Raw genomic sequence first — 72,089 nt, 5'->3', positions numbered from 1 at the left:
ATAAGTGGAACAGCAAATCAATGTCAGCCTCTCTATATAAAATCAATAAATAAAAATAAAAACTAATTGAAAAATATAGTAAAATCTTATTAAATATTTTAATAAACTTATAAATTCTAGTGACCTATCAATGTAATTGCTAATATAAATAATAAATATCATATTTCATATCATGTTACATATACACACACACACACACACACTTAAAAGTAATATAGATTGTTTTATGACAAAATGTTTCCATGTGCAAGTGCTATACAATCTGGGCTAATTGATGACTACTCCTGGAACCACCAATCAAAACACAAAAAGGAGGAGAAATGAAGTTTAATACTTCTGGGAAACAATGTTGTTATGCAAGAATCTTTGTACTTATGCTATTAGATGAAAAATTCACTAAATCATTGGTCTTTTCCTTTACTTGAGTCTTTCCATTGCTCAAAACCTCACCAATACTCCAAAGCACTGTTTATCTCCAAGGCCAACAGTGGTGCAATTAACACCTCTATACAACACTTGGAAACACCACCCTTCACTTCAGAGACACAGGGTGAGAGATGCGGAAAAGCATGGCTCCGGGGTCATGAGAGCAGATGTTGTGGTCAAGGGCCCTACTGTGTTCATACAGAGTGCCTGTACTTGAGGGGTTTGCTGTCCAATGTAACATTGAAAGTAACAAAGAATCTAAGGAATGAACAGTCAGTTTTGTTTTGTTTTTGTGTCTGAGATATGTGGGGCTCTCTAACACACAGAATACAAGGCCTGGGCAACTCTCGCCCAGGTCTAAGTGAAGTCCTGGTCATATGAATAAAACATGCAGCTGGTAGAGCATATCAGGAATACAGAAGTGTTCACTAGCTGGTAGTCATTGTGATAATGAATTTTAAAGTGTTTATTCAGATTTAATATTGTCTATGTGCAATATTTTCTAGAGCTTAGACTCTGCTTTAAACATCCATTGTAGAATTAAGAGAAGCATTCTATTTCTAATGGTGATGATTAATTTTGAGATTTCTAGTTATTCATTCATTCATTTAAAAAAAGTTACTAGGTACCTTCTACATACAAAGTGCTATGATAAGAATACTGGTATTACAAAGATACTGTCCCCATTCTGAAGAGGCTCACAATCTATAACAGTTGTTTTCAACCAGAGGCAATTTGGGCCTCCAGGGGACATTTGGCAATGTCTGAAAACATTTTCGATTGTCACAAATTCAGAGCAGTTGGTGTATGCGATATGCATCTAGTGTGTAGAGCCCAAGGATGCTGCTAAATATTCTGCGATATGCAGGGTAGCACCACTCCCTACAACACAGAATTATCTGTTCCGAAATGTCAATAGTGTAAAAAATGGGACACAGTAGACTACTAAGAGAAATAAACTATGTGGTGAGATCTAACAGATGTATATACAATACGCATCTAAAATAAAGGTTGCTTTAGGTTTCTCACTGGAGAGCTATTCAGGCTTTGAGTTACAGAGGTTTTCTTGAGCCTATATTTGAAGAAAGAAGATCTAAGTATCACTCAGCATTTTGAATAATAGCACCCATGGGTACACATAACAACAGTCCTCCAAAGATGTCCATGTTCTAAACTTCACAGCCTTTGAATATATTATTTAACATGGCATGGAGGAATTAAGATAGCAGATGGAATTAAGTTTCTAAACAGCTGACCTTAAGAATGGAAGACGTGGAGAGCAGGACCAATAAAATGGCATTGGTGTGGTCAAGATAGCATAAAGTACATAAAACAACACGGAGTCATCCATGTCAACCAAGATGGCTGCCAGTCAGCCAGGACACTTTGGTTCAAGAGGAAAACTACCTAAGTCAGAACAGACACATCTAGCAAGGAGACACACCTAAGATACCTAAGATACCTGTGATCAGAACAGCCATGTCTGCAGAGAAGAATCACCCATAGTCAGGCTCCTGGGCAAATTCCCCAATTGCCAGCAAGGGTGCCAGGAGATTTATCAAGAGACCCAGAGGGTGGAGTACACAACTTTCAAGGTATAACTGAGGCAGACTCCAGACCACTGCTGAGACAGCTGAGCTCCACACACCAGAGTGCTGCTCCACGCCACACTGATTGCCCTTGGCGTCGCTGATAGAGGCTCTGCCCTGCTGAACTGAGGACTTTGCTTGCCCTGCTGCCCACCTGGCTTTGGCAATCCTTCCTTGCAAAACATTGACAAATCCATTGCCCACCATGCTGTCTCCTGAACCCACAAACTTAGACTCTGGGGCTTCGGTTCATTATTCCACATTGATTGCTCTGTGTGTGTGCTATATTTCTCTTCAATTGTTAGAGTGTGAGTGGGATATTAATGCATGTTAATGTTCTATTTTGAAGAAACTTACATTTAATAAAAGCCTAGAGAATAGCATAGTTCCTGTGTGTGATTCTTGTCTATTCCTTGGGTGCTGGGCTGCCTGGAAGGCAGCTGGCTGAGCAGTTGCCTCACTGACTTATAGGAAAGACTATATCACAAAACTACACTAGTGATAGAAGATTATCCTGGATTATCTGTGGATCACAGTGTAGTTACTAAAGCCCTTAAATGTAGAGGAGGAAGCAGAAAAGCCAGCATCAGAGTGATGCTGTGCAATTGCAGAGTTTGAAAAGGGACGGTGACCACAAGCCAAGGAATGCAGGCAGCCTCTAGAAAGTGAAAAAGGCTAGAAAAGAATTCCCCTCTATACCCTCCAGAAAGGAATACAGTCCCACCGACGGCTTGATTTAGCCTAGTGAAACCCATTTCAGACTTCTGATCTCCAGAGCCGTAAAATAGTAAATGTGTAGTCTTTTAAGCCACTAAGTTTGTGGTAACTTGTTAGCAGCCAAGGAAACTAATAAAGTAGAACATTTAAAGCATCAATAGAACTTGAGAGGACAAAACACCAGTTAGCAATACTACTGTGTGGGATGTTATTCATTTACTCTGTATTCATTAAATTGGAATTTGTGGAAAATCCTCCTGGTTTCTGCCAACCTGGATAATGTAGAGACTCTTGAGTAGAAGCATTCCGTAGCAGGGTAGCTCACTATATATTCCTAATTCATGGGAGTCCATGAAAAAAAGAGTGACCCCATGTACTGTGTCTATCACCCTGGATTGACGAGACCTAGAATTGCATTCTCACCATGCAATTAATTGTCTGTATCACCTTGGATGAGCCCTAGCCTCTATGTAACTATTGGTATTCTCAGGTATAAATTAGGAGGTTGGACTGATTAGTGAGCTTCTCTAGGAGAGGACCCACTTTCTGACCATCCCAGTGTTGATCATGGTAGCCACCAAAAGGAAAGTATGCAATATTTGTTGCATAAATTAACCATCTTGGTGTTCCCATACTCTTCATGTTATATCTTCCCAATAATACCTCAGTGGAAGTGATCATTTGGCATGTCTGAAAGAGAGCTAGTCTTAGAAATTTTAATTTCCTGCTTTGCTACCATTCACCCACAAATCTCCACTGTTTCTGTGCCCCTCACTAGGAGCCCAATAAAACCACAAGATTTTAGGAAAGGAAATGGACTTCTGCAACCCATTTTAATGACATATAAGAAATTGTAGAGTTTTTCCTAGAAATACAAGATAAACTCATTATGGTGTGGATCCAGTTCCTGGCATGCTGTTTTAACAGAGAAAGAGAACTATCAACTAAGTCCCAATAGAGAAAAATTAGTGGGAAAGCAAAATAAAAGAGAAACACTAAATTGTGGAAGGAATTTATGCAAACTAACTTCAATTTTTTTCTATCATTTTTCCTACCCTTCTATCTAAATTCCACTCACTTACCGTGGTATGATTAAAAGTCCCTCACAAAACGTTCTTGTCATTCAAACCCCAAAGGAGCCTCTCTTTGGCACTACACATTTTGGCCATTTAATTATATTCTGTTTTAAAACTGCTTCAAATGCTCTTGATAAAAAATTTTAAGTTCCTGATGCAGTTCTCCCATCTTACATTTTTTCACAAATGTTCCACAAAACATTTCATAGCCTTAGGCATGTGAAAAACACCTTTTGGGTTAAAGTGACTATTAGCTAAACTGGGCACAGAAACCTCTCAGTATGTTTACCAAATAGGTTGGAGACTTAATTTCATTTTGGGTGAAACAGTAACAAATATTGACAATACAGAGAAAAATAAAGTGTCTCTAAATCCATTAGTCACATTAAAGCAACCAAAACAAATATCAGTACAAACAAGATGGGGAAAAAAAAAGAAAAGAAGGGCCCCAATTGCTAGTCCATGTAAAGAGGGAAAGCCAGCTAAAAGGCATCGCAGGTGGGCAAAATGCGTCAGATTTGGTGTCACTATAGAGGTCCCACTGCCCTTGGACTACACAAATCCCATAACCCTTTACATAATATAGAAAGGACATTCAGAAGCACATACTTTATGTGTTAAGCATTATGCAATTGAAAGCTGCTCTTAAGAGATCCGTGAAACTTGAATGTAAACATAACCTAGCATGAACACTGATTGATTTGATTTTAAAACATTTTTGCAGCCTACGTTCACCATCTCTTAACTGCCTTTTCTACATAACACATGCCCACGTGAACATAGCACTGCTCTTAGAAATTCCAACTTGAACCCAGCATAAATGGTAACTTTATACTGTGAATCCAAATAGCATCTGCTACAGGGTCATTAGCACTCCTGGCCTCTGGGCTGTGCTAACTTCGTTTTTCAGAAGAAAGATGACCTCAGCTGATTTCATCTCATTTCGGGGTGGTGAGTAGGAAATCAAATATGTAAATCTTTTTATAATCTTTATTTTTAAAGGGGTTACACTTAAATTTGCAGGAATTTTCATATTCAATACATATATTTTAATTCATGGTTCCCAAATGCTGCCCTGTCTCTATTTCCTATCTAAAATAAGAAATGTATTTTATATCCTCCAAATTTTATAAAAAATGATAATGTTCCTTCCCTTTCATTTCCATTTATTCCTGAAAGTCTTCAAAGTACATTTTGTACTCTAGTTCATTTGGTACAGATTTAATGTTTTTACCAAAAAAATTACTTTGTTAAATTTTTAAGTGGTTCAATTTTGAAAAATTCTGCCAAGTTCATAAAACAATGGCAAATTAAGCATAATGTTACAATGAAACCAGATGCCATAAAAATAACGAGCTAATAAATATCTGGTATTTACTTAGTAATGCTTGACAGTGTTTGGAAATAATTATTATTGCCTTATTCTTACCTCATTCTTTAATAGTGTTAATATACCTACAACTGTCTTATGAACATGTTATATAAAAATAATCCATTGAAATATTAATTGCTATCTTGGTCTCTTTATTGTAAGTAACTCAAACATTGAAAAACATTGTCCCTTACTCATCATCTTCAAAGAAAAGCCAAAATTTCATTTCCTGTATCTCTAAGTTTTCCTCGTCCCAAGGGAATTGGTTTCCCAAATCATAGGCTCATGGACTACAGATCCAAAATATCTAACAGGGTGTGAGATCCAAGATTTGAGGCAAGAAGACAAATTGCCTAAATAGTGGGAGTAGGAATGTGATTGATATTTTTTCATCCCAAAGGTTGTTGAGCAAATTTACACCTATAACAATAAGATATTAATTTCCACTTTAGTTCACATTTATGGCCATCACTCTCTTTCTGGGACACAGTCTGCTGTTTCTCTAAGATAGATAATTAAGTGATTGAGGTGCACACATACCAAAACTCACTGCACTTAAGATTTCTCCTCTCCTAGACTTGATTGTGACGGGTGGCTCATGTTATGCTTTCTGAAATAATTTTACTAACTTCACAGGGAGAAATTATGTTCTGAGATATTGTATTGTCCCTTTGGTTAGTTAAATTTCAAGTAGGATGTCCAGAGACAGTAATCTTCTCATAAATGTCCTGAGTTTCTGCCTGCTATAAATATTCAAAAATAAAGAGCAGGAATGAAACACATTCAGGTTTTTAGAGATGTCTTACATGGATAGAATTACTCATAAGAAAGACAGTTCCTCCAATGGGTGTATTTCCTAGCATAAGACAATATTCCATTAAGCAAAATGGTGCATGAGAGTCCATAGTAAAAAATGAAATATTTGCTTGAAAAAACACAAATTAGCATTAATGATCTACCTCCCGAGTGAAGCTTGTCATTCAGGAAGAATTTAATAAGGAAAAATCTAGGATGCTGAGGAATACTCTTTCACAAGTATCTACACAACAAATGTCCTTGCGCTGTCCTAATTATTTCCCTAATGCTTCTGTTTCCTTATTTCCAAATAATGGCCAAAAGGGGTTATACTTTTAGCACGTTAGATTCTCACAATTGATCTTGTTTTCCAGTGTTGAAACTGGGTTAATTTAATAATGCAGCCAACTGAATCAATTTTGCAAATGGCTATATTTTTATTGTCTTCATTATTTCAAAAAAGAAGTCAAAACTTTCCTTCTATTTCTCATTTATCTGAATTGCATCAGTAAAGGCCGGCCTTTGCTAAATGTAAATAGATTCAAATACACAGCTGAGGAATTTTGTTAAACAAAGGCCATTTATTTTTGAGATTTGAGGCAGCCTCTAGTGAAAAACTAAAGACCGTATCAGCGAAACCAAAGTAATATGGCATTACTTTTCTTCCCGAATGGATCTAATTTATAAATATATATGACTTTCTTCATAGCTCACAAGCTCTTTAGACAAAATCCATACCACAAATTATCTCCAAAATAAATAACAACACGTGATGATTTATCATATTTCCTCAGGCTACAATGTGTGTTTTTTACATGTTACATGATATAAAAATATAAATTCATTGAGTATAATATCTAAAGTCTTTGAATAACCTTATCAATTTACCAGTTTTGTATTTTCAAAGTCTTATTTTTTAATGTAGAAATTTTAAAGTTAAGAATGCCAAAAGACAAAGTTAAATATTCATTCAAACCACACTTTTTCTATGTTCTCACTTCACCCCAAAGAGTTTCACAGAGTATCCATTTTGAGAATTATACAGTGTTAAGCAATTAGAGGTTTTCAATAACTCCAGGGAAACATGTCCCTAAACTCACTGATGTACAGTTTTAAACGGTCACCTTTTGTATTAATTTAGCATATTAGATTCTCACAAGAGGGTACATGATGCAATGTGGAATCTACTGTATAATTTTAAAGTTCCTCATTGATGTACATAAAATTGCAAACAATACTGAATAAACAGGTGTGATTTCATGCACTTAATTAAATTGACAGTCAAAAGCTTTATATATTATGAGGTTGTCATTATACCATTTTTATTTTAAAAGATACTCTCCCAGCAATAAACTCCAGCATCCTTTAGCCTTTCCAATAAGTGAAAGCTGTAAAGAAATATGAAGGGTCTATTTGTTGCTAAATATTACAGAATATTACATTCTCTTTAGAAAAAAAACCATTACCTTTTTTTTTATTTAAGACTGCTTACTTGAATCCTCTTTGCACTGAGAAGTGAGCAGCACTTATCTCTTAGTTGACAGTAGATGTTTATTTTATTTTCATCGTTTTTATTTTATTTTTCTCTATGACCATTTAGTCCCCTTATATTTCCCTCCCTGCAGCAATCACCACACTGTTGTCCATGTCCATGAGTCCTTTTTCCTTTTTGCTCAGTTGCTCCACCCTTATGCCCCCCACCACACCTTTATCTGTCATCTTGCTCTCTAGCTCTATTTGGCTTGTTAATTGTTTGTTCACTAGATCCCACATGAGTGAAATCACATGGTATTTGTCTTTCTCTGACTGGCTTGTATCACTTAGCATAATGCTCTCCAGGTCCATCCATACTGTTGGCAAAGGGTAAAACTTTCTTCTTTTTATGGCCAAATAGTATTCCATTATGTAAATGTCCCATTGTTATTTTATCCACTCATCTACTGATGAACACTTGGGTTGCTTCTATATGTTGGCAATTGTAAGTAGTGCTGCAATGAGCATAAAGGTGCATATATTTTTTATGAATTAGTGTTTTGAGTTTTTTCAGATTATATTCCTAGAAGTAGGATTACTGAGTCAAAAGGCAAATCTGTTTTTAATTTTTTGAGGTATCTCCATATGGTTTCCACAGAAGCTGCACCAACCTGAATTCCTACCAACAGTGCAAAAGGGTTCCCCTTTTTCCACATCGTTGTCAAGACTTGTTTGTTGATTTGTTGATGATAGCCATTCTGACAGGTGTGAGATTATGTTTCACTGTGGTTTTAATTTGCATTTCTCTGATGATTAGTGACTTGAGCATCTTTTAATGTCTATTGGCCATCTGTATGTCCTCCTTAGAGAAGTTTTTTCAGGTCCTTCGCCGAGTTTTTAATTGGGTTGTTTGTTTGGGGGGGTTGAGATTTATAAGTACTTTATAAATTTTGGGCATTAACCCCTTATCAGATATATTGACAAATATGTTCTCCCATTCCATGGGTTCTCTTTTTTGTTTGTTTGTTTATGTTTTCCTTTGTTGTGCAAAAACTTTTTGGTTTCATGTAGTCCCACTTGTTTAATTTTTCTTTTGTTTCCCTTATCTGGGGAGATATATCCAATAAAATACTACCATGTGCAATGTCTGAGATTTTGCTGTCTATATTTTCTTCTAAAATTTTTATGGTTTGGGGTCTAACATTTCAGTCTTTAATCCATTTTCAATTTATCCTTGTATGCAGTATAAGAAGGTGATCTAGTTTCATTCTTCTGGATACTATTCTGTCCAATTTTTCGAACACCATTTATTGAATAAATTATATTTAGCCTATTGTATGTGTTTGCTTCCTCTGTCAAATATTAATTGATTATAAAGATGTGGGCTTATTTCTGGGCTTTGTATTCTGTTCCATTGATCTATGTCTGTTTTCATGCCATTACCATGCTCTTTTGATTACTATGGTTTTATAATATACTTTGATATTAGGTAGCATGATTCTTCCAACTCTGTTCTCCTCAGGGTCACTGTTGCTATGCAAGGCCTTTTGTGGTTTCATATAAATTTTTGAAATATTTGCTCTATTTCTGTGAAGTATGTCATTGGGATCTTGATATGAATTTTCATTGAATCCATAGGTTACTTTGGATAATCCATGGATCATCCTATCCATGAGCATGGTATATGCTTCCACTTATTAGTATGTTCTTCAGTTTATGTATTTGGTGTCATAATTTTCTGAGTGTCTTACATTCTTCATTAAGTTTATTCCTAGGTATTTTATTTTTTGAAGCAATTGTAATTTGGATTATGTTCTTAATTTCCCTTTCTGTTAGTTCCTCATACTATATAAAATGCAACTGATTTCTGTAGATTAATTTTGTAACCTGCTATTTTGCTGAATTCATTTAACAGTTCTCATAGTTTCTTGGTGGAATCTTTGGGGTTCTCTATGTACAGTATCATGTCATCTGCAAATAAAGACAGTTTTACTTCTTCCTTTATAATTTGGATGCCTTTTATTTCTTCTTCTTCTTGTCTGATTGCTATGGGTAGGACTTGCACTACTATGTTGAATAAGAGAGATGAAATGGACATCCCTATCTTATTCCTAATCCTAAGGAGAATGATCTTAGTTTTTGCCCATTGAGTATGATGTTGGCCATGGGTTTGTCATATATGGCCCTTATTATGTTTAGACATGTTTCTTCTATTCTCACTTTACTGAGAGTTTTTATCATAAATGGGTGCTGGGTTTTATAAAATGCTTTTTCTGCATCTATTGATATGCTTGTGTGGTTTTTATCCTTCATTTATTGTACATGGTGAGTAACATTTATTGATTTTCAAATGATGTACCAATCTTGCCTTTCTGGAATAAATCCCTCTTGATCATTGTGTATGATCTTTTTAATGCACTACTGTATTTGGTTTGCTCATATTTTGTTGAGGATTTTAGCACCTATGTTCATCAGGGATATTGGTCTATAATTTTCTTTTCTTGAAGTGTCTTTATCTGGTTTTGGAATAAGGATAATGCTAGTCTCATAAAATGAGCTTGAGAGCCTCTTTCCTCTTGAATTTTTTAAAATAGTTTGAGAAGAAGAGGTGTTAGTTTTCTTGGAATGTTTGGTAAAGTTCACCTGTGAAGCCATCTGGTCCAGGGCCTTTGTTTGTTAGGAGTTCTTTGATTACTTCTTCAATTTCATTAGGTAATCTGTCTATTCAGATTCTCTTATTCTTCTCTATTTAATTTTGGAAAATTGTGTGTTTCTAGGAATTTATCCATTTGGTCCATTTGGTCCAGTTTGTTGGCATACAGTTGTTCATAACATTTTTTTACAATCCTTTGCACTTCTGTGGTGCCTGTTGTTATTTCTCCTCTCTTGTTTATGATTTCATTTATTTGGCCCTCCCTCTTTTTTTCTTGTTGAGCCCATTTAAAGGTTTGTCAATCTTATTTATCTTTTCAAAGAACCAGCTCTTGGATTCATTAATCATTTATATCATTTTTTAGACTCTATTTCATTTGTTTCTACACTTATTTTTATTACTTCCTTCCTTCCAGTCACTGTGGGCTTAATTTGTTTCCTTTTTCCACTTCCTTTAAGTAAAATTAGATTGTTTATTTGAACTTTTGTTTTTGTTTTTTGAGATAGGCCTGTAATGCTATGAATTTCCCTCTTAGGATTGTTTTGCCTTTGTCCCACAGATTTTTGGTTGTTGTGTTCTCATTTTCATTTGTTTCAAGATATATTTTGATTCCTCTTTTATCCCTTTGTTGACACATTCATTGCTTAATAGCATGTTATTTATGAACCTTTTGGAACTGGCCTAAGTCATGAGATGCTTTCATATTATACAAATGTACACTAAAAGACTCTTACTTCAAAAGCAAGCTATAAATAATTATGTGAAAAGGATAACCTGTCAGTCAGGCTTCTTATGTGGCTACTCCTGCTCATTTTCTCCATGAGATTATGAATAAAGCAGCCATAGAAAAAGATTTGGAAACTATGAATAGGCTCCACTATACAGACATCTCCACACAATCAAAATAACTAATACCAAAAATTGCAATATTTTTGCAGTAAATTTCCAATGTTGCAATGGAGTTTTAGTTTTCTATAGCTTCTGTAATCAAATTAATACAAAATTAGTGGCTTGAAACACAAATATATTACTTTCCAATTCTGTACATTGTCTGAAATGGATCTTAAAGTACTAAACTCAAGACAGTAGCAAAGCTGTGTTCTTTCTGGAGGCTCTAGAGAAGAATCCATTTCCTACTTTTTCCAAGTTCCAGAGGCTGAACACATTCTCTGCATCTCATGCCCCAACATCGCTCTGACCTCTGCATTGGTTCTCATGTCTCTGTCTCTGAGTAACACTCCTATCTCTGTTTTATAAGGACTCAGTGATTACATTGGCCCAACCCTCATAGTCCACAATAAATTGTCTATCCCAAAATCTTTAATGTATTACATCTGCAATTCTTTTATGCCACATAAATTAATATGTTCATGACTTTCATGCATTAGAATGTGGACGTCTTTAGGAGGGAGGACATTATTCAACCTAACACAATAAACAAGAAAAAAGAGGCTTACATGCAGAATACATAAAGAACTCCTACAAATGAATATGCTATATTCCTAGGCAACACTATCAGTTCATTCAAAACTAATTTATAAATTGAATGAAGTCCTTGTACAAAATCCAAGCCAATAATCACCACCACCATAGGAGGGAAGGAAGGGAGGGAGGGAGGGAGGGAAGAAGGAAGGAAGGAAGGAATGGAGGGAGGGAGGGAGGGAGGGAAAGAGAGAAGGAGAGAAAGAAAGAAAAAGGCTAAATATAAAAATCTGGAAACAATGCACAATAATAGCCAAGTGATTTTTTAAAGAAAACAATTAGTAATAATTTCCCTAATAACCATTAAAGCAGTGCTTTATCCCAAAGCCTTTCTATGTCCCAAAATAAAGAAATAGATAAAGGAAACTAGATGAAGTCCAGAAATAAAATTCATGTTGGCATGAGAATTAAATATATAGTAGAGATGACATTTCAAGTGAGCAGGAAAAGATAAACTATATGATTAATATATTTTGACTATTGAGTGTCTTTCTGAATAAAAATAAACTTAGATTTCTAACTCATATGCAAAGGTAAATTCAGGATGACTTAAGGAAAAAATAATTTTATCATTACAAAGTACTGAATTATAATAAAAATATAGTACATTATTGAGTTCTAGGCACTGTGATAAGCACTTTATTTGAAGGACTTCAGTTAAACCATATAACAGTCCCATGACATTGGACTATTACAATCTGCACTATAAGATGAGAAGACTGAGGCACATAGAAGTTGTGTCTTGCTCAAGGTCACAGAGCCAGAAAAGGATTTACCTAGGACCTGATCCTAGGCATTATGACACAAAAGTCCAACCTTTCAACCATTACTTAGGCAACATTTAGGAGAAGAATCCTTCTTAAGAAATTAATGAACTCACTGGTTGTGATTTTTTCTTTCTATATCTCCACCACCTAATTACTTTATACTCATTTCCATACATTTTAAGTTGTCCCTTGAATGTAGCCGCATTTTGGTCAAGTATACTTTTACTTCAGGCTCCCGTGACTTTAAATGAGGCAGCTTAGCCTACATATGTAAAATGTCATGACTGAAATACATACTTGTTCTCAAAAAAAAAAAAGAAATGAACAAACTCTAAAGTCATTAAGAGAAATAATGTTACATTTGATTAAATATGTATTAATTTTTTTGCACTTTAAAAGACACTGTAAACAAAGTTAATAAACAAGCAATGCACCAGGGAAAAATATTTGCAAACCAATAAAGGCTTAAAATACAAACTATATAAAAAAGTTCCTAATAATCATTCAGAAAAAACAATTTGAAAGAAAAAATAAGTAAAAAATATGAACAGGAAAGTCAGAGGAAAAGAATCATAAATATTGCATATAAAAATTTTTAAACCTCACTACTATAGCACCAGGTAATCAGGAAAGTGAAAATTTAAAAAACATTGATCTGTTTTACCCTACTGGACAGAAAAAAAGTTGGAAAATTATAATATCTGGTGTCCCTGAGGGGATGGAGAAACGCACTTACTTTTGGGAATGTAATGTGGTCCTGACTCTTGGAGTATAATGAGAATGTTTATTATAATATATAGAAGGAGTATACATACATATATTCTTTTAAAATATATATATATACATATGTTGTTTGACATAAAATTTTATAGAAACACTGCTAAATTCACCTCAACTATGCACGAGGATATCACTTGAACATTATAGTTAAAACAACCTATTATCAGAAAGAAATAAATGACTATGAAATACTAGTACTAGGGAATCCTCTGTAAAAGTTAAAAATAAGAGAATCTATAGGTAATAGTCTAAAATATGTCTAAAACACATACTGTTCTGTTATAAAAGAAGTTGTAGAATTATATATGCATTATGAGCCTAGTTTTTAAAGAAAATTATATGATGTCCATATAGTATAGAAAACACACAGATATACATAAATGCCAGAAAAGGGTTAAGAAAGATATACAACAGACTGTGGTGGACTGCGGATGATGAAAAGGGGTTCTAAGGAAAGTTATTTCACAGAGTGATCTAAACATAAATTCCTAACTGGGCAGGTCATGGTGGGTAGTCATGCCCCATGTATATATCATTAGTACAAGGTTCATCTTTGCCTTAAGCAAGCCCTGTCCACTGTTCCTGTGCATCTAGGTTAACACACCTTTGAAATAATCATAATCATCTTCAAGAAAGCATGTAATCTTGGTAACTATCCTGTAATCCAATCCCCACCTTGCACCTTGCTTTCTCCCACTTCCATGTAAGCTTCCTTACTGCCCCTCAATTCCAAACATGAAAAAGAAGCTGCAAAGATGTCATTCTGAGGAGAATTTGAGATCTTGCTACTCAGCATATGTTGTTAGTTCGGTTCAAATAAACTGTTGTAAAAATTCTCTACAGGTTTGGATGTTTTTTTGTGTTGACAATATTAAGGATGGTTACCTTGGAAAGGGGAGTTAGATTGGAAAAAGATGGTGATTATATCTTTAAATATTTAATGTAAAAATGTATTTGGATATTGTATTAATTTTTTAAAAGATAAAAATACATTGTAAATGACTTCTATGATTGAGAAAGCGTTTCTGAATGGTGAAAGAAGTTGACCCAGCAAATTTCAGGACACTGGTTGCCACTTTATTTTTGTTGTTGTTTGGATCTGTTTTCAGTTTTCTGTAACTTAAAGGTATACAATGTGTTGATTTAACACACTTGTGTAATGCAAAATGATTACCACCATAGTGTTAACTCACAACTACATCACATCATATAATTACCACTTCAGTTTTTGTAGTGAGAACATTTAAGCGGTACTCTCTTAGAAACTTCCAGGTACGTAACACAGTGTTGTTGACTAGAATCATTATGCTGCACATTAGATTCCCAGAACACACTGATCTTGTATGTGGAAGCTTGTACTCTCTGACCAACCTCTCCCCTTTTCCTTCCCCCATCCTCTAGCCTCTGGCAACTGTTCTCATCTCTGTGCGTTCAGCTTTGTTAGATTCTACATATACGTGACATCATACAGTATTTGTTCTTTACTGTCTGACTTATTTCAGTTACCATAATGCCTTCAAGTCCCATCCACATTGTCACAAATGCAGGGTGTCTTTCCTTCTCATGACTGAATAATATTACTATATATCTATCTGGCCCTGAGCTTTTGTTTGTTGGGAGGGCTTTTTTTATTAATGACTCAATTTTGTCTCTAGTAATCAGGCTGTTCAGAGTTTCTGCTTCTTCATGATTCAGTGCTAACTTGTGTTTCTAGCAACTTATCCACTTTTTTCCAGGTTATGCAATTTGTTGACAGAAAATTATCCATAGTGTTTTTTGTATTTTGTGCTATTAGTTGAAACATCTCTTTCATTTCTGATTTTATGTATTTGAGTCTTCTTTCTTTTTTCTTAGTGAGTCTACCTCACAACATTGTCAATGTTGTTTATTTTTTCAAAAACCCTTCTTAGTTTAATTGATTTCTCCTATGTTCTTTTTATTCTCTATTTCATTTATTTTATCCTGATCTTTGTCATTTGCTTAGTTTGGTGTTTTTATAGCTCCTTGAGGTATAAAGGTAGGCTGTTTACTTGAGAGCTTTCTTTTTTTGTTTTGCTTTTTGTTCTGAGGAAGGCATTTATCACTATGTCCTTCCTTTTGGAGCTGCTTTTAATATTTTTAAAATTTTTATTGTTATTATATTACAGTTGTCCCAATTTTTCTCCTTTGCCCTCCTCCATGCAGCCCCCCCAGTCCACAGTCAGTCCCCACAGTGTTGTCCCTGTCCATAGGCCATTCATACATATTCTTTGACTAGTTCCTTCCCCCCTTCCCCTTCTTTTTGCCATTATACCTCTCCTCTCCCCTCGGTCACTGTCAGTCTGTTCCATGTTTCCAGGCCTCTGGTTCTATTTTGTTCATTACTTTATTTTGTTCATTAGGTTCCACTTGCAGGTGAGATCATATGGTATTTGTCTTTCACTAACTGGTTTATTTCACTTTGCATAATGCTCTCCAGTTCCATCCATGCTGTCATGAAAGGTAGGAGTTCCTTCTTTCTTTCTGCTGCATAGTATTCCATTGTGTAAATGAACCAGAGTGTTTTGATCAACTCATTTGCTGATGGGCACTTAGACTGTTTCCAGCACTTGGCTATTGTAAATAGCATTGCTATGAACATAGGGATACTAAGGTTCTTTTGAATTGGTGATTTGTGATTCTTATACTATAGTCCCAGTAGTGGAATCGCTGGGTCAAAAGTCAGTTCCATTTTTAATTTTCTGAGGAAATTCCATACTGTTGTCCACAATGCCTGCACCAGTCTGCATTCCCATCAACAGTGCACTGCAGTTCCTTTTTCTTCACAGCCTCACTAGCACATGTTGTTTGTTGATTTATTCATGATGACCATTCTGACAGGTGGGAGTTAATATCTCACTGTGGTTTTAATTTGCATCTCTCTGATGGCTAGTGATGTTGAGCATTTTTCATATGTCTATTGGCCATCTGTATGTCCTCCTTGGAGAAGTATTCATTCAGGACCTTTGCTCCTTTTTAGTTGGGTTGTCTGTCTTCTTGGTGTTGAGTTCTATGAGTTTTTTATATATATTGAAGATCAAACACTTGTCCAATATGTCATTGGCAAATATGTTCTGCCATACAGTTGGTTCCCTTCTCATTTTAATGATGGTGTCTTTAGCCATGCAGAAACTTTTTAATTTGATGCATTCCCATTTGTTTATTTTCCCCTTTATTTCCCTTGCCTTAGGAGATAAACTAACAAAAATGCTGCTATGTGGGATGTCTGAAATTTTACTGCCTATATTTTCCACTAGGACTTTTATTGTATCATGACTTATATTTAAGTCTTTTATCCATTTTGGGTTTATTCTGGTGTATGGTGTAAGTTGGTGGTCTGGTTTCATTTTTTTTTTTTTTTTTTGCACATACCAGTCCAGTCGTCCCAACACCATTTACTGAAGAGGCTGGTTTTACTCCATTGTGTGCTTGTGCCCCCTTTGTCAAATACTAATTGGCAATAGAGACATGAGTTTATTCCTGGGCTGTCTATTCTTTTGTTTGTTTGTTTAAGTATATTTTATTGATTATGCTATTACAGTTGCCCCATTTTCTCTCCCCTTTATCCCCCTTCACCCTACACCCCCCTTCCCAACAGCATTTCCCTCCTTAGTTCATGAACACGGACTAAGGGTGGGCTCTCTATTGTGCTCCATTGATCTAAGTATCTTTTCTAATCCCACTACCAGGCTGTCTTGATTACAGTGCCCTTGTAGTATAATTTATGTCAGCTACTGTGATCCCTCCTACTTGGTTCTTCTTTCTCATGACTTCTAAGGGTATTTGGGGTCTTTTTTTTGTTCCATATAAAGTTTTAGAATATTTGTTTTAGATCTGCGAAATATGTCATTGATGTTTTAATAGGAATTGCACTGAATCTATAGATTGCTTTGGGTAGTATGCACATTTTCATGTTTACTAAATACATATAACTCATGTGTCCTATACTATACCAGCAGAAAAAAAGGGGGATTGGAAGGATGGAAGCAGTATAGGGAGTCCCAGAGAATCAAGGGATATAATTATCTTTTATCTGAGCCTCTAAGTGAAATCCCTGTAACCCATCAGCCCACAAATTCCCTTCTTTCTCATCTCTAGAATTTCAGAGGTAGTTAACATCAGAGCCTGGAAAGGGATAAAACATTAGAGCATTCAAGTCTTTTTTCTTATTTGGGAAATTTGTTTAGAGGTACTAAGGGACTAAGGTACAAAGGTTAAGGTACTAAGACTTAAGTACCTTATCTGCCAAATGGAAATATTAATTACTTTGAGGATTAAAAGAAGTAGGACATGCAGCCTAACCATAGCACTGGGTATTCAAATTCTCTGAGTTTCTCCACTCTGTTCTCCCTTTCCTCGCTCAAGTTCTCCTCTTCCTGTGTTCCCATCAGTTGTTGCATTGCTGTTACTCTTCCTCAGGTTACACATGTAACAAAATGGTGCAGCAGCACTGTGGATACTGAAAATAAAGCCCACACAATGCCTAGGAGGAAAGTCCAAGTGAAGGTTTCTTGGACGTCTCAGACTCCTTGCATATCATTGGTGCCAGTTTGGGTAAGTGCATATATTTCTAGTCAACTGCTGCGGTCAGAGGACTAAATTTATTGATTGGCTTAGGCCTAAATCATACCTTCCATCCTTGGAGAAACTGAAGATACTCTACCAAAACAAATGGACCAAACAAGGGAAGGAGTAGATCCCCCAAATGGCAGAAGTCAGGGAATGGATTCAGAGAAGATGAGCTCTCTCTTAATCTCCCATACTCACTTCTCTTTAGGGCTATGTAATGCTTTTGCTTAAAGTCTTCCAAAAATTCCATAATACAAGTATTTACATATGTAATCCAAAGTGTCTACCACCTGGATACTCTCAAGTCTTCTAGGCTTTGTGGAATGTATTGTTATCATAATCAAATTAAGTGAACTAAGTTCCCATCCTATGTCCTTAGGGACATCCAGAACTCTTCCAAAATATTCCACATATTCTCATGGGGAGATGGAGTCTTGTCAGCCTCTCTCGCTTGGGCTGTTTTCATCCCGTACCTGCTCACTTTCTGCAGCTGTTATCTCCTTGCCATACCGCTTGGGCTATCCTCTTCTGCTCCTCAAAATAGAATACGGTTTGTAAATTTTATTAAATTTTAGGTGAAATAAGAAAGGATCACAGAACAGGGTAGCTCAGGGAATAATGTAAGCTGAAGTTAAGAATTACTATTCTCAGAAGTTTCTTGGCCATATGCCAAAGTTAATTTCTTGCTGACCTCCTCCCTGCCCCCACCCCACCATCTCAGACCTTGATTTCCTGCAAAGCTGCTACCTTTCTGGAGACCTCCCCCTGCTCCTCTTTTTAGGACTCACAAAATACTCTCTCCCCAAACCATCAGGGAAAGTTTTAAATATTCACTTCCATTGTGTGCAGAGCACTTTGGGTCCACATCTTCATTCAATGGAATGTGTGTCTCTCATTCATTTGATAATATAAATCTGGTGTTGAGTAGTAGAAAAACTTTTAATATTTAATTTCCTTATGTTGAATTTAATTACATGGGTACAATATTTAACTTAAAAGAAGAAATAAAGACATGTTAAACCACATTATATTGGCTCTTTGCAATTTAAAATTAAAAGAACAGTACAAAATAGCTGTTACACAGTCCCACAATTCTACAGTCCCAAATGTTGCTCATGGGATTCTCCTATTGCTTTTATATATAAATTGTGTTTGACAGTAAAGGCTAATTCTCCATCTCAAGGTTTTCCCAACTTAAAGTGTTAGTGTATACCCTTTAGCAATTCTGTCTGAATTTATTCATAGGCATTATTCTACTCCTCTTCTTCAGAACTACAAAGTGTTATCATCATGTCCATGAAATTTAGTATATTCCTTAAGAGAACACGTAGCCCAGCATTCTGCTTCCACACAGGTAAGCTGTTAAGTGTAATATAGTATCACCACTTACATATACAGCAGCTAAGATTCTGACATGCAGTTGGCTCATGCAAAGTGGCAGGAGAAAAACAAGAAATTTATCTCCTGATTTCTGTCACCATGCTTTGACTTGGTAGATTCAGTAGACCCAGCAAGCATTCCAATAGGTGCCAACCGTGTCTCGGTGTTACTGCTTCCTTCCCAGATTTTAGCAGTCTTTCATTATTAGCAGATGTGTTTCCATCCAGCACTCTCTCTCCACTGCACTTTCTGAAAGTCACAATCCCTTTTTCTTTTGTTTCCACATCCGTAGGCTATGCTAAGGCTGGCATCATGAGCTCTAAAATTAATTTCAAGCCACTTTCCAGATGTCTTTCCTAAAAGCTATAAGCTAGTAAGAAAACAGCCAATGCCTGATTCACAGTAAGCATGACTGGCTATTCCCCCCAAATCCTATGTTGCTGATCAATATATGGCTTCACATTTCAAGTTCCGTCAAAAGTCTAGCAAATGCATATGTAGGGTAGAGGAGTGCTCTTTACCCTGATACTAGGTGTATATGTAATAGTTTGTGTATAATGGCTCTTGTATTTAACAGATTGTTATCCTTTTTATACTGTCAAAGAGAAACGTTCTGGGCTGCATTAGATGCTAAGCTGTTGCTCACACAATAAGAAGCATGACTGTGTGATCTGACGCCCTGTGGAGACAACACAGTGGCCAAGCCAAACTCTTTCTAGTAGGGCTGCCTAAGTTCAAATCCCAGCCCTCACACATGCTAATGTCACCACCAGGAAACTCAATGTTCTTATCTTTTAAATCTGAGATAATAGCACCTATCTCAGCAAAGTGTTGTAAGGATTAAATAAATGAATTTATGAAAAGGACTTAGGAGAGTGCCTTGGAGATGGTAAGTCATCTGTAAATGCTTACCACCCTTAATTTTTATTAAGCGGGTTGGAAAAACCACATAGGTTCAATACTATTTTTTAAAGTCTGAAAATATTTGTATTATTAAACACAAACCTTTGTCTACATTCTAGGAAAAATGTTTTTAAAATTTTTTTCAACTTCAATTCATTCACTTGACAAATATACATTGGCAGAAGATGTGTCAGGGATATGCTACTGAATAAGAGAGAGAAGTTCCCAAGAAGCTTTAATTCTAGAGAAGAGAGAAAATAAACCCATAAACAAAATGGTCAAGATAATATCAAATTGTAATAGAACTGTGCAGAAAATGAACGGAGGGATAGAATAGGCAGGTGTAGGGGCAGGGGCATGGTGGGCAGCGATGCTCCATAAGTGAGGTCAAGCTGAGGTCTGAGTAAGAAGCTTGCTCGGCCAGGTCTGGGTAGAGCACACTCCAGCAGAGAGGAACACTGGTGCCAAGGAGCAGGAAGAAGGTCAGTGTGGCTGGAGTGGTTTGAACCAAAGAATGGGAGATGCTGTCAGGACTGAGTCAAGAGCCAGACTGTGTAGAGTTTTACAGGCTCTGGTTAATTTTTGACTGTATCCTCCATGAGATGTGAAGTCATTGGAAGGTTAAAGTGGGAAAGGATGTGATCTGAGTTATAATTCTAAACAGTCACCCTGGCAGCTGGGCAAAGAATGGAGAGAGGAGAAAGAGCATAAAGCAGAGCTGCTAGGAGGCTGCTGCCGATGGGTAAGAGATGATGGGAACAGCAGGGATGGGCGGTCCCCGGATGTATTTTAGAGACAGGGCTGGCAGACTTGCGACGGATGTGAGGGTGAGGATGAGAAAGATGGGAATCAAAAATGACTCTTGGTTTTGGCTTGGGAAACTATGTTGGTGCTTATTTATTGAATTCAGAACACTTCGAGAGGTTTAAATTTAGAGGAGAAATCAAGTGTTCTTTTATGGTACTTTTATTTTGACGATATGCACTGAATAAGAGACATCTGTATTTTTCTAACTTGGAAATACTTAAAAACTCGTATTTTGGTCCTCTGAAATTTTAGCATTTGGTGAAACTAATCCTGACTGACCAAAAGACAGTGCCACCTCCCTTTATTTACTGAGTTATATGTTCCATTTGCACCTTATATTACAGCTGAAATTTAAAGACTGTGGTATGATCTGTTATATGTGGAATTTAATCCACAAAATAAACTGATGAACACAATAGAAAGAGAGGCACAGATACTTGGAGCAGATGGACAGCTGTCAGAGGGGAGGGGGATGGGGAGGACTGGATGAAAGAAGGGGAAGGATCAGCCAAAGAACACATGTGCAGAACCCACAGACACAGACACCTGTGTGGTGACGGCCAGAGGGAAGGGAGGATAGGAGCTGGGTGGAGGTGGGCAGAGGGAGGATAATGGGGACATCTGTAACAGGGTCAGCAATAATAATAAAGTTTAAAAAAATGAATATCTATAATCCATTTCCCCTACAGCATTCTGCTGAAAGTTTTAGAAAGCATGACCTCAAAGAGAAGCTAAGACTCATACCTGCACAGGTTACATTGAACCAAACCCACAGTATGATTGAAAGCAACATGGAATAAATAAGTGTAATTGTGCTGATGATAGTAGAGGCCAAACATATACCACACAAGGGCTAACAAAGTCTAGAACAGCTTGCCTGTGATGTTTGATACCATTTCTTCAACATTACATAGCTGTTATTCCACATCAGTCATTTTTCTTCTTTTTCAGATCTTTGAAAAGAGTGCAATCCGTTCTGCTCCTGTTTGGAAAATGGGAATTTGTTCTGATGCATCTGACATAGTAGGGACAATCTGAGGACAATGCAAGTGCAATGTTTGCCTATACACCATCTCATCCATGAGCAACATTGGATGAACGCAGAAAACTGCACCCACTGGATCAAAACCATGCTGGAATACACAGCACACACTCCCCTCAAACACCTGCTACCTGCATTCCCCAGCCTGTGCTGTGAGCCTTGCCCACCCACGTCTGGCCACGTGATTTCACGTAACCCTCCTGCCACCACTTCACAGTGACTTGCAAGCTGCAACCCTTTTAATGCCCACAGGCAAACTTCAGGTTTGTTGCAAGGTAAAGAGTCATAATTATTATAATATTTATGTATTTTCTAATAGTTTATTGTGTGTAAAACAGAGCTACCATTTTTATTAGGTTCCTATGTTGTGTGTCACTGCAGTTTGTGGGTGTTAAACCCCCAGTTGCTTCCTTCCATAAGCCCTGGAATGGGCAGAGCAGAATTGGCTACCTTTGAAATTCAAATGTCCTCTTTCTGGGTTGTTTCTAAAACTTAGCAGACGTCTAGAATCACCAGGGTGATTAGAAAAACCTAATTATATAGTTTCTCTGAATCATAAAATAGGTTTAATAAAAATACTTAGAATGAGAAAGACTTTACAAACTTAAGAAAATCACAACTTTCTAATTGGATAATATATATTAGATGTTATTGCATTCACAAGTATGGTCATTCTATCTTATTGAGGTGTTTAATTTTTTTCACTCGTTGTTTTCTCATTTTTTACATCTTATAAAAGAAAAAAGTAACTAAAGAGAAGGGGTTTTTTTTTTACTTATAAAAGAAATAGTCAGTTTCATGAAGGGAGTGTGCGTGTTTACATATTGGGGATAAAGTTTTAAGTGCAATCTAAATTCATCCTGAAAAAAGAGTGTTAATGTTGCCTAATTGTTGGGTACTTATAGTAAAATGAAAACAGGGAAAGAGAGGAGGGGAGAGGGGAAGAGGGAGGGAAGGAGGCAGGGAAGAGCAAGAGAAGGAAGAAATTTAGTGTTTTTACTCCCCTAAGAAGATGAGAAAAATCACTGCTAAAAAAATTGGAGTAGAAAAGTCTTAGTATTCATTCAAATGCCACAGAGTTCTTATAAGCTGGACATGCACCTGTGGCCTATTGTATGGAAAAAGTAAAAGAGAAGAAAATACTAACATCAGGAGTTTTGAGAACTATTGCATTCCGAAGCCTGGACGTTCTGAGCGGACAGGGCTCCGGGCGGTCCCTGCCTGGCAGAGTGAGTGGGCGTGTGCCAGACTCCCGGCCACTAGGGGCTGGGCTCTCCCCGGTAAACTGCTTTTCACCATAGCACTGAGAGTCCTATTGACCTAGCCGACAGATGAAAAGTTTTTTATTAACCCTGAAATGCATTTCTGATCATAAGAAAGATAATTTTTAAATATGTACCTCAGGTCAGTTTAATAGTGCCAAATGAATTGACTCAAAAGTGTATATTCACAAAGAAAATCCTGTTTTAGGGAATTTGTATTGTCATAATAAAATAGTTTTATCATGGAAACATTTGCTGTTTTCCCTCTTTTTCACCTCCAAGCTTTATGAAGCTAAAGACTTTAACATGTAGTAATTATGCTTAATTAACATCAAGCAATTAGTTATATATGGTGTGCCACTGTTCTATAAACTGATATTAGGAATAGAACAAGGCCATAGGTATTTTTACAGTGGGTTTTTTTTTGGAATTTGCCCATTTATCAAACATTTAGTCAGTTATTTCTGAATAATTGGATTTTGAAATAGCTTATAGTTTTTGTTTTCTTGTTTTTTTGTCCACTTTTCTATAAAAAGGATGTGAACTTTTATAGTCACAAAGAAAGGGTTATTTTTTAATTTAAGATTTATTTATTAAAATCCAGTCGGTCCTGCTTTAGCCTTACGGAGACGAAGACAAGAACCCTTTCTCACACCGGTCTGGCTCATCGGAGAGAGGGCCGGCCAAAGCAGTAGCCGTCCTTCATAGGAAACAGGTGTGCGAAGGGCCGCAGTGCGGGACGAAGCAACACAGGCAACAACTAAGGCCTGCGGTGTTGGAGTCGGGGAAAGCGTGGTCTAACATCAGCTCTGCTCTGTGATCTCAGTCCGTTTTTAACCACCCTGAGTTTCTCCACAGTGATTCAAAGGATTAAGTGAAATCGCGTGTGTGAACCATTAGCACAGTCGTGGACTAAGAATGTTCTGTTTTTATAGAGAGCACTAGAGAAGCAGGGTGCAGGGAACCGAGGACAAGCACCCCTAGTGATGAACGTGTGACCGGGAGCGGGGGCAGCTCCCAGTGCCCGAGAGTCGTCCGCGTGGGACATACACTCACTGCCGTGGAATCTGACCGGCATGCCGCAGTTGCATACCTGCCTGAAAGGAGCACCGCTGCCTGTTTTGAAGCTCTGAAACCAGCAAGATCATAGCACTCTCGGGAGGGATGAGGTGGCCAAGCTCTGCCCCAGGAAGTTCTCACAGGAAGGCATTATGAACTGTCCTTATTCCTCAGAACTTAACTTTAAAATGTTCCCACTGAAGTCCAATGGGAGTTTTATGGGACTAAAAGATAGAATTAGGTCTTGTGTATTTTTAAAGGGTCATTCAAAAAGGCAAAGTCTAAATTTTTTACAGATGGCAGAGTAAGTACTGATGCAGTTGTCCAAAACTGGCCTTTTATATTTCCCAAAAGCAAATGTTTACTGAAAGAGGAGTCTACTATACTACCAATATTAAAAAAAAAAATCCTGGATGCTTACATTGGACAACTCAGTACACATACACTGCCAAATACTTTTACAAAAATCAATAATAATATTTTCTGTGGTACCTGTTTTCAACCCTCCCTCAAAATTTTGCCCTGAAGTTGCTTTCTTTCCAACAGCAATATGTTTCTGAGGAAAAATATAACATCGTAGATGAGAATAGGTTTGTGAAAGCACATGCATTTTAAGGTTACTGTTAGCTTTATAGTCTCTACTGCACCACAGTGGGGCCCAGGCAAGGGTGAGGATGGTTGATTTTGCTAGATCTTCTGGATAGCAAATTCGGAACTGATTTTTACTTCTTAGAGAATGGAACTCCTTTCAATACTCTTTCAGAGAGGAAAGGGAGGTTCAGAAATGTCTATGCTCTTTCAACATTAAATAACTTAAAAAACAAAATTTTGATGAGTTAATGAAAAAGGTTAGAAATTTAAAAGTTCATCAAATATAGAGCTGAAGACTTGAAGGTGGTTTGTTACAATACACATTGGGTTTAATGAACTCAAAAAGTCTGAGGCGGGGTGAAGGGCTGTTCGCTTGGGCAGTACACATACTGAGATCGGAATGATCTGAAGATTAGTGTGGCCCCTGGGCGAGGATGACATGCAAATTCATGAAGTGTTCCATGTTTCGTGTTTTTAAAAACACATGTAATGGAAATAGTTTTAAGAATGCTATTCTCATGCTATTTGAGAGGAGCTTTGCTGTCATTGTTGTTTTACAGGAAATGAATATGAAATCCATTCTGTAATGTTTTTAGAGAAGTGCCTAGAAACACAAGTAATGAAGATCGTTACATAGTGCTAGATGCAAAAAAAAGAAAAAAAGGTTAGGGGTAAAAATTGAAATTGTGAACTCAATTAATCATCCCACAATAGCCACAGTTTAAAACTTTTTTATCTTCTTACATATTAAATGGGTTTCAAGTACTCTTTTAACAATGTAGATTTTTTTTTTTAAATTTTGTGTTCCATAGCTGGTCCACAGGAAATAAGAAATACCCCACTTTTCTTTCTCAGGAGACAATAAACACAATGGATGTTCATTAAGACAACAATTAAAATTACCTTGTGTATACACAATGATTTTGGCTCTTACTCAAAGGCCTGTTTTCTGTTATGAATTGTAGAAATCTACATCCTTTTTTAAAAAAACAATAAAAATAAATGGTTAACTTGAAATAAAATAGTACCCCCATTTGGGGAAAGGTTTGGCAGTTTCTTATAAAATTAATGCACTCCCAATTTCCTGCCCAGAAATTCCACCTCTAGATATTTACCAAAAACAAAAAACAAAAACACACATCCACAAAACCTTTTGCACAAGAATGCTGTAGAAGCTTTACTCATAAGTGGCAAAAACTGGAAATTCAAATTTCAGCAAGAGGAAAATAGGTAAATTTTAGTACATTCCTACAGCAGAATACTACCCAGCAGCAAAAACTACTATTATGCACAGTAACATGAATAAATCTAAGAGACATACTGCTGTGCAGCAAAAAGGCTAAACACAAAGCAGCACACAATTCCATGTATATGAAGGTCAATATTCAGCAAAACTAAACCAATAGTTTTAAAAATCAGAGAAATGGCCACATCTGGGTGGAGGAGAGGGCTCCCTGGGAAGGACCGGAGGGCGCTTGCTGGGACGATGACAACGCCTGCTCTCTGAGGGGGGGGGGTCGGGTGGCAGGAGTCATCAAACCCTACACCTAAAGTGCGTGCACTTCACTGTACATTACTTCTATTTCAAAAGGAGTAGATGTATATATTCTAAAGGTTTTTTAATGTATGTTGTGCAAATAAACCAAAGGAAGTGTGGCTTCTTTTATGGGCCTTCCCAGATCGCTATCTGTGAACTTAAGTGGTTCTAACAACTCACTGAACATATTTAATTTACAACTGTGCATCATTTTTGTAACTGGTCTATTTTCCAGAAGGCAAGAGCTTGTCTTTTTTTTTGTAATTTAAATTGTTTGTAATACAGCACATAAATTGCCATTAAACATGGCAATGCAATGAGAGCCTCTAGAAGGAACAGGTGGATCACTTCCCATTTTTTTCTTATGACTTTGAGAATAAATCTCCCCCAAATGACACCTTTCTCCTTCAAACACTCCAGTTGTATATTTTATAACTTTTACATATGTCATTTTTACATGACAGTCACAGCTCCCACCTGGAGTTTTGCAACACTGTCCGCATGTTACCTTTTTTTTAGAATATGCATGTTTTATTCTGAATAATTTTGCATAATAAAAATGAATGTACAAAATAATTAACACAAAATATTTTAACAAGCTGGAGTAAATCATGAAAGAAAAAAGCAGAAATATAATCCATGGCACAGTCTCCAAAAGTCATAAAAGTTCAAAAGCATTCTTTCAGTTTCACTAATAAAAAGACATGAATGTCAAGATATAAATCTCCATATCGAAAGTCTGACCTAATCTACTATATATTTGCCAGGCAATTAATACTGATGATGAGGGTAGCCAGATTCAACAAGTGAAGTTAAAAAAATTAGTTATAACCAATAAGTTGAGAAAATTCAAGAAACTTGAGAATCCTATTAGACATTTCAAAAAGGAAAAACCATTTCATTGCCTTGCACATTCATTCATTTATTCATTTGATCATTTTATCCACAAGTATTTATTGGTGTCCATTTATTATGTACTGTAAAGGTGTCAAGAATACCCAGTGGGGAAAGAGGAGTATCGTCAACAAATGGTGTTGGGAAAACTGAATACCACATGCAAAAGAATGACATTTGACCCTTATCTTAAACCATATACAAAATTCAACTTGAAATGGATTGAAGACTTAGGCATAAGACCCCAAACTATACAACTCCTAGAAGAAAACATACAGGAATGGTTCCATGACATTGGTCTTAGCAATGATTTCTTGGATGTGACACCAAAAGCAACAAAAATGAATAAGCGAGTCTACTACTTTCTGAGTAGCAAAGGAAATAATCAACAGAGAGTACATCTCATTTTAAATTACCTTCCCATAATAAACATTTTAAAATAAGATGTTTATTACACTATTGAATTTTAAGATAACATGATGATTTGACATATATTCTTTGGGTGTGTACAACACTCTCAAAGAATTTTTTGTGATAAATTGTAATTTAATACCTAGGGTCTGAGGTAAGAATGTGTCACTACTTACTGCTAATAAGACAGGAGTAATTCTTTGCCCAATGAATTCCCATCAGAACTTGAGGCAAAACAGAAATAACACAAGCCTAACAGATGAAACTTTCAGAAAGCATGGAAAGACAATTGATGGACCCCTATAGGCAATGCCATTTATTGTCAGACAAAAACTGAAAAGAGTCATGGAAACATCTAAAAACCTCATTTACTGACTATTGGTTCAATGTATAAATTAGAAAGTAAATTCTGACCTTAGTAACAGATATCTAGGCTAGTTTCTCTCTCACATAAAAGAAGTCTTGAAGTTGAAGGGTCAAAACTGGCTTAGCTGTTCATAGACATTGTGGTCTGGGGTCTTTCAGTCTTTCTGCTCCACCATCTTTAAGGTTGCCTCAGGATCCAATAGGACTGCTGGGGTGCTAGTCATCACACCCACATTCAAAGAAATGGAAGGAAAGCAGATGGTTCAGGACAAAAGGGTTTCCCCAGAAATCCAACCACCTAATAACTTCCACTAATATTTCATTACTTATCCCTATCAACTAGGATGGCTGGGTAATACAGTTTTTCAATATTCTAAGATTAGTAAGAAGGAAAAGAGGATGGATACTGGGGCATCCTTTTTATAACAAAATCTAATTATATTCTTCTGCCTAATAAAATATGAAATAATAAATGTGGTTATTCTCCCTCCTATACGATAATAACAAAAGCAAACAACTGAGTGTTTAGCATAGGTCAGGCATTGTTCTAATTCCTTATTTATATTATGCACTTCTTACAATAACCCTATAAAATAGGTCAATTTTATCCTCCATTTACAGTCAAGGAACTAAAGCACAGTTTAAGAAACTTGCTCAAATGAATAGAGCTGGTAAGTATCGTAGCGGGGATTTGAACCCAAGTGTTCTGCTTGAGTCTATAAAACAAAAAGCTACATTATAGAAGAAATAATATTTTTAAATAAAAACACTCGTCATCACATACATGCCAATCAAAACCACAATGAGATGATATCACATCACACCTGTCAGAATGGCTATCGTTAATAAATCAACAAACAAGTGCTGGCGAGGATGTGGAGAAAAAGGAACGCCAGTGCAATGTCTGTGGGAATGCAGACTGGAGCTAACACTATGGAAAACAGTATGGAATTTCTTCAAAATATTAAAAATGGAACTGCTCTTGATCCAGCAATTCCACTTCTGGAAATAGATCTGAAGAACACTACTTCAAACACTACTTCAGAAGAATATATGGTCCCCTATGTTCATTGCAGCATTACTTATAATAGCCAATATTTGGAAGCAGCCCAAGTGTCCATCAGTAGATGAGAGAATAAAAAAGCTGTGGTCCATTTACACAAATACCTTTTGTGACAACACAGATGGACTTGGAGAGTATTATGTTAAGGAAAATAAGCCAGTCAGAGAAAGACAAATACCATACGATTTCATTTATATGTGGAATCTAATGAACAAAATAAACAAACAAACGAAACAGAAACCAGCTCATAGATTCAGAGAACAGAGAGCTGTCAGAGGAGAGGGTGGTTGGCTGGGTGGAAAAGGTGAAGAGATTAAGCAGTGCAAATCAGTACCTGCAGAATGACGACAGAGATGCAGTTTGCAGCATGGGGAATGCAGTCAATAATGTTGAGGTAACTGGGTATGAAGCCAGGTGGGTGTTTGGGGCTGTGGGGGACTACTCTGCAGATTGCATGGTTTTCTGGCCACACCTGAAATGGGTGTGGAATGGTACTGAATGCAAATTGTGTTTGAAAAATAAAGTAAAATAAAAAATAAATTAAAAAAACAAAACAAACAGAAGTAATCCAGAAAGATAAAACTGCACTGAAAATTACAGTAACATTAATGGCAGCCATAATTTTTCTGGATGGCAAGACTGTTATTTTCATCTGTGAATTTTTCTGAATTCTCCAAAATCCCCATAATGGATGAATATTTCCTTTGTAATAAGAAGGAGAAAATATTTTGTAAAGTAACAATATCACCAAGACCAAAAGGGGAAAAAACATTTAATTGCTAAGTATGACAACAAGTGAATATGAGATTGATGGAGCACAGCATTTTATCCTTTGTAAATGCTGACAACACCCAACCATCGATGCAGACAGAGCTATGTCAGTCAGTGAACTTAAATGTTATCCCCGCTAAAGGCCAACACTGTAGGTCAACGAGCTGTCTGTAAATACCCATCTACTGCAATACTGGATGTTTAGACAATGCACATTAAATTCATCTCAACCTGGCACAAATTCTAATGACAATGTTTATTGGAAACACCACACAGTGTGGTTCAACAATCCTTAAAGGATATTTTAATCAAACTGACAAAGAATGATTATAAAAAGCCAAGAAGTATGTGGAAGGAGCAAAGATATCTATGGTCAAAAAGACTAAATTTTGCTTAACTGGTAACTTTGTATCACTTCCAAAGTGATAAAGACAAAACCTTTATTCTAGAGGGGAAAGACAGAAAAAAGTTCCTGGTAACTACTAAAAGGCTGGCTGGCTAACCCTTGTAGAAGAATATACTCTGTTTTATAGGTCTTTTGTGCAGAGCCATTACAATATAATCTGTGACAATTGAACATTATTGAACCTAAATTTGGGGTTTGGGTCTTTTACATCAATGGCAAAACAAGAACAATAAAACAAGTCATTAAAAAACCTTTCCAAGAATTGATTCTATTCCAAGACCTATTCAATTATGGGACTCTTAAGAGCTGAGAACGTTTTTAGAAAAAACAAACTATTCTACCTTACCCCCAAATTACAGACCTTCTGAAAAGAGAATTACCAACAATTGGGAAAATGAATAGAAAACACTTAAATGCTAGTGGAGCATTCAAAACATGAGTTACAGGGTTCTGTTAAGTTGGATATATGGAATTAGATGGGAAATAGGACTTGAATCAGAGGGTGGAAAGTCAACTAGATCATGAAAAGGCCAATCTCCTCTTCCAAAGAAGTACTGTTCAGGAAAGAGACATGTAAAGTTAAGAATGGGTAAATCTCAGATAGCTCAGAGTCCCAGCATCAAAACAAAAGTTCAGATGTTTATCTGAATATTCTATAGACCATCTGAGTTTGCAAAACTGAGCATGAGCATGTCCCCAAAATACCAGCTTTCTTGAGAGATTGCTGGTTCTTCCACCTCTCATTTAGGCAGAACTACTCAAATCTGAGCTTATTCCCTGTAGCAAAGCAAAGCAGGTTACTAAGTTTTGGCAAATGGCAGAGAAGCAGACATTGCTTTGGCAGTCTCTGTGAACTCTCCATAGGTACAGCTATTGAGCGCATCTTATTCTTTTTTTTTTTTTCAATTTCCCACTAAGTTTAGATTCAAGAATGTAGATAGGGCTATCTTGGACTCTGTGGATAATGAACATTCCCTAGGAATGAAGGAAGATAAACTGGAAAAGAGCTGGATCCTGAGGATATCTGAAGCTGATCCATCGGGTAAAATTTCCAGACTTTCCTATGAATATCAAAACACTTTACATCACCCTCTACGCTGTTTCTTGAACTTGCTAATCATTCTCCCGTCTCAGATCTCTTGTCTTTGCCCTCCCATATGCCTGGGTCTTATTTCTCCAATATATTCTGATGACTTGGTCCATTCTTCATGCCCTTACTCTAATGTTCTCCTCAGGGCGGTTCCCTGGTCTCCCCATATAAATCAAAAATTCATTCTCCTAATTTTCACTCTTCCTCCCCTGTTTCCTGTCCTTTTCAGAACTTACTATCTAACATGCCATATGTTTTCCTATTTCTCTTGTTTTCTGTCTGTCTCGCCTATTAAAAAACATGACTCAATGAGGGCAAAAAAAGTTTATCTGTCTTGTCTATTCATATCCCCACCACCTAAATCAATGACTCACAAACTCCATTAAATGTATGCTGAATAGATGAAAGCAAAGTCAGAAGTGCTGAGACATCAAAATGAAAGAGTGGTCATGGCGTTATGAATTTCAGCTTCATATGAAGTTCATAACAGGAGCTGCTTTGGTTCCCATTACACTAATCCTTTTTGAACACTTACTCTATGCCAAGTATTAACACATTATCTTCATGTATAACATCTCATGTAATTCCCCCCAAAAACCCTCCTCAGTAGGTATTAATTAGTATGCTATATTCACAGATAGAGAAACTGAGGTATAAAAGAACATTCTGAGCAAGTTATTGAAGCAAGTAAAGTAAGGATCTTCAGAAAGGACAAAGGACAAATTGGGTCTTCTCAACTTGGTGAAAAGTGATGACACAGGTGAGAGGGGGAGAGGGAAATCTCCACCAATGTCTAAATAGTAACTAAGAATAACAATGGGTAATAAAGCAATTGCCTTGGAAGGGGCCTCTTCCTCTACATTCAGGCTAAATAGGCAACTTAACAAAAGAAAATTTCTAAAAAGAAAATTTGCATGACGATCTTGAGAAAATATGGTGAACACACAATGCAATATACAGATGATGTATTACAGAATCGTACACCTGAAACATATATATTTTGACTAACCAATGCCACCCCAATAAACTCAATTAAAAAGTTTTAAAAAGTTAATATCATGCAGTGAATATCATTAAGGGATACAAGACTTTGTTTTTGCTTTTTATATCTTACTATACTTTTTCTATTACCATTTAGTCCCCTTATACTCCTTTCACCCCCACAGTTACCCCACTGTTAACCACATCCATGAGTCCTTTTTCATTTTTGCTCATTCCCATCTCCCCCCAACATTCCCCTGTTAGCTGTCATCCTGTTCTCTATGAGTCTGTCTCTGTTTTGTTTATTAGTTCAGTTTGTTCATTAGATTCCACATAAAAGTGAAATCATATGGTGTTTGTCTTTCTCTGACTGGCTTATTTCATTTAGCATAATGTTCTCCAGGTACATCCATATAGGGCAAAGGGTAAAATTTTCTTCTTCTATACAGCCAGCTGGCATTCCATTGTGTAAATGTCCCACAGTTGTTTTATCCACTCATCTACTGATAGACACATGGGCTACTTTCATAAATTGGCAATTGTAAATAATCCTGCAATGAACATAGTTGTGCTTATGTTCTTTTGAATGAGTGTTTGGGATTCCTTCAGATATATTCCCAAAAGTGAGATTGCTGAGTCAAAAGTGAGAACCATTTTTAATTCTTTGAGGTACTTCCATACAGCTTTCCACAGTGGCTGCACCAACCTGTATTCCTATCAACAGGTCAGAAGGGTTCCCCTTTCTCCACATCTTGGAGCACTTACTGTTCATTGATTTATTGATGATAACCATTCCAAGAGGTGTTGGATATCTCATTGGATATCTCAATGAGATGATATCTCATTGTGGGTTTAATTTGCATTTCTCTGATGATAAGCAACATTGAGCATTTTTTATGTGTCTATTAGTGATCTATATGTCATCTTCAGAGAAATGTTTATTCAGATCTTTTGCTCATTTTTAATTAGGTTGTTTATTTTCTGGTGTTGATTTTTGTAAGTTCTTTATAAATTTTGGATATTAACCCCTTATCAGATGTATCAGTGAATATGTTCTCCCATTTCATGGGTTTTCATTTTTTATTTTTATTTTTTTCTTCCTATGCAAAAACTTTTTAGTTTGGTATAGTCTGATTTGTTTATTTTTCTTTTGTTTCCCTTGCCTGGTGAGATGTATCCAATAAAATATTTCTATGAGCAAACTCTGAGATTTTGCTGCCTATGTTTTCTTCTATGATTTTTATGGTTTTGGGTCTAACATCTCAATCTTTAATCTGTTTTGAATTTATTCTTGTATGTGGTGTAAGAAGGTGGTCTAGTTTCATTTTCCAGCATGTATCTGTCCAATTTTCCCAACATCATTTGTTGAATAAACTATCTTTAGCCCATTGTATGTGCTTGCTTTCTCTGTCAAATATTAATTGATTATAAAAGTGTGGGCTTATTTCTGGGCTCTATTCTGTTCCATTGATCTGTGTGTCTTTTTGTGCCATTACCATTCTGTGTTGATTACTATGGCCTTGTAGTATAGTTTGATATTAGCAAGCATGATTCCTCCAACTTTGTTCTTCTGTCTCAGAATTGCTGCTGCTTTGAGGGGCCTTTTGTGGTTCCATATAAATTTTTGAAATATTCTGTGAAATAAGTCATTGGAATCTGGATAAGAATTTCATTGAATCTATAGATTAATTTAAGTGGTACAGACATTTTAATAATGTTAACTCTTCCTATTCATGAACAAGGCATATGCTTCCACTTATTCAGTGCCATAATTTTTTGAGTAAAGGTCTTTTAAATCCTTCATTAGGTTTACTCCTAGATATTTTATTGTTTTTGAAGCAATTATAATTTGGATCATTTTCTTAATTTCCCTTTCTGTTAGTTCATTGTTGGCATATAAAAATGCAACTGATTTCTGGCTATTAATTTTGTATCCTGCTACTTTGCTGAATTCATTTATCAGTTCTTATAATTTTTCAGTGGAATCTTTGGGGTTCTTTATGTACACTATCATGTCATCTGCAAATAAAGACAGTTTTACTTCTTCCTTTCCAATTTGGATACATTTTATTTCTTCTTCTTGTCTAATTGCTATGACTAGGATTTGCAGTAGTATGTTGAATAAGAGAGGTGAAAATAGACATCCCTGTCTTGTTCCCAACCTCAAGGGGAACCCTCTAAATTTTTGCGGGCATTGAGTATGATGCTGGTAATGGTTTTGTCATATATGGCCATTATTATGTTTAAGTATGTTCCTCCTATTCCTACTTTGCTGACAGTTTTTAATACAAAAGGGCACTGGATTTTATCAAATGCTTTTTCTACATGTATTGATGTACTCGTGTGGTTTTTATCCTTCATTTTGTTTATGTGGTGAGTCACATTTATTGATTTATGAAAGATATATCAACCTTGCATTTCTGGAATAAATCCCTCTTGATTGTAGTATGTGATTTTTTGATGCATTGCTGTTTTTGGTTTGCTAATATTTTGTTGAAGAGTTTAGCATCTTTGTTAATGAGGGATAATGGTCTATAATTTTCTTTTTCGTAATGTCTTTATCTGGTTTTGGAATTAGGATAATGCTGGCCTTGTATAATGAGCTTGGATACCTTCACTCCTCTTGAGTTCTCTGAAATAGTTTGAGAAAGAGAAGTGCTAGTTTTTCTTGGAATTTTTGGTAAAAATCATCTGTGAAGCCATCTGGTATCTGGTCTAGGGCTTTTGTTTATTTGGGAGTTTTTTCCTTACTGCTTCAGTTTAATTAGGTGTAATCTGTTTATTCAGATTCTCTGATTGTTCCTGATTTAGTTTTGGAAGATTGTATGTTTCTAGGAATTTATCCATTTGGTCTATTTGGTCCAGTTTGTTGGTATATAGTTGTTCATAATATTTTCTTACAATTCTTTGCATGTCTTTGGTGCTGTATGTATTTAATTCTTTCATTTTTTATTTTATTTTTTGGTCCCCTCTTTTTTTTTCTTGATGAGTCTGATTAAAGGTTGGTCAAGTCAATGTTGTTTATCCTTTCACAGAACCAGTTCTTGGATTCAATGATCCTTTGTATTATTTTTTTAGACTTTATTTCATTTATTTTTACTTTCTTCCTTCTACTCACTTAGGGCTTTGTGGTTCTTTTTCAAGTTCCTTTAAGGGTAAATTTAGATTGCTTATTTGAACTTTTTCTTTTCTTTTGCTATAGGCCTGTAATGCTATGAATTTCCCTCTTACAATAGCTTTGCCTGTGTTGCACAGATTTTGGATTATTCATTCACAATGTTCATTTGTTTCAAAGTATTTTTTGATTTCTTCCTCAATCTCATTGTTGACTTATTCATTATGCAATTACATATTATTTAGCTTCCACACCTTTGTGTGTTTATCAGTGTTCTTGTGATTGATTTCTAGTTCATAGCATTGTGGTCAGAGAAGATGCTTGATATGGTTTCAATCTTCTTAAATTTACTGAGATTTGTTTTTTGTCCTAACACATGATCTGCCTTAGAAAACATTCCATGTGCACTTGGAAAACATGTTTACTCTGCTGCTTTGAGGTGTAATGCTCTGAAGATATTAATTACAGCCACTTGATCTAGTGTGTCATTTAAGGCCACTGCCTCCTTGTTGATTTTCTGTTTGGAATAGCTATCTATTTAAGTCAATGGAGTGTTAAAGTCTCCAGCTATGACTGTATTTCTGCTGACATCTCCCTTTATGTCCATCAAGATTTTCTTTACATGTTTAGGTGCTCCTATGTTGGGTGAGTAAATGTTTACTAGGGTTATATCCTCTTGTTGGACTGTTCCCTTTTCATTATGTAGTGTCCTTCTTTGTCTCTTACTATAGCCTTGGTTTTAAAGTCTATTTTGTCAGGTATAAGTATTGCTACCACAGCTTTTTTTTCTTTTCCATTGTCATGAAATATCTTTTCCCCCATTTTACATTTGGTCTGTGTGTATCTTTCAATTTGAGGTGGCTGTCTTGGAGGCAACATATGTGTGGGTCTTGCTTTCTTATCCGTTCAGCTAACTTATGTCTTTTGATTGGAGCATTTATGCCATTTACATTTAGGGTGATTATTGATAAATATGTATTTAGTGCTGTTTTACTGTTAGACTATTTTCCTCTGGTTTTTCTTCTTCTTCTCCTTTGAGCAAGCCCTTTAACATTTGTTGCATTACTGGTTTGGTGTTAATAAACTTCTTTAGTCTTTTCTTATCTGGGAAGCACCTTATTTCTCCTCCAATTTTAAATGATAGCCTTGCTGAGTAAAGTAGCCTTGGTTGTAGGTTCTTGCATTTTATCACCTTGAATATTTAATGCCACTTGCATCAGCTCTGAAATGTTTTTGTCAAGAAACCAGATGGCAGTCTAAATGGTGCCCCCTTGTATGTAACTACCTCTTTTTCTCTTGTGGCTTTTAGAATTTTCTCCATGTCTTTAAGCCTTGTCATTTTAAGTATGATGTGTCTCAGTGTAGGTTCTTTGGGTCCAACTTGTTTGGGACTGTTAGAGGTTCCTGGGCTTGTGCATCTTTTCCCCTCATAGATTAGGAAAGTTCTCAGTCATTATTTCTTCAAAGAATTTCTCAGTCTCTTGCTCACTCTCTTCTACTTCTGGTATTCCCATTATGCAGATGTTGTTATGCTTCATGTTGTCCAAAATGTTTCTTAAGCTCTCCTGATTTTTTTAAATTATTTTTTTTCTTTTTCCTGTTCTACTTGGGTATATTTTTTCTTTTTTAAAAGATTTTATTTATTTATTTTTAGAGATGGGAAATGAGGGAGAAAGAAAGGGAAAGAAACATCAATGTGTGGTTGCCTCCTGAGTGCCCCCTACTTGGGACCTGGCCCACAACCCAGGCATGTGCCCTGACTGGGAATTGAACCAGAGACCCTTTGGTTCACAGGCTAGCACTTGATCCACTGAGCCACAGCAACCAGGGCTACTTGGGTGTGTTTTTCTATCTTGTCTTCCAAATCACTGATTCAGTCCTCTGCTTCGTCTAACCTAGTCTTTATTTCTTCCATTGTATTATTTATTTCAGATATTGCAGTCTTTATTTCTGATGGTCCTGTTTTATGGTTTCTATGTCTTTTTTTATATTGTTGAGTATCCTTATAATCTTTAAACTCTCTACTTGATAAATTGCTTGCCTCTATTTCATCAGATTCTTTTTCTAGATAATTCTCTTATTCTTTCATTTGGGGTCTGTTTCTTGGTCTTCCCATTTTGGTTGCTTCTTTGTATTTGTTTCTATGAATTAAGTAGATCTGCAAAGACTCTGGTTCAGACCTTTGACAGATGCTGCTCATGTCTGGCTCTGGGAAACCTGTTTGGAGCTTTCAGGGATCCACAGCATGTGGCTTCCTCTGCTGGGCCTGCTTGTATGCAGAAAGAACCAGGCTACACCAAGGCTGGCTTTTACCAGCACCAGGCCAAGGGGAGGGTCAGCTAAAGTCTCAGAGCTCCCAGAGATCTGCCTTAGTTGTTAAACTTAATCAACGATATAACCTCAAGCTGTGCCTAGCAGCCCATCTTAAACTCCACAGGGTGAGGCAGAGTAATTCCTATGGGCAGAGCTATTACTTCTCCTCATGCTGATACTATTCAAAGAATACCGTGCCTGAGAAAGATGGCCTCTGCAGTATGGAGAATGACAGCACAGGAATCCTGGTGGCTATTCCTTCAGTTCTCTCCCCAGAGCCACCAGCCCCAAACTGCTCTCATGCATCTCTAATTCACTCTGCCCTCCCTCTGCCAGAGTCAAGGAAGACCCTGGGTAAGTGGCTGCAAACAAAATTTTGTGTGTTAGCCCTTTAAGAGGTTCAGTGTGTCTTCAGCCATATCTCCCTAACAGACAGAAACTCGGTGGCTTTTCCAAGCTGGATGTTATCTGGGTTCTTTCCTGGTTCTGATGCTATAGGCTGAAGATCTCAGCTTGGGTTTTAGATCCCACGCTTATCAGGGGGAACCCCTCAGCCACTGAAATATCTCTCCAGGACTTCGGCTGCCACCCATGGGAACCCAGCTACCTTCTTGTGCCTCCTTCTCACTCCCTACCAGTCATGTTGTGATGAAGTGGCTTCTTTCACTTGTCCCTGGTTATAAGGCTTCTCTCCAGCTAGTGTTCAGTTGGTTATTCAGGATAATTTCTTGACAATTTAGTTGTAATTTCAGGTTGGTCCTTGTAGGAGGTTAATGTACATTCCAATTACCCTTCCACAATTTTGGGTCTCTTAGCAGTACAAGACTTTGGAATCTACTCAATTAAGACAGTTCTAAGGGAACACAAAGACCATCAGAGGCAGAGCATTCCCAGACATAAATGTCATCAGTGAGAAGAGTATAAAAAGTGTATGGGCATGGAAGAGGAAGAACACACACACTTTTAGAAAATATATGATGAGTAAAAAGTAGTTATAACCTCTAACTACTAAATAATTAATCAGTTAGTTAATTAAGGAAAAGTTGGTTAAAATGGTACCCTGTAAATGCCAGTGCTTTTACTAAAAGCACTGTGTATGTTATTGTTTTACTAAAAGCACTGTGTATGTTGTTGTTTTACTAAAAGCACTGTGTATGTTGTTTATATGTATGTTGTTGGTAACTGATGTCTTCAATATGCAGACAGTGGGACAAAAACACATAAAAACATTTAAAATAACAAATCCCCAAGTTTTCTGTTACTAACAACCCAAATCAGATAAGTTTATACTGAAAATATACCACTTTGACCACTCTAAATAATTTTATTAGAAATTCTTCTATTTCTGTGTCAAGTAATGTATCACCTTCTAAGAAAACAGAAGCTTTTTGAAGCTTATCATAAATAATCCTTCCCTTATCAGGAGGAATATCTTTGCCATAGCATCTATAAACATAGGTCCAGACATGTCAAAACAGGTGTTATATAAACAAGGTTAACAATGCTGAGGCTAGCTACCTCTTTCATTTCTAGGATACACCAAATTATGCAGGCAAGGTTCTATGCAGAGGCAATAGAAATGAGAGGAATGCATAAAAAATGATTCCAAATTTTCTACAAAAATTATTTTATCACCTTTGAAAATTAAACTCTAACTGATGTTTGCCAGAGGGGAGGGAAGTTGGGGAGCTGAGTGAAAAAGGTGGAGTTAAAAGTGTTAATTGGTAGTTATAAAATAGCCACAGGGATGTAAATTACAATACAAGCAATATAATCAATAATATTTAGAAAAAAGGAAACATCGGTAGTAATAAAATGCCTAAGAGTATTATCTTAGTAGTCATATCTAGACCCGTCTTTTGAAAATCACAGTCATAATAGCAGCTGTGTCCTCTGGGTAGCCACCTGCACAGGTTTACAATGTGCTAAATAAGCCTCTTCTAAGTAAAAATGAATCAAAATGAGAAAATAGCATTTCAAATTACTTTTCATCTTCAGTTACAATAGAAACAAATCATATATTTTATTTTTATCTAATATTTATAAGTAGTATATTATAGAAACAGAAATTTGCTTGCTCTCCTTATATGACCATTTACAGGTATATGTTAGTAGATTAAATTCATATTATTAACATTATTCCCAAATTCTTCCACAGTTTATTTGGATAGTAGCAGACTGTGTTAAGACAGATATTTCAGTAAGATGGAAGAGGATCCAAATATCTGAACCCTAATCTACTAGTAATATAATCATGGGTAAATTACTCTCTAATTCCTGGTCAGTAGTTTCCCTACTAGCAACACGAGGAAGAGAATGTATACCTTGCAAAGATTGCTACAAGAAATGGAAATGACAAAATATCTAAAGTAAGTGTCTATACATGCTTGGTTCAGAATAGATGTTCAACAGATAGTATTCATTATCATAAAGTTCTGAAAACTTAGCCCATAAAACTTTATCTTATCCCTCCCCCTTCCTAAGTGGTCAATTATATACTTTCTTTCTCCCACCTCCAAATCCTTAGGAAAAAAGAAAACAATACATATATTAGATTCCCCTGATTCATACAACAGGTCAGTTCTTAAAACTTATTCTCCATAATACTTTATTTGGTACAATATTCACACCAAGCCTCCAAAAATATTGGCTTTTTCTCTTTTGAGCAAAGAATCTAGCCAACAAATTTTAATTCTCTCAAAAGTTCTACAGAAAAGTAAAAGTTGATGGAAATCATATGAATTTTGGAATCTTTGAAAGGACCTGATCACAGAAGATGTGAATGTCTTTTCCATAAACATATTCATTCCCTTTCATACTGAATAATGATCCAGATGTTTTTGGGCAACACTCCTCCAGTGCAGCTGGTGCCTACAGCAGTGTACCTGGGATGTTCTGACACCTCAGTCATTCTAAGAGATGTGCTAAATAAAATTGCATGCAAGATGTTCATCTGGGCTATCAGCAGTTAGCTGATCAAAATGAAATGATTACTGATGAAATTAGTAATAGCTGCTACTAGTAGTAGCTATTCTTTTATAGTAGAAAAGCTGTAATAATGAACATCGCAGTGCCTATAAAATATTGAAATTATAGAGTTTTATTCTAACTGCCCATTCCTCCACCTGTATGCAAAACCATTTTCATTCCTAAGTACAGTTATCAACTCCATCTCCTCTATGATTTAAACTTTATTATATCTCATGCATGTATTTTATCTATCAGCATTTCAACTGGTTGAAGTCTCTATTCACTAATTAAAAATTTTTTAAAAATTCCTCAAACTTGTGACCCCACATAACCCATGTTGTTCTAGTTCTCTTTTGCCATCTAAAGCCAACATTTGCAAAAGAAAGGCCTCTACTCATTGTCCCCACTTCTTCAAAACTCTATAGAAAATAGTTGCAACCAAAGTCACCAGAAAACCTTTGTTGTCACCAGTCAGTGGACTCCTTCCACTTGACCTCTTAGGTCTCACTTAGAAATCTACTCATCGCATGGTTTCCATGACAACACGTTCTTATGATTTCCATGCTACTCTCTCTTGGATCCTCCTTTTCAGTCTTATTTTCAAGTGTTTCATCCTCTCTCTGTTCTTCAGAATTTGGTCCTTAGTCCTCTTCTCTGCAACCCTTCTTAACAAATTACCCATCATTCCCATGGGAATAGTATTTATTATCTACCACCCCACACCTTCTGTTCTCCCTGTGTTCCCAGTTTCAGGTAACAGCTCAAATAGAAAATATTAGTTGCTTTGACTCCTTCCTCTCCATCATTTCCCCATGTCCAATAGATGACCAGATCCTGTCTCCTAAACACCTCTTGAAACCACTTCTATTTTATTAATTTTTTCTGTTATTGACACTATTACAGGTACCCCCCAATACCCCCTTTTCCCCTTCCTCCAAGCCCTTGCCTCCTACCCCCAGACTCTATCACACTGTTTTCTGTGTTCATGGGCTATGCATATATGTATATATGTTCTTTGGTTAATCCCTTCCAGCCCTCTCACACACACACACACACCCTCTGAGATCTGTCAGCTTGTTCCATGTATCCATGCTTCTACTTTTATTTTGTTCATCAGTTTATTTTGTCCATTCAATCCCATATATGAGTAAGATCATATGGTGTTTATCTTTCTCTGACTGGCTTATTTCATTTAGCATAGTACGCTCCAGGTCCATTCACACTGTTGCAAAAGATAAGAGTTTTTTTCTTTTATAGGGCTGAGTAGTATTCCACTGTAAATTTACCACAACTTTTTTATCCACTCATCTAGTGATGGACACTGGGACTGTTACCAGACCTTAGCTATTGTAAGTGAACATAAGGGTGCACATATTCTTTCTGATTAGTGCTTCAGGGTTCTTAGAATATATTCCCAAAAGTGGGATCGCTGGGTCAAAAGGCAGTTGCATTTTTAATTTTTTAGGAAACTCTATACTGTTTTCCACAGTGGCTGCACCAGTTTGCATTCCCACCAACAGTGCGCTAGGGTTCCCTTTTCTCCACATCCTTGCCAGCACTCATTGTTGATTTATTGATGATAGAGCCATTCTGGCAGGTGTGAGGTGGTATCTTGTTGTGGTTTTAATTTGTATCTCTGTAATGATGGGTGACATTGAACATTTTGTCATATATCTGTTGGCCATCTGTAGACACTTTTATAGACACATCTCTTTGGAGAAGTGTCTATCCAGGTCTTTTACTCATTTTTAGTTAGACTTTTTGTCTCCATGGTGTTGAGGTGTATAACTCTTTTTTATATTTTGGAAACTAACCCCTTATCAGATGTATCATTGGCAAATACACTCTCCCATACAGTGGGTTCCCTTTTCATTGTGTTGATGGTTTCTTTTGCTGTACAGATGCTCTTTAATTTGCTGCAGTCACATTTGTTTATTTTTTTCCTTTATTTCCTTTGCTCTAGGAGGTGTATTGGCAAAGATATTGCTACAAGATATATCTGAGATTTTATTGCCTATGTTTTCTTCTGGGATTTTTATGTTTTCATGACTTACTTTTAAGTCTTTTATTCATTTTAAGATTACCCTTGTATATGGTATAAGTTGGTGGTCTAGTTTTATTTTTTGGCATGTACCTATCCAATTTTTTTCAACACCATTTATTGAAAAGACTGCCTTTACTCCATTGTATGCCCTTGCCTCCCTTGTCAAATTTGCCATTGGTACCAATGGCAAATAAAATACCAATTTGCCATTGGTATTTTAATAGGAATTGAACCTATAGATTGCTTTGAGTAGTATGGATATTTTAATGATGTCAATTTTTCCAATCTATGAACACAGTATATCCTTCCACTTACTTCTATCTTCCTCAATTTCTTTCTTCAATGTCCTATAGTTTTCAGAGTACAGATCTTTTACCTCCTTGGTTAACTTTATTCCTAGATACCTTGTTTTTTTGTTGTTGTTGCAATACCAAATGGGATTGTTTTCTTAGTCTTTCTTTCTGACAGTTCATTATTGGTATATAAAAATACCACTGATTTTTGTGTATTCATTTTATATCCTGCTACTTTGCCAAATCCATTTATTAGATGTAGTACTTTTTTGTGGAGTGACCATTTACTTCTTTTTATCTCTTTATCCAGAACACTACCCTGTCCCTCCTGAATGATTACAACAGACCAGTCTTTTTGTTTCTACTCTCATTTCATCTCTATTCATTCTTCAAACTACAAGAACAAAACTCTTCCTTAAGTACACAGTCCTTTAAAAATCAAGTTACTATCCTGTTTAAAGTGCCTTAAAGGGATTCTCTTGCCTTCATAATACATTTTAAATTATTTAGCATTTTATTGTGTTGTAAATTAGACTCTCAGTGATATAACCCATGTTTATATTGACACATCTTCTCCCCCTCACATTTAGACTTGAAGCTCTTCAAGGACAAAGACTCAGATTTAATAGAATTTAACATAATTACACTGTACCTACCATTGCAGAAAACATAAGTATCTAATAAACATTCATGATTTTTTTCATGTAATCATCAAATAATTATTGAGGCAGGTTATGGATGACCACAAATTCCTAGATACTCCTCTGAGTGGAATCTACCTTCCCCCTTCTTGAATCAAGGAGGCTCTATGACTGCCTTGACCAGTGGAATATGGCATCTGGGAAACTATGCCATAGTTTCTGGGCTCAGATCTTCAAAGGCCAGCATCTTCTACTTCCTTCATCCTAAAATATTCATTCCTGAAGAGGAATAGTGGGGCTTTGAGCCCCACTATAAGAAGTCCAACTACCCTATGGAGATACCCTAACAATATATAAAGAGGGAAACCAGCTCAACTCAGCCCAGCTTCTAGCCATCCTCACCAATGCACTATTGAAGTCTTCTTGGTCCCCCCAGACTGGACTATGCACCATCCACCAAACGACCCAGTCTATTCCCTGTGGGCAACAGCATCACTATGAAGACATGCCCAAATTCCTAACAGGCCATGAGTATAAAAAAAAAATAATTGTTGAATTAGGCCACCGAATCTGAGGTGGTTTATAACATAGCAATGGACACCCAGAAACATTTATGGAGTACCTGCTATGACCTAAGCATTCTTTCTAGCACATTCCTCCACATTCTTCAATTTCCTTCATATTGACTTTTAATTTTCGGCAGTTTGACAGCAGTGAAATGGCACCTCATTTAGGTTTCAGTTCACATGCTTCTTACCATAAGGCTGAACAAGCTTGCTCCTTGTTGCCATTCACGCTTACTCTTCTGTGAATTGCTTATTCACAATTTTTGCCCATTTTTCTATTTTGTATTTTGCTTTGTTCTTAATGGTTCATGAGAATCTGTTATGTAATACTACTAGATTTCAAGTTGCATGTACTGTAAATGTCTTTTCCCAAATAGTAGCTTGACCTTTTCCTTTACATTTCTTTGTGTTTTCTTTTGATGAAGTTTTATTGTAGTCAAATTTATCAGTCTTTCGAGATTTATGTTCCTTCTTTAAAGAATTCTTTCAAAACCTGATCTCATAAAAATGCTCTTCTACATTTTATGCTGTGCATTCTGAAGTTTTGCTTAAACATTTAAAGTTTTGATTCATCTCAAATTTATTTATTTATTCATAAATTTTGATATGGCTTTATAAAGGGACTCTTTTTAAAAAAAAAATGAAAAAGAAAACCTTTTCTCCTAGTACCATGCATTGATCAGACTGTCCTTTTCCCAATGATCTCAAAAGCCAGCTCTGACATATATCAGATATTGATAGATACATGACTCTGTTTCTGGGCTTCCCACACTATCCAATGGTTGATTTTATTATTCTTGTGCCAATGCCAAGTTAATTATTATACAAATTGCAACCATAGTAGTTTTGGAATTAGGTAAGAAAAGCCACCACATCTTCAGGAGTGTCTTAGTGTTCTTAGCCCTTGGCTCTTTCATGGGAATTTTAGAATTAGCTTGTCAAGTTCATGAAAAACCTTTGGGAACTTGGGTTTGTAGATGGTTTATAGAAAATATGATTAACTTGCATGAACTTAACAAACATTAAACTTCTGAACACAGTAGTAGTTTGTGGGTTATTTAGAGTTTTCAATGTGGACAATTACCTTATCAGTGAATAAATAGAAGAAAGTCTTGTTTTTCCTTTGTAAATCCTTAGGCTTTTTTTGTTGTCTAGTTGTACAAACTAGAACTCCAACAACAATGTTGAGAATGACCTCAAGTACAATATGATAGCAATCATCTTGCCTTGTTCTTGTTCTTGAAGAGAGTGTTTTCATGTTTCTTCATTAGTGTGATATTAATTCCAGTTTTTTTGTAAATATCATTATTAGGTTAAGAAATTCCCTCTTTTATTTTTAGTTTTCTATGAATTTTTATCAAGATTATTAAATTTAATTGAATGCTATTTATATATTTAATGAAATGTTAATTTTTTAAATGTTTTAATGTTATGAATTCAGTAGTAGATTCTTATATATAAAACTTAAATTTCTGAAATAAACCCAAAGTTCTTGTTTTAATACTGTCTGGATTCATTTTTAAAATATGTTGTTTAGAATTTTACCATCTATGTTCAAGAGTGATAGCAACCTGTAATTTTCTTTCCTCATACTATCCATTTCTAGTTCTGAAATCAAGGTTATATACTAGACATATAATATTAGCTTGTGTAAGATAAAAATAATCTGATTTTGATTTCTTTAAGAGCTCACAGGTAAAATGATCTAGACCTCATGTTTTCATTGTAGAAAGACTTTTGATCTACATTTGAAATGTTAATGGTCAGAGACTATTGTTTTCCATTTATCCTTGAATCAATTATATTAATTTATATTTTTCTAGAAAGTTGTTTACCTTATTTATGTTTCAAATGTATTATAAATTTTATAGCAATCTCTTTCCCTTAAATATCTGGTACATCTATGCTTATATCTGCCTTTTAACCTTAATATTGCTTATTTCTTCTTTCTTTTCAAACTCAGTCTTGCAGAAGGAGTTAATTATAATAACCTACACAAATAACTAATCTTTTCTTTTGCTTATCCTTTGTATCTCTGTGTTCATTTAATCAATTTATGCCCTTTCTTTACTATTTCTCCTTATGTAATCTTTAAAATCACCTTTTTGTGTTAGGTATTTGGATGCAAGTGCCAGCTCCAGAGCCCACTAATTCTGTTAAATTATATTTATATATTATTTTTGACCTCTATTATTTTCCTTTTGTTTCCTGTCATGCTGGCTAATATTATAAAATACTATTTTTAAAAAATTTTTCAGCATTTTAGTTTTTCTATACCTGACAGGATTTCTCTGAATGCCTCATCATAAAAATGCAGAAATGAACATTTATTTTTCAAAGATTTTTATTTATTTTTATTTTTTAGAGAGAAAGGAAGGGAAAAAGGTTGAGAGGGAGAGAAACATCAATGTGTGGTTGCCTCTCATGTGGCCCTCACTGGGGACCTGGCCTGTAACCCAGGCATGTGCCTTGACTGGGAATCGAATGGGCAACCCTTTGGTTCACAGCCCACTCTCAATCCACTGAGCTACACAAACCAGAACCAGAAATGAACATTTAAAAGGGTACTTTTAGAATGGATTTATGTGGATTTAATGACACCTCTTACCTGGATCACCTTTGCAAGATGACGACTGACCAGGTATTAAAGGAAACACTGTGAGTGTGGAACAGAACTGTTTTCTACAAGAATTCAATTTACCCACACATTCTCAGTCCTATGGATGAAGTGTAATATAATTTTAAGCCTCTACAATGTTGTGTTAACCAATTCAATTTACCAGTCTTTGCTTTAAATGACAAATCAAAAACTTTTCAAAATATCATTAAAAATTATTACTTAATTTGCTTCAGGACACATTACCAAGACCCTAAAATATAACATTTATTTAGAATTTAAGTACTTGGAATATTTGCCGTAATGAGTACTAAATCTTTGTGGCCAACTAGAACTTCTGTCACAACCACAATGAGAGAAAAAGGAGAGACTCTGCGTTGCTAGGGCAGGTGAAGCAGAAACACAGAAGGTAAACATCTTGGGGACTATTTTCAGAAGGTGATACATTCTTGCAGAGACACCAAGCCTGTGGCGGAGCATACAACTAACTCCTTGGCACAATGCTTGAGATTTTCAATGCATTCTAATTTTTGCTGGAAGCATATTAAGCAGATATATGACAAGTTTTTTAATTTCATGCTGAACTTTTCATGATGGCTCAGTTCAATAATTTTTAAAATTTTTATTTTTGTTTTATTGAGTTTTAGTTGAAATTCGCTTCTCTGAAAATAAATTCGTTTTGGTGAAAGAACTTGAAGAGTAGAGATTAGGATCACATATGTTACACTCAAAGGGTAGTGTCTGCTCTCTACATGAATTTTTTCAGTATATGTATTCTTTCATCAAACCAATGTTAAACTCAAGTCATCAAGTTTTTATTATTCATAGTTTAGTTCAAGTGAAATCCTTTTTTAAAAATCTCTTAGATGTTACACTTTAATATTTGCATAATTTTTTCTGCTTTAAAAATATTTTTAGAAAAAACATTTTAGCAATAAAAATGCAGATACAATGTTAAAAAAATACAGGGAAGTAGAGAATCACAATAAAAAATCACTCAGATTTCTATTACCCAAAGACAACATCTGTTGGCATTTGCTTCATTTTCACTTTTATTTATGTTTATATATTTATTTGAAATTGTTTTATGAAACTGAGGTTATGCTATATATACTGCTTTTTGTCTAGTTATTTTCACATTAAATTAATTCTTAGCACTCTTCTCTCATCATTACTTTTCCTTTGAAAATTAAATATGTTACAGATGTGTTTAATTTTTGACTCATTTTTTTATTTAGGTTTTCATTTTTTAGCATTATAAATTATGTTGTGATGAAATCCTTAAACTTAATTATTTATCTTCATTCATTGTTGTTTTCCAAGGTAATTTCTTTGACATTTAATAATGGGATCAAAAATACTATTTCTATTAAATACTATTTAATATTTTAATTAATATACATATATACATAAATATAAGTTTTAATACTGTGTGTAAGGATCATTTATACTCTGAGGTCTCATAATGTTAGATGAATCATGGGTAAAATATTTCTTCATTATATTAAATATTAATAGTCTCCCTAAGACTTTTATCACCTTATTTTCCTTCTCCTTTTCTACATTTGGTAAATATCAATAGAGATCTCCCTGTGGTGAAACTGAAATAGTATTTCTTTTATTCACCAGTCTCAAAACCAAAGCACTTTTCATGATCACTTTTCATCATTTTATGGCAGGAGGTACACAGTATAGGCTATTACCCAAGAACCAGTTGATATTAATATACAAAAAGCTTGGCTGACTAGATCAAACTAAATGATAAGAATACTTGAATTACAAATGATGTATATATAAAATACAAACACAAGATATGAACATTGATTATAGTTTAACCCCAAGTAAATAAACATATATGTGTGTGTATATATTTTGTTTCCTTGAACCTCACACATTAATTAGAAAATGTGGGCAGATCAAAAATGGAGAGATGGGCAGATATGCTTCACTTCCTTGCACAACCAAAAGAAGTGTTACAACCAATTTAAAAACAAAAAACAACCAGAACTGCCAGAAAATCAAACTGTATAGAAGCCTGACCACCAAAGAGTTAAAGACGAAACATTCATCCAGACTGGTAGAAGGGGCAGAGATAAGCAGCTAGGATGGAGAGGATGCACAGCAAGGTGGCAACTGGTGACAGACCAGAGCAGGTGAGGCGGCAACTGGCTGACCAGGATATCCCATATGAATGTTAAAGATAAAGCCAGGAGGAAGAACTAGGGAGTGACATGAACCAGGCAATCCAGGGTTTCAGCACAGGGAAACAAGGCCTCAAATCCTTTGGCTGCAAAAACCTGTGGAAGTTGTGGTGACAGAAGAGACTCCCAGTCTCACAGCAGAGTTCTTTGGAGAGACTCACAGGGTTCTAGAACATACACAAGCCCACCCACCTGGGAATCAGCACCTAAAGGGCACAATCTGCTGTGGGAAGTGAGGGACATGTTGGAAAGCGAGGCAAGAGCTGAGCAAGAAGCATTGTTCCCTCTCTGGCCCCTCCCCTACATATAGTACCACAGTGTAGCAAAGTGGGTTTCCCTACGCTGGCAAATACCTAAGGCTCCGCCCCTTACAATGTAACGGGTGTGCTGAGACAAAAAAATATGGCCCAAATGAAAGAACATATCAAAAATCCAGAAAAAGAACTAGATGACAAGGAGATAGATAACCTATCAGATGCAGAGTTTAAAACACTGGTAATCAGAATATTCACAGAAATGATTGAATATAGTCACAAAATAAGGGAAGAAATGATGGCTACACAAAGTGAAATAAAGAAAAATATACAAGGAACCAACAGGCAAGGGAAGGAAACCAGGACTCAAATCAATGATTTGGAGCAGAAGGAAGAAATAAACATACAACCAGAACAGAAAGAAGAAACAAGAATTCAAAAAAAAAAAATGAGGAGAGGCTGAGGAACTTCTGGGAAAACTTTAAACATTCCAACATCCAGACCATACAGGTGCCAGAAGGAAAAGAGGAAAAACAAGAAACTGAAAAATTCTCTGAACAAATAATGAAGGAAAACTTCCCCAGTCAGGCAAAAGAGCTAGAAATGCAAGTCCAGGACACTCAGAAAGTCCCAAAGAAGTTGGACCCAAGGAAGCACACACCAAGGCACATCATAATTACATTACCCAAGGTTAAAGATAAGGAGAGAATCTTAAAAGTGGCAAGAGAAAAGGAGACAGTTATCTACAAAGGAGTGCCCATAAGACTATGCTGATTTCTCAGAAGAAACCTTACAGGCAAGAAGGGGCTGAAAAGAAGTATTTGAAGTCATAAAAGGCAATGACCTACATCCAAGATTACTCTATCCAGGAGAGCTATCATTTAGATTGGAAGGGCAGATAAGTGCTTCCCAGATAAGGTCAAGTTAAAGGAGTTCATCATCACCAAGCCCTTATTATATGAAATGTTAAAGGGCCTTATCTAATAAAAAGAACATTAAAGCTATGAACAGTAAAATGACAACAAACACACACCTATCAACAACTGAACCTAAACTAAAACTCAGCAAACAACTAGAACAGGAACAGAATCACAGAAATGGAGATCACATGGAGGGTTATCAGTGGGGAGGGAGAGGAGGCTATGGGGGGCGGGGAAGGTATAGGGAATAAGAAGCAGAATTGTTAGGCACAAAAGAGTCTGGGGGAGGTTAAGAATAGTATGGGAAATGGAGAAGCCAAAGAACTTATATTTACGGCCCATGGACATGAACTAAGGAGGGAGGGAATCCTGGAGGGAGGAAATGTGCAGGGCAGAGGGGGATAAAGGGGAGAAGAAATGGGACAACTGTAATCGCATAATCAGTATAATATATGTAAAAAAAAGGAAAATGTGATAACTTTCCTTATTGCAAACCTCACAATGCCCTCTTCATTTACGATAATTCCTGCAGGGATTAGAGAATCTGCACACTGAGGAAGCACACATGCTGTGGTGGGAAATTATCAGTAAATCAGCACTTCTCATATATAAAACTAATTCATCCGCTTTACAAAAATGAACCAGAAAACAAAAAGTTATAAATGCAACCTGAACAGATTTTACCTAACCAATTGTGTATATGTCATACAAAGACCACAGATTCTCACTCTGAGCACATTTACTATTATTTTAGTTCAAATTCTAGCTGGGGTAGCATTCTTATTTTCCAGTGAGTCACAGAATCAATGAGAAATTTCAAAGTGCCGAGAAAGTGCAGCCTGAAGGAGACTGAGGTCATTTAATGCATCTGGTGTTGGAGTGTGCTCCCAGCATGCAGCTCTCCACCCAGACCCACTAGCTGACTACAACAGAGTTCATACATTGACTCAGAGTCACCAAGAAATTCTAAATTATATTCCCTATTCTTTGTTTTCAGAAGCACAGAAACATGCAATCTGTTTCAGAATAGAATTTCATCAAGAATGTTTGAAATAATTTCAGGCATTTAAAGACTTATATAGATTGTATCATTAACTCGCTGTGTGCATGTTTTAATTTCTGAGCTATAATACCTGTTTTTAAATTCTCAACAAAATAGTAAATACGCATTGACATTTAGAAATTCTGGCCATCTACTTAGTCATCACCTTAACTGTCTTTCATAGATTAATTAATAGCTAGGTTTCTGCAATCAAAAGTATTGTAGTGATGTCAGGCGCTAACTCCATTCACCCGTATAGGAATTAGGCCCAATTTCCCAACTCATATTTATTTCCTTAGAGTCACTCTGCTTGGTTATACAAAGTAACCTCATTTCATGGGAAAAAGTAAAGTTAATGTTACTTACTATGTATTTGTTTAATATAGAGTCAACATATCTACCTATGACAATGTCATGATATTTTGGATTATTATGTAGAGAATAATAACTATGAATTTTTGATTCAGTCTATACATTGTTATAAATACACAAATGCTTAAAAACTTGTTTGATGACTTGGCATAAATCTGTGAACATATGACGTGCGTACAGTTGAAGATGAAGTCCTATTTTTTGTCAACATGACTTTTTCCTGAAGTCACTACAGTGAGCTGGTTATTGTGAATCCATGTTGTCATTTCCTCTGAGCCCTGCTGTTTCTCAGGTGGGGTTTTATTCATCCCTCTTCATTCTCCAGGCTGGATTCCTAAAGACAAACCTTAATTGTCCTTAGGCTCAGGGTTCCCCCCACCTTTGTCTTCTTTCTTCCTCAACCTCCTCCTAATTTACCTTCTGGTTGTTTTTTGTTTTTTAATGATTATGTCCTAAGGCCTTCTGAATTCCAATAGATTTAGTTACGACAACTGCTTTTACCACTGAAACTTCCTCTGAAAGTCCTTTTTGCTGTAAATTGCTGTTCACAATGTTCTAAAAAAACGAAATTAATCTATTGTCAAAAGGTGGGGTGGGCATCCTACTGTGTTTAGTGAGGCTGCACTGAAAAAGACAAGAAGGTAGAAGTCTCCTTTTCTCACCCTGTGTATGTTTTAACTCCTGATCCATAAAAATAATATCTATTTTTAAATCCTCAACAAATTGGTAACTATTGTTCACATTCAACAACTCTGGCTCTCAGCCTGCCCTCGCCTTACCTGTCTTCAGTAGACCAAAGCTAGTACTAGCCCTAGTTACTAGCTCTAGGATCTGTATCACCACTACCACCCCAGAATTAGAAATTCAGCATTCCACTTTGTGGACACTGGTTTTCTAGGCAGTCGAGGTCTTCTTGGAGTTATTTTCTCCCATACATCCACAACTCTCCCATCACATTTACGAATTAGGTGTTCTCTTTCTGCAGATCTTCAATGACGTATTGTTCAGTAACGACCTTCAAGAAGGGAGAGGGATACATAGCATCCTGCATAATGAAGTTGCTATATGTAATGCATATGAGTCAGAGCAGAAATAGGAGAGAAGCTGAGAGCAGCACAGGTCTAAGGTAATAGCTTTTCATGTTCTTTATGTGGCCTAAGATTCAGCAACTCAGCAGAGAGAATGGAAATATTTCCCTCAGTCCAGTAGAGCACATTGTGTGAAAGCATGTTAGACACTGGAAATGTGAGCTATAATTCTTCACTTCTCATTGCCAAAATTCCTGAAAAATATGGCTTATATTAATGAACTTTATTTCACTTTTCTTTTGGCCCCATGTGATGCCTTTAATCCACACTGCCCTGTTCAGACAATATCCTCAAAACTCAACAGTGACTTTCGAACAAATCCAGTGGGCCTGTTTTTAGGACTTACTCTCCTTGACTTCTTCAGCAATATGTCATTGTTGAAAATTCCTTCCTTGACATTCTTTCTATTCTTTTTTTTAGTCTCTCTACACTGGCATTTTCTAAAGTTTTTTTTTTTTAATCAGTGGTCCAAAAACATGAGAGCCAAAAGAATATTTACGGACAATTAATTTTTGCCAAACTAAAGATTCATGATCCTTATTAGCATATTTAAGTCTCTGGGAAGTCTCACAGTAAACTTGCACAACTGGGGTGAGTCCAACATTTCCAAACTTTTTTGGACTACAGGACCCTTTTCTTCAAAACAGGTATATTATTTCATCATGTCTAAGACATACATGTGTGTTGTATTTTAACGTCTTGGACAGTTGGCAGCATCTAATAACGAATGGCATCTGAAAATCGCTGTTGGCCGGCAACAGCAGTGATATAGGAGGCAATGGGCAAGTCCTGTGCACGCAGACACGGTCAGGACTGTGCATGTTTACGTCGTAACAATTGAGTGCTGGGTGTTGTCGATGTCATACATGCCAATTTCAATTGCCACTCAAAATGTCTTCAAAAAGGTTATGCTATGATTCAACATCAAAACAAAAAAAAAACCTTTTTTTTAAGCAGACACACATGGAAACAGAGCAGTAGGATATAAATTAATTTTAGTGACACAAATATTTGTCATTGGAGAAATAAGTGCAACTGCTTAGTGTTCTTATGAAACATCAACTAATGGTTTTATGGACCATAGGAAGGAACTCTCTACATGTAGATGAGTTATGTTCTGTTACTAACAAATAGTTAAATACTGCCTATGACATACCAGCTTAATTGAAAACTGAAGAAATTTAATTGAAAACTGAAGAAATTGCTAAATCTCCCAAAATGGATCAAAGAAATTTCAAGAAATGGGGGTCTGGTCTCACAGAACTATTGTTATTGTTAGGTCATTGCATCAGAGTTTAATTACCAGATTTTTGTTTTACTTTGAGTCCCATAAAGTAATGGTGCATCTTACAATTGATGATATCTTAGGTTCTCTAAAACATGACATAAACATGTTACAAAACTGGTGCTTTTACTTATGAAATGCTGTTCTAATTTTCCTTATATTCCACTCCAGTGCTTAGTTCAGACCCTTCCTATCACTCCCCGAATATTTGTAGCCCTTCCCCTGGGTTGATACAGTCATTACCTGTCTTTACTTTTCCTGTAATCAAAATGACTTGATTTTCTATGATCAGACTACTAGGTATTAATTAGGAAGAGACACAAGGGAGTCTTCAAGTGTTAGGAATGTTCTTTATCTTTTTTCTCAGAGGGGATTTTACAGGTGCACATATATGTAAGAATTCTTTAAGCTGTATAATTAAGACTTAGGTACTTTACTAGATGGAAGTTCTGTCACAATAAATATTTTTTAAAAACACAATCCTGATTATGATGAAATTTTTATTTACATTGAGTAAAATCTATTTCTCTGTAGCTCCTGCCTATTGTTCATCATTTTACCCATCGGGGCCCCAGAGAACAGACATTCTCCTTTGCAGTGCTTCATACATTCAAAGACTCATTCCCATATCTATCCCAGTTCCTTCAATCAAAATATCAAGTACCTTGACTTGGCTTATTGGCTTTAACTGTAGAGAATTCCAAATATTCTGTGACAAAGAAATGATGTCCTGACCTCCTGGATAAGGGTGCTGCACATACTAGCCATAGCTCTTGGGCAACCCAAATGCCCCCACCATTCTGTAGCTCTCTTCCCTAGTCAATAAAACATCAGTCCTCTAGCTCACAATGAACAGTACAGGACAGCTTTTGAAAACATAGTCTAGGCTTGGGAAAAGGATTTTTCCCACAAAGTGATACAATAAAAAAAAATGGTGTATTGCTTTTATGCTACATTTGTGGTCTATTCTGAGAGTTCTTCAAAACAATATGAACCTAAGAATGGAATATAAGCAATTCATTTTGCAAACTCAATTCTGCTACTGCAGTAAAACTGCATATCACTTATGTTACTTAATAACTCATTTGTTCTGAGGTTTTGAAATAAAATTTCAGCACTTTGCTTTCCACAGTCCAGGGCTTCTCAACCTTGGCATCGTTGACATGTGGATGGAATGAAGCTTTGTTGTGGAGCTGTCCTGTGCATGGCAGGACAGCATCTTTGTACCTTCTTGATGCCATTTGTGCCTCTGCCCTGGGGCATGGCAATAAAAAGTCTCCCGACATTGCCAAAGGCCCCACTTAAGACTGCTGCTTTTGGCCACTCAGAAAATATTTTTTTAACTTTGTGACATATATTTTTTACCAACCTCACTTCTAAAAAGTGTGCCATATTGCTCACCACTTATATAAATTGAAAATTTCATAAATGGCCCTGGCTGGTATAGCTCAGTGGATTGAGCGCGGGCTGCGAACCAAAGCATTGCAGGTTCGATTCCCAGTCAGGGCACATGCCTGTGTTGAAGGCCATGGCCCCCAGCAACCGCACATTGATGTTTCTCTCTCTCTCTCTTTCTCCCTCCCTTCCCTCTCTAAGAATAAATAAATAAAATCTTTTTAAAAAAAGAAAGAAAATTTCATAAATGAGCCAAAGGTGGTAGGATCGAGGGTGACAGGTGGGGATGGGTGAGGTGAGGGGGAGCAAAGGGGGGAAATGGAGACAACTGTACTTGAACAACAACAACAAAAAGAAAAAATAATAAATAATAATATTTTACCCCTCAATGTATGAAAGCCCTAAATATTAATGGTTTTAATGTCTACTATTGATTGTTTCACGACCTTCTATTTGCCTGATGAGACCCTGTGAGAGTGAGATACAGAAGTGTGGCTTTAATTGTCATCATACATGGAACTCTGCCAAGTGTTCCTTCAATACCAATACCACCACTTTCTGAAATCTCAAACGAGAAATAGTGTGCCCACCTGAGCAGCCCACTCCAGGCATATGGAGGTGGGAGGCATGTAGCTTCTATCACTTCAGTGGCCACTGAAGCCACACAGGGCAACGGAGGTGTGGGGAGGGAGCCTGGAAGCACTGACTTGGGGAAGGAATGAAATGCGACGGCTGGCCAGGGAGTCAGAATTTTCCCTTTGACCTCCAACTACAATACATGTATTTTCTTCCAGAAACTGCTCAAATCAGTGCTCATCTTCCTAAGAACACTTTTTCTGTGGGCCTGCTACTCCTTTTCTAGCTTATCTCAGGCACTGGCTCATATGAAGAGCTGAATCAACACTTCTCATGTTGTTTAAATGAAGAAGAGAATTTCATGTAGCAGCTTATTTGCAAAAGAACTCCCAGAACATAATTTTGCTCCTATATGCAGGGTCTTGTATGAACTGGAAAACATGGAAGGATGGCATTATCCCCCCATCCCCTCCCCCAGAATCATCACACCCCATTGGCAGGTTCTGTTGCTCTGGGAAACCATAGCGATACCTGCAAAGTCAACATCGTACAGAGTTTGACTTTGTGATCCTTTAGGGAAAACAAGACTCTTCATGCCTTTCAGCATCTTCACTGTAGAAAAGATGATAGTGTGTTTTTTGAACATTATTTTTCAAAGAAAATAGGGTCCAGAGCTTCTCCTAAGCTAAATCAGTAATATCTTGATGGAATTAGCTTCTAAGATGATGTATTTTGTACTTAGTTTCAAAGTTTTGGAGGGCAGGAGGTGAGCTCCATTTGCATTCCTTCCCAACAAACCTCTCTGAGACTCATTTTCTTATCTGTAAAAAGGGAGTATTTATATCGATACTTGCTGGAAGGAATCAAATCCCACAGTAGCTAACACATAGTAGGAATCATGTTAATTTTATTTCATCCTCCCTCCCTTCCCATTGCCCATGAGATACAATGAGCTTTCATTTGGTTAGAAAGAGAATGACAAAGAAACAAAGAGAAGGAGAAGGAGAAGGAGAATTTATTTTTAATGTTGACAAAGATTTATCAGAAAAGAAACCCTCTCTTCTATTGTAGCTAATTGTATGTTTTGAAAACTCTAAGCTTCAAAACTTCAAAATTGATTTTTCCTATAGTTGTTTTGATCATGGTTTCTCAGAGTCATACAAGCCACATACTTGTAAACAAAACCAAACTATGCCATCATCACCAGCCAATAGCAAAGTTTCATGCCCTCTTCACCCTTTGCCTCTCCCGCTGCCTTTCTGCCAAGGTTCCATAGTTGTAAAATGGCAATCTTCCAAAATATAAACTATAATAAATTTGAATAATATTAGGTATGACTCATTCACTAGAAAAAGCAGAATTCAACCATTATTAATTAGTGTACTTTCTTTTATCAACTTATAACAGACGTTATCCACAGGCTAATCTCATACACAGTTAAAATGTTACCAGTGACGCTGATAACATAAGAAATTTACTGACTTGTAATCTTTACCTAGATTCCTGACCTCATAAAACTGGCAATATACTTATTTTCATCTTCACCTTTATAAAAAACCATACTATCCAAGTCCCTATAAAAAGTTGGTTGTTTATATTTTATGAAAGACTGATATTTGCTTTAATTATGAACTGTATCAGTATTTGTCATATTTTTGAATATGTTTATTTTAAATTGAAACTGTATTTTATAAGGGCAACTTAATACATAGGCATTAAAATATCTGGAGTTGGTATCTTTAATAAGCTATAACCAGATAATCATGGGCCATAAAGAATTAATTTTTCTCTTATATTATCAAAGAACAGCTGTAAAAGTACAAAATCCACTGTTAACCTGTGTTTACATTTCTAATGGCAGATTTATAAAGTAATGTATATACAATGGTTTCTCTATCATGTTTCTGTTTTTTTCTTTCAAAAGAATTAAAAACCCTCTTTCTTTTTCAAGCCTAATGACAAAGATTCCATGGTAACAGCCTTTTATTGGGTCTTCTTTCTCAGCCTTTCTTGCTTTTTTGCTTTGCTTTTAAGTTGGAAAAATATTTTGCTTAAAAATACAGTACAAGGAAATCAACAACCTAGTCTTCATTGTATATAGCAACTCCTAAGACCTTTCTTTCATTTTAAGAAAACAGGAAGTTCTCTTAAAGTTTTAATATTAGGTGAAGGTACTGAAAAGAATTAAACAGGAATCATAAGAATAGAGCAGGATTTAGTAACTGAAATACTATGTTAAATATAGAAATCACTGTTCTAGACTTCTTATTTTCTTTATGTTTGTAATCTATTGCACCATTAATTGTAGAAAAAGCATGGCAAGTTGTGAGAATTTCCAGTTTCTCTTGAATTGTAAACAGCACCCCACTTACCTAAATTCCATGGATCTAAGGCATTCTCTCCATCAGATGGAAATGAGGCCACCTCCCACCTTTTCTCTGTTCAGAATTTAAGTGATTTTTAATGAGCCTGGGTTGGTAAGGCCTTTGGAGCTGTTCTCCTTGGTACAAAATAACATTATAATTAATCCACAGATAAACTAGCTTTTATTTTTCCTATTCATATTTTCTGCTTCCATTTTATATTTTAATAATTTATTGAGGCTCTGAACTGAAAAATTTAGGCTAGAAGCCAGCAATAATACTTTACTTTTTTCCAAACTGCTGGGAGATATGAAAACTACAAAAATGGAAAGACCTTTTCCTTCCTCAAAAGTTAAGTCATTTGCAGGTAACTTTTCATGTTAAATGTTTTACATTACATTAAATGTAATGTGAACTTCTTAATTGCAGGAAGTTTTAAAACCATTCATTGATAATTTATCATATATCTGTGAGGAAAGTCAGAATTATAATTGTATTTTAAAGCTAGCGAATACCACTAGGTTACCAGTAATTGATTCCAGAAAATCAGCCATATAGAAGCACCGAACACTTACTCACAAGATCTAATTGACATACACAGAATTCTCCACCCACTAATAGCAAATATATGTTATTTTCAAGCATCTATGGAACATTCACCAAGAGAGATGACATTCTGAAGGTAAAAAAAAAGTTAACAAATTTAAACAACTAAAGTCATACAGATTATGTTCTTTGCTTATAATGAACTCAAACTAGAAAATAATAACAGAAAGAGAATGGGAAAATCTTCAAATATTTGTTAACTAAAAATATATGCTTAAGTAATTCATTCATCCTAGAGGAAATATCCATAAAGTATAGGGTCCAGGACAAATAACGCCCCTTTTTTATTACAAAATCAAAAGCATGTAATTCTGTAATATAACAATATCACACTCAAACACACCATATGACATTTTAGGTGAAATGTTCAAATTAAAACTATAAATTTTTACACCCATATTATTACCCTACCAACCACACTCAGGCAGGCTTTAGATCTGCCAGATCCTGTATACACAGAATTAAATGACAGTGAAAATACAGCATGTAAATCTTAAAATATAGCTAAAGCAGTGTTAAAAGGGAAGTATACCATTAAATGCTTACATTAAAGTCAGGAAAGTTTTCAAATCAGTAATTTAAGTTTCTATCTGAATAAATATGAAAAAGAACAAGTAAATTCAAAGAAGGTAGAAAAACTAAATTATGACTGTAAGAACAGAAATCAATGACGTAAAAAATGAGAAAACAAAAGAGAAAATTAATAAAAACAAAACCTGGTTTTTAAAAAGGTAAACAAAATTGATAATTGTCTAGCAAGATTGACAAACACAAAAAGGAGAGAAGACAAGAATCGCTGACATTAAATAAAATAGGGATATCACAGCAGACTCAGCAGCCACTGAATGATAACAGGAGAATGCTCTAACTCTACTCTCATAAATACAGTAACTTAGAAAGAATGGACCGACTCTTCAAAAACCACAAACTACCATATCTTGGCCAAGAGGAAAATGATGACCTGAAACAACCTTGTAACTATTAAATAAATTAAAGGTGTAATTTAAAAGCACGCACACAAGTATCTTCAAACCCAGATGATTTTACTGGAGATTTTTACCAAATACTCAAAGAAGAATTAACACCAGTTTTACACAGTCTCTTCCAGAAGATTAAGAATAGGAAAAAATATTTTCAAATTCATTGTAGGAGGCCACTATTACCTGGATAGAAACACCAGCTAAAGACCACACACAAAAAAGGGAAATGATAGAATAGTAGTTCTCATAAATTTAGAGGCAAGTATCCTCAACAAAATATTAACACAGGGAATCCAACAATGTATGAAAAGAATTGTACACCATAACCAACTGGAGTAGACTTCAGTTACAAAAAGGTTGGTTTAATGTTTGAAAATCAATCAATGCAAACAGGCTAAAAAAATAAAGTCACATGATCAAATCAATAGGTACAGACATTGCATTTGACAAAATTCAACAGCCATTCATGATTAAAACTGTCAGTACCCTAAAAATAGAGGAGCATTTCCTGAAAAGTATTTACAAGAAAACAGACAGTTCACATCATACTTAACGGTAAAAGAGTGAATATTCTCTAATATGGGGACGAAGGAAATTCTGTTTACTCTCACCATTCTTATTCAATGAAGTATTGAAAATTCTAGCCATTACAATAAAATTTCCTGCAAAACAAATAAAATTGCCTGTATAAATGGAAAGAAAATAAAACTAGCTATATTTGTAGATGCCATGATTGTTGACACAGAAACACCAAGGAATCTACAAAAAAAAATTTTAGAAAGCATAAAACTAATAACTAGGCTCTGAAAGGTCACAGGATCAATGTACAAAAATGAACTGCATTTCTAAATGCTATCAACAACCAAACAGAAACCAAAAGCAAAAACGCAATGCCATTTACAATTGCTCCAAAGAAATTCAAAGAATGTGGATATACATTTAACAAAACAAGTACACCATACACCAAAAATTGTCAAATGCTAGTGAAAGAAATAAATGAAGACAAATACTTGGAGAGAAATATGCTCATAGATTAGAAGAGTGATTTTCAACTGGCACGCCACAAGAACTTTTAAAACACACAATACCTGACTATGTCATCAGAGGCCCTGACCACTTTTCCCATAGATTGTCAAGTTAAAAAAATGACAACGGCCAACACAACAATAGCTGTCCAGTGTGAATGAATCAAAATTATACCTATTTCTTCACTCAGCAAAAAATATATTTTTTGGTGTGCTACAACATTTTAGTAATTAGCTGATGTGTGCCATGAGATGAAAAAGGTTGAAAATCACTGGGATTTCAAGGTTCAACATAATAAAAATATCCATTCTACCTAAATTGATCTATAGCTTTAATGAAATTCCCATCTAAATCCCAACAAGGCTTTTATAAGCATTAACAAGCTTATTTTAAAATATTTATGGTAATATATATACATATATGTATAATATACATACCATAGTTGAAAGGGCCTAATAATTTTGAAAAGAAGAATAAAGTGGGAGGAATTCTTCCCAATGTTAAGACATACTATCTAAAGTGGAGTGGTAATGGTGGAGTGATGAACTCTTAGATCAAGGTAACAGACTGGAAAACCCAGAAATAGATCCACACAAATATCCCCAATTAACTTTTGGCAAAGGCACAAAAGAAATAGGATGAGGTGGGACAGCCTTTTCAATAAACAGTGCTAAAGCAATTGGGTAAACATAGGCCAAAAATATGAGCTTCAACCTAAACCTCACACCTTATGCAAAAATTAACTCAATGTAAAATTTAAAACTATAAAACATCTAAAAACAGGAGAAAGTATTCAGAATCTAGAACAAAGCATAATTCTTAGACTTAACACCAAAAGTCTAATACAAATGAGGAAAACTTCATGAATTGAACCTCATCAAAATTAATTTTTTTGGCTGTGAAAGAGGCTGTTGAGAGGATGAAAATAAATTATGAACTGAAAGAAAAAATTATAAATTACAAATCCAATAAAGATCTAGTAGCTAGAATATCCTAAAGAACTCTCAAAATTCAACATTAAAAAAAAGAAATGATCCAGTTAGAAAGTGAGTAAAAGGCATGCTAGACATTTTATGAAAGAGAATCTAAAGATGACAAATAAGCATATGAGAAGATGCTCACCATAATTAGTCATTAGGGAAATGCAAATCAAAACTAAATTTAGATGTCAATTTACACCTATCCGAATGGCTAAAATAGAAAATTATGATAAAACCATATGCTGGCAAGGGTGCAAAGAAACTAGACCACTCATACATTGTTGATAGAAATGTAAAATGATACAGTTATTCTGGAAAATAGTTTGCAGTTCCTGTTGAAATTGAAAATGGAACTTACCATATCACCTAGCAATTACATGCTTGGACATATGTCCCAGAGAAATGAAAACTTATTCCCATGCAGAAACACGTACACAAGGGTGTTCAGAGCAGCTTTAGTCATCATAGCTTAAAACTGGAAACCACCCCAATGTGTTTCCATGATGAATGGTGAAACAAACTGTGGCATATCCATACCATGGGTTACCAATCAGCAATAAGAAGGAACAAACTATTGAAAATGCAAAAGCATGGATGTATCTGGAGGAAATTATGTGGGATAAAAGAAGCCAGTGCCATAAGATCCACACTACACAACTGCATCTACATAACATTTATGAAATAACACAAATGTGGGCATGAAGAACATATCAGTGTTACTGTGGTTAAGAGAAAGGAAGACAAGATGAGTGTAGCCATTAAAGGGCAGCATGAGAGAACCTCACAGTAATGGTTCAGTAATGTATTTTATTGTGGTTATGCAAAACATCATGTGGAAAACTACACAGTTACTCCCCCTCCCACACACACATGACTGCACATATAACTGGCAAAATCTCAATAAAGTCTTTGGATTGTATCAATATTAATTACCTGAGTTTGAATTGTATACATTTATGAAACATATTAACATTATAGGAGGCTGGGTGAAGGGTACCCTGGATTTCCCTGTAAGTTTCTTTGCAAATTCCTATCAATATATAAATATTTCAAAGTAAAAAATTTTATGAAAAAAGTAAGTAAAACAAATAAAATAGGGTCTAAGATGCATGCTAAATACAGATTTTATAAAATATTATCTTACAAAAAGATAAATTTGTAAGGTCAGCTAGCATATCACTTTCTCATTAATAATGAAACATAAATTAACTTGGTCATACATTTGTCAAAATCCATAAATGTAACCATTAATTTTATTTGTCTTTAACCCTTTCTCCTTTTAGTATGTTGTGAATTGTCAAATGATTATAATAGTTAATTTATGTATGTTATAAAATCCCTTATTTTTTCAGAGCATTCAATAATTTTGACTTTAGGAATATCTAAGATTACATTGTTTCAGAAAAATTACAAAAGTTAGTCATTTGGAGGCAATATAAAAGAGTCACACTTTCTTCATTTTAAAGGCATTTTTGCAATGAATATTAATGATAGTCTCAAAACAGTTCATTTATCTTTGAAATGATAAAAGATTGTGTCTTTTAAAGTTTAAAAGCTAACTGAAAAAAATTCGGTCATTTTTATATATACTTCTTATTTTAAGCCAAAAATATTTTTCAAAGAATCACTTTTTGAGACTGTATTAAATATTCTTGAAAAATGATTGAAAAGTGTCAGGACATTAGCAAAGTGAAATTCCTAAATTTGAAAGCCTACTGTTTCCCGTAGCTATTTAAACAAATACCACAGACTTGATGGCGTAAAACAACAGAAACTTATTCTCCCCCAGTTCCAGAGGGCAGAAGTCCTAAATCAGTATCCGTGGGCTAAAATCAAGGTGCCGCAAGGCTGTGTTTCCTCCAGCACATCTGAGGGACAATACACTCCACTTCCCGGTGGCTGCCAGCATTCCTTGACCTATGGCCATAACGCTCCAATTTCTTCCTCCTCTTCCTCTGTGCCGATGACCTCTCCCTCTGCCTTTCCCACAGAAGAACACTTGTGAATGGATTTGGGACCACCCAGATAATCCAGAATAATCTCTTCCCGTCGAGAGCCTTCATTCAATCCCGACTGCAGATCTTGTTTCCTTATAAAAGTAATCCGGGTCCCAAGCAGGACGATCTGCTATCTTTGTGCGACCTTCATTCAGCACACTGCAGACTCATTAGGTGTACCATGTTTTGATTATTCTCAACTTTTTCTTATTGTAAACATTCACTCAATAGCTATGTACATTATTCTTAGTTGTTAGTGCATTTTAGAGTAATTTAGTTAACCTTTTCTTTTGTTTCCATTTTTATAGGTTTTTTTAAATTGAGAGATGCTTTAATAACAAAATATGGACACAACCAACAATGTTCACAAAGTTAAAGCTCATAACAACAGCTAAATTAAAATAATTTTTATTCCTGAAGATTTCAAATAAGGTTTTCTATTAAAATCCATGAGCATATGAAGAATAAGAAAGAGAAGGAAAGATAGCCAATTGTCTTAGAAAATATTCAGCCTCACTACTAATTACAGAAAAGCAAACAACATCGGTATGTCTTCATTTTCCTTTTTAATAGTGAATAAAACAAATATTCATCCAGCTTTAACAAGTCTTAACATGTTGTCATATTAGCTTTAAATATTTTTTGAAGATATATCATCGATGTAATGGAAGCCCCTGATGGCCACCTCACTGAGCTCTGTCCCCACAAGTAACAGATGTTCTGTGTGGTATAATTCCCACATATGTTTTTCATACTCTCATCTCATATATATGTGTCCTTTATATATATATTACTTATATGTATCCATAAGCAATAGTATTGCTTGCATGTTTTAAAATGTTTTTATTCAAATTATTGGCCTGCTACTTTTCCATGTTGACAAGTGTGAGCTTGTTCATTCATTTAAACTGCTAAAATTAAGTTTCCTTGTGTGAATGTACCTATGTTTACTCATCCATTTTCCTTTTGATGGAAATATTTATAATGTTTTATTATTATACACAATCTTCCATGGAGATTACATTTTTCATACTTCAAAAAGACAAAGGATTTGAAATCAAAATACTCCATGAAGATGAGACTTACTAGTAGGAATACAATTTCATTTAGTCTTTCTGGAAAACAATTTGGCAATATGTACCAAGAGCCTTTAAAATGTCGTGTATATACGTATATTCATTAACCTGACTTCTAAAAATGTATCAGCGGTTCTCAAAGTATGGACCCCAGACCAGCAGCACCAGCACACGCAAATTCTCAGCGCCCTGTCTCACACCTACTCGGGCAGAGACTTTGGGGATGGGAATAGGCAGTGTGTGGTTTACCAAGCCCAGCAGACATGCTAATGCATGGTCAGATTTGCAGAATGACAGCTCTAGATAACTGATTTGAAAATCTCAAAGATATTAACCAAAGAATCACATCCTCAATGTCCTATGAAGTCAACTGTTAATACAAAGAAACAAATATAGAATGAAAAATTTAATTATATGGGAAAATGGCTTTGATATTATGCTATAAGAACATGGCATGATCTAAAGTTGTTTATATAGTAAAATCATAATTTTAAAAGAATATATAAAGATACCATCTTATTCAGATATAAAGAATATTTACATGTATGTACACATCCATATAGTTTGAATTAATACATTTACATTTAATGTATCACTCATTTATGTTATCAATTGTGACCTTACTGAATAGTTATATTTATTAACTACAGAAAAAATGATAAATAATGCTTATGTTTTTATGAACACAGATACTTGCAACTGAATATTTTTAATTCCAAATACCATGATGCTTTGATGTAGAAATAGATTCCCAACAAGACAAATTGAGTTTTAAAAAATGTTATCTTGCACAATAATTTGCTTAACATTGATAGACATTATCTAGATACAATTTTTAACATGTATTCACATATTTTCTAAAAGTTTATTAATAGAAATATAGGGGGTGTTAAAACTGGATGATGTGCTAGCCAGTAAAACACAAACATAAATTCCATGTCAATAAAATTTGCAAATTGAAAATAATGAGCTTTAAATTCTTTGGCAGTTGAATTTCCATGTAAAATTCCCAGTATTCTCCATGTCTATCAAATGGGCCATTATAACCTCAAGAATTTATTTATATAATTCAAATGTTATTTATTCTATTATATATAAACCTACTCATTTTTAAATAATTAACATTATTTTGTTCATATCTGATGTATATACCATGATCAAAATTTAATTCCAATTTTCCTGAACTGGAGAATAGGTTTTGTCTGAGCTCCTTAGAGCTTGCATTCAATTTTAACTTGTAATTCAATATGTTCCTATTACATTCAGAGAATAATGGGGAGTATGCCTGCAGCTAGTCTAATATTTTAAAATTCTTATGGATCACAATGAAAGCTCAAGTAGCACAGCATGCTTCAGATTTCAAAGGTTGTAGGCTGTTAACATTGTCCTTTTATTAAAATTCCTATTATTTTTTGCTGTCAATCTGAATATCAAATCACTTTATCATTTTTCTATAGAATGAAAAGTGAAGAAAATGTTGCTTTATTTCCAACTACTCATCTAGGCAAAAATGAAAAAATAAATTTAGAAAAATTCGACTATGTCATAGCCTAAGAGCAACTAATTTACAAATATTTTCATATCACAATGACACAATTACACATCTATTCACGTAGTTATTTGTTCAATGAATACTTAGTATTGAGCTTCTCCTATATGCCAAGAAATTGTGCCACAAACATTTAGAGCAGTGAGCAACAACTTAGTTCTTTCCTCTTCTGTAGCATTCATTTTAGTGGGAGTGATAGACAACGAATACATAATAAGTCAAGTACTCATAATGGGATTTGAAAAAAGGAAGAGTCTTAAACTAACAATATCTGGACCAGAAGTAAACAGGAGAAGTGGATATGAGCATTCTAAGAAGAGAACAAAGCTTATACAAATGCCCCGAGGTGAGAAATTGCTGGTGAGAAGTGCCTCAAGAAGAGAGGATTGGTTAGAGCCACCAGAGAATTGTACATAAAATAGAACCAAGTACAAGAGGAGGCTGGAGTAAAGACAGAACCAGATCCTCAGACCTCTGTAAGTTATGACAGGACATGGAGTTTATCCTGAGAGCACCATGAAGCCCTGCTACATCAGGAGGCTAGCCCTAACTACTAAGGGAGAGAACACTGTGGTGGTACAAAGATGTTGCAGTGGACCAGGTGAGAGATGGTGGGAACCTTGGATGGAGGCAGTCCATTTCCGATGGAGAGATGCAAATGTGTTCACAGTCTGTCTGGAAATATCTGTTGGAAGCAGAACATGGTTATAAACTGGATGGGGGTAGAGATGGCTGTGGTTGTGGAAGGGGAAAGTTGACCCTTAGTTGGCTTGTCGGGAATGATTGCAGTTGTCATTTTCTAAGGTGGAGACGCTGGAAGAGGACAGATTTACTGTAGGTGGTGTGGTTCATGTTGACTCTGAGATGTGCATAAGACATGCAAGGAAAGACATCAAAAACAGATATAAATTAACCTGGTGCTCAAAGTGGAGGTCTGGGCTAAAAGTAACTAAGTGTATCTTTTTAATGTTACCTTTTATTTTCAATTCAATGTGATGCATGACCACTGGGAGGAGAAAGTATTAAAAAGAACCACAGAGTTATTTTTCTATATGTACATACACATGTACACACATAATTATTATTTAAAATTTGAATTATGTTATTTTTAATATTTTAACTTAACCTATTTTAAGCATGTTTTTCAGAGAAATATCCTTCTGAGATATGTAACTTTATGAGCATATAATGTGGCTTTCTATAGCTATATTAAAAATTATTAAACAACTCTTATTTTTATAATTGTAGGTGGTTTCTAAAATTTGCTACAATAAGCAGCACTGCAATAAACACTCTTGTATGTCTTTGCTTAGTGAAAGTTTTAGTTCTTAAGAAATACTGCACAATACCTATGCTTCATGTATACAAACAGGATTAAATGAATATATCACTTATGGCCATGAAGTGAGAAATAATATAGTAATTTTCTTTTTGCAAACAACTAAAAGGAAAGTTTGGGCTTTGCTTTCAATCTTAAATAATTAAACCTGCAAGTAGGACTACAGATGTTAATTTCAACATTAGGAATAAGCGTTTTTCCATTTCCACAAGGACAAGCCTTCTAAGGAATTTTCTAGAACTCTATCACATTTTATTTCATTCCTTTCTTCCCTTTAGTCCGCACTAACAGCCCTGCCAAGAACATCAGAGTGGCACTCGCTTGGGCAGCAGGTCTGCTAAAGCTGGAACACTGCAGAGAGAGGCACGCCCTGCACAAGGAGGACAAGCACATTCATGAAGTTGTCTGTGTTTTTTTATTCTTTACTTTTTTATTTACATATATTTTATTTTTGTTAGTTTTATTTGTTTAACTTTTTTTATTGTTGTTCAAGTATAGTTGTCCCCATTTTCCCCCCACCCCAGCCATCCCCACTTCTCATCCTTCGTCTATTATTTAAATTGTTAAAAGAATAGACCCTAAGAGTTCTCATCACAAAGAGAAATTTGTTTTCTTTTTTAGTGTACCTCTGTGAGATAATGGGTGTTACATCTATTGTGGTGATCATTTCACAGTATATGTAAATCAAACCATCGTGCTATACAGCTTAAACATCAATTATTAATAAAAAAGGAAAAGAATAGACTGTCAGAGTATGTAGACACTCCTAATGAGCTGTGAGCATCTTTCAGTCCTGGAGACCTGGCTCACTCATGTGTCCATCCACACCCTGTCTTCATCTTGACCTCACTTATTCGGTCTCACCCCCTTTTGTCATGCATGGTATCACTTTCTTCCTAAAGTTGAGAGCACAAGAGAATCATTTTTCCAAGGTGAGATTTCTGAAAGCTGCATCCAGCCCCATACACCAGGAATACAGAAACGTCTAACGAAAAGGACTCCTTCAAAGGAGAATCCATCCCTCTTTAATGCTTCTCTCCAAAATACTTCAATAACAACAACATCAAAAAGACACGTGGGCAGCCTGTTGGCTTTGAGAGTGCACTCACTGCTGAGCATGGAGGGATTGCCTGCTGCATTTAGCAGCAGACCTGGCCACCTTTAACTCTCTTTACTGTCCCCAGTCCCACCTGCAAACTGAAAATGAAGTAAGAGGTGTCTCAAAAACACGAAATCCTCTTTTGCCTGGTGGGATATCTTTATTCCTGAGTAATTTCTCCAAATAACACCCTTGAGTCTCTGAAAATGTAAAAATTGCCTGTAGAGTCGAGGCAAATGAGGGCTAAATCCATTCATTATTTCCCTTTAGACTCTCATTCACCTCGAGCTGCAGGAAGCATTGCAAACACAGGATTGATGAAAAGTATGTAAACATATTATCCAGATACTCAGGTTGTCACAGAGAGCTTTTTTTGTTCTTGATTTTAATGTAAGCAAAGCTGCGCGGTGGAAATGCTCAGGTAAAGATAAAAATGTTTCCTGCCCGAAAGGTGACATGTCTCATTCTGAATGAATTTATGCTTTTCCTTTGAATTCCATGGTAAATTCTGACACCTGTTCGTATTGGACTCATTCTGAGATCCTTGCCTATATCTTCACTACCCATCAAGAAGTAAGCATAACTGATAAGGAGTCCATGGCTCTGATCTTTGTTATGGGTTGGCTTTGAATCTCTTGGGATAGTCTAGATTGGGTTTCGGTAGCAAAGTCCGAACTCCAGTGGCTGAATGCAACACAACTGTGCTCTCCCTCAGGGACCCTGGTGGGTAGGCCAGCCATGACCTCACTCTTGCCAGTCAACTTGGCCAAGAGAAAGGGAGCGCAGAACCATCCCGCAAGGGCAATTCAATGCTCTCGCTCAGAAGAGCATGTGCTCCCAGGCACTTCTATCCACAACTCATCGGCCAGCGCTACACATGTGCTCCCAGCAAAGAAAGGCCAGGAAGTATCATCCTAAAATGTTTCTGAAGGCAGAGAGCTAGAAATAGTTGCAGAATAGAAATAGGGATCATCCCAGTCCCCTATGAAAAGAAATATTTTTTTCTTTCAAATAAGCTGTAGAAAAAATTGAGAAAAGCCAGCTAAATAGCAAAGTACAGAAAAGCCTGCCTTTTTCATCATGAGGGGTCTGTTTAGAAAAATAATGTTCCGCCAGCTGCACGTGTCATTCCTTTGTAAATAACAACAACCTGAAAGCTGCTACTTTCTGATATCTCCCAATGTACTTATTTACCTTGGGAATTCTGTTATTTTCACCTCACCTATTTCCAAACAGGTTCTTAGGTAGCTTACGAATAAGGCAAAGTAGAATAAGGAGAAAGGGAAAAGAAGAAGGAGTTCATGGATTACTTATAATCATTACAATAATTTGGCTGTTTGCCAACCTCCTGTCTCCTTAAGGTCATCCAGGTTGCAAGTACTGTGAAGAAACACGGTTTATCTCCTAAATGCAGCATTCACATAAAACACAGCTCACAAACTGGGCATAAAGATCACCAAATGCAGCCTTCAGTTGTTTGTTTACATCACTCAGCACTGTTTTTAAACTTGAATTTGAACTTTAATCTAGAATTCATTCTCCAGTTTGGCCATAATTTCTCACTACTTCCTACCATGATCCGATCTATGCCCCTCCTGTAGCCACGGTAGGAATTAGAGTTTGAGACCCTTGGTACAAAATTCAGTGTCTCCATGAAATCAGATGTCTCATAAATTCGGTGTCTAGTCCCTCTGTTCCAGCTGTTTTGAGGAAATATAAAACAAACAATAACTCTCCTGATGTTTCTCAGACAGCTAAAACTATTGGGGAAGATGATACAAAACATTTGAAAACAAATAGTACTAAAGTAGCCATAGTTATTCAACATATTTTATGTTTCTTTATATTTTAGCAAGCTAGTTTACACTTTTCAGTGCTGCGGGTTCTTTCTAATGTCCCATGAAACCATCAAAGTAAGGATTATAGTTCCCATATTTCAGATAAAACACTGAGGCCAGCAAGGTAAGTTGTCTTACTTCAAGTCACAAAGAGCTAATCACAGATATAACATAAAACCCACAGAAGACTCTGTCTTTTATAGTTTTCATGTCCTACAAATGGCCACATACAGTAGCCATTATATAAACATTTTCTAAATTAACGAAAAGAAGAATCTCTGGCTCAACACTAATACTGATGCATAAACATGGAAGTAGAAGGAAGCTTGTAGGTAATAATGACCAGAATCCACAAATCATACTCTATTATAACCAGTATTTGTGGAGTATATAAAAACCAGACACTATTTATGACCCCAAGATATGTATGATATGTAAGAAAGATGAAAAATGCAAAGACAAAGTTCTTGAATTTTACACATAAATATAATACCAAATATTCATGAGAGAGATTGGTGATTGCTTACTGCTTAAAAAAATCAATGGATTTACTCAGTGGAAAGATCTTAGAGGTTGTGGGCTTTAAAAATAATCAAAGCTATAATCTTTTCAGTACTCGTTGCAATATTATCTATAATAACAAAACGTGGCTATTACTCTAATGCCCATTGATAGAAGCCAGTAGAGCAAACTATGGTATGTTATCACAAAAGAATATTATGCAGCTCCATAAAGGAATAATGAAGAACTCCTTAATGAGGAGATCTAATACTGGTGAATCTTAGGCTTTCTTGTAAAGTGAAACAGATCAAGATATAGAAATATATATATATATGCATATAAATACATATATAAACACACATATATTAAATATACATACGTTTAAAGACATAAAACATGCATTTTGTATATATAACACATATGTATACATGTTTGCATGTGTATGTGTGTATGTATATAATAGGGACAGATAAAAGTATATACCTACTCAAATATTTTATTTCCAAAAAAATGTAACAATGTCACTATAAACCCTAAACTAATAAAAACAGGAAACTCTAGAGTGCAAAGTGAGACAGGGTTTTCACTTTGGAATCATACAAATGATTTATATATTCAAAAAAATATTTTAATTTAAAAGTAAACTTTAAAATATCAAAAACAACTTGAAAAGAATGAACCTAATTTTTATACCCAATTTGTGAAGTATGCACAAAGAGAAAGACTCATTTCAAGTGATCTCAGCACAAAGCACAAGATTTTG

General features: G+C 35.7%; 1 non-coding gene across 1 annotated transcript; it reads left to right on the top strand.

Annotated features, from left to right (window-relative positions):
- Positions 1 to 25,128: 25,128 nt before the first annotated feature.
- On the top strand, positions 25,129 to 25,230 carry LOC114495819. The gene has a single exon (XR_003684485.1). It is a non-coding gene; the product is annotated as a U6 spliceosomal RNA (small nuclear RNA).
- Positions 25,231 to 72,089: the final 46,859 nt, after the last annotated feature.

Source organism: Phyllostomus discolor, chromosome 4 (assembly GCF_004126475.2).
Source record: "Phyllostomus discolor isolate MPI-MPIP mPhyDis1 chromosome 4, mPhyDis1.pri.v3, whole genome shotgun sequence".
NCBI classification, from domain to species: Eukaryota; Metazoa; Chordata; class Mammalia; order Chiroptera; family Phyllostomidae; genus Phyllostomus; species Phyllostomus discolor.
This window is presented reverse-complemented; position numbering and strand designations above follow the sequence as displayed.